We start from the raw sequence: 68651 nt of genomic DNA, 5'->3' as shown, positions 1-68651 counted from the left end.
AGGAAATGTTTTTTCATTGTTTAAAATTTGTGATAAAAAGAATAACCCACGTGGTCATCAGATGGTAAATATTTCTCTATCTAAAAATTATTTTATAGCTTTTCACACAAGTTGCTAAATTCTACATTGCCAACTCTCTACATATCAGTTACTGCTTTGAAGCTAAAGTGTAGTTAAACATGAAGCGAACAAGGTATAAAGTAAATGCTTGACGCTAACGTGTTATTCAGAAATTGTGTACTTTAATGACACAAAAATTGTTCGACACACAGATCATAAATTTCACACCTTTCTAGATGTGCCAATCAAATTATAAATCAATCAAACATTCATATTTTCTGTTAATGTTTATTGACTCAGATCGATAAAACAGCCCGTCACCTCTTATGTTTTCGTTGGTGACATTTAGCATTACAATTTACAGTGATCTTGGTAAACTGCCTTCGCAATAAAGAGTAGCCTTATTCTATACTTAATAGTCGATTGGATTTGATAACAAATTGTCGGCAACTTAATTGTCCAATCAATATCCTTATCTTGAGTGTGCTCACACAGAGTCACATTTATCATAATTTGTAGTCTATCACATTGTAGGTAACTAAGTGAACGTAAATTTGTGCGATCTTTTAGAACAGTGACAAATGAACGAGAAATTCAGGACATAAAAGATCTCCGAGCTGATCACCACGAAGAAGTCTATAAAAAATACCATGGATTGAAACAAAGAGAAATACGCGTGGGACGAAAGCTGAGTTGAAGTATTCTTGATCTTAGAATGTAACTTCAGAAATGTACACTCGTTGTCATAAAAGCTTAGCCTTTGGGTGTTTGAGACACACAATCCTTGGTAAAATAATACATGTATATTAAATTCATTTAAAGTTCATCCAAGGAACAAGTTGACTTGTATTGATTGATTGATTGATTGATTGATTGATTGATTGATTGATTGATTGATTGATTGATTGATTGATTGATTGATTGATTGATTGATTGATTGATTGATTGATTGATTGATTGATTGATTGATTGATTGATTGATTGATTGATTGATTGATTGATTGATTGGTTGATTGATTGATTGATTGATATCACGCATTGCATTTAAATTATCATCTGTATAACTTTTGATTAAATATGCAAGGATGGACTTATCTTTTGAATGTTAAATCAAAATCATTAACACATATTCTCACAGTTATGTCAATCCAGTCATACATGAATCCCCTGGAACAAAAGTGTATTTCAAGTACAATCATAGTGGCCGTACAAGTAATCGACACAAACCGGCTTGTAATATGGCCCAACGTTTAACATACCAGTAGTGCAGTTTGTTTGATAATGTAACAGCAATATTGAATATTGTTTATTCGCATGATGGCATGATGTAGGAGAACACTTTTACCTTAGTAGATATTTCGATTGCTCACGAAACTCTGTGTCCCAAACTGAACAATCTGGTGTCGTGCAAGTAATCCAAAATTCAATATCTTGGTAGGAACTTGGAATGGGGGTAGAGCGACCTAGCTAATAAGAAACGACATGTCGTCGTGCTACCCTATCAGATAGCAGTTCACAAGAGATTAGGGCTGAACGGCACGACGTATCTTTGAGTCTAACATTAGTGATCGTGAGGCGACACATCGTGTTTGTGACACAAAATGCATTTCAGTCACGCGTGCGTATCTGTTGACACTTCAAAGCATTAATCAAGCAAATCTCTAAAACCTCTATGGTTTAAGTTATTATCACACATCTTTTGTTCATTGTATGAAGGTAAAGTAAGAAGTGGTTTTCAATGATTGGGTCGCTTTCACGGTGTTTATGATTGTACAATAACTATCTCATGATACACCAAAAGAAAATGGAAAAAAATGATAACAAAGGCATTAATCAGGGCTGCCAATATATTTTAATCATGATACATCGACAAATAATAATTAGCTAAACTGGCATTGTTTGCTTAAAAGATACAAGTATATATATATAGTTCCAAGTTGTTTGCTGTCTAAGGTTTGTATGCAGAAGTAATGGCCTATGTAATTCGATGTATGTATGGTGATAGCATATCATAATTCAAGGACAAGTCGTAACCCAAAGTCTCTGTGAGTCCTATTGAATATACTATTTATGGAATACCGTTCTTTGACGATTTCATATGCGTTCTGTCACTATAATAGTACATTGTGAAGACGTGTGCTTTGTTTAACGATGTCGTTTATTTCCATCAAATCGGAAATGGTTTAACTTTGTTTTATGATTTGTTTGTTCGAATCCTTGATCATAATATTATATTTGTCATAATAATCAGTTTAAATCGCTCTTCATCGCATCGATACAACCATTGACAATGGGGGAGAAATACAGCAGTAACTTTACCTCTGAAACTGTCGACTTTTGTCAGTGAAAAACATTCTGAATGTGTGTTGAAACTTGACAGTCCAAGAATGACTCGATAAGTAGACTGGCAGAATACTGGCAGAAAAATACAGTATGGTTGTTTGTGTGATTTAACCCAACATTTTTTTCATAGCATGTCATGCGATAAAACTAAGGTAAATTATATTACTATAAACCACTTCCTTTCGAAAATATAACATACATCTTAATCAAGAAAGGTCTAGAGGAATATGCATATAAATACTAATTGTTTACCTCGTAGATTCGAACGTGGCTATCTAAAGGTCGACCAAATGAAATGTGAGGTTTCCCATGATAATGACGTAGAGACGACCGCAGCAGATTCAAGCCCGAGGAGGAAAATGAGCGAACAAACCCCGGTACAAATACATCTGATTCAGCAAAAGAAATAGTCTCACATACGACACACATCAATCAGTTATGTATTCGAAGGGACATAGTCTGCGACTTGTAAGTATTGTTTCGTCATTTTTGTTTCCCATCACTGTCAATTGTTTAATAAATAGCAGTCATTGGCTCAGTTTTCTCTATTAAGGTGATTATATCAATGAAAATTGGCATTTACTCGGATTTTTGATAATAAAAAAATCCCTTCGTTTATGTATACAATAACACATTTTTCACATATTTCATACTTTGTTTATTTCTACAATTATTGAGTTACAAATATGGACTTAGTGTATGGTGTTTCACATTGTTTCTCAAGTATAGTAAAGTTGGTTTACCAATTAAAGATCCGAAAGAAATCCCCACTACTCAGAAATATGGCAAATGTATGCACCACAATTTTAATACTGACGCAAACGCCAGCTATAAAACAAAATACATGACTCCACACAACGTTTTTTTAATGATATTATCCTAATTGCACGAATGCAATCTCATACACGTGCCAGAACGTATCTGACGATGTTATATGTTACAGTATACATCAAATCTTTTCTTGGCAGAAAAATTCAGTGCACTGTCGATGTCCCTTTAATAAGCTCTCGCAAAGGTTATTCTGGTCGACCCTATAACCTCTCTGTCAGCACGAGATGTGACAGGTAAAATGACTCCTAAAATGCTTCGTCTGTCTTCTGTCTATATTTCTACTAATCGTTATAAAGTTGATCGGTAAAATAAAAAAGTTGGGCCAATGATTTGGGCGGGAAGATGTTATGTCGTCAACTTGGCGGTAAAGCCATTTTAGAGTCCATGGTGAAACAAACAAAGTACTCGAGTCGGTAAAGTGTTAAGATGAATCTGGACCTAAATTACATCAACGATCAAAGAACGACTATATACTTTCCATCGAACAAGGTAAATGCATCCGTTAGGAGAGATATTGAGTTACCACCGCGACCCAATAAACACTCCTCCTCCTTACCTCTTCATCAACGACGACAACCAATCACACGAACCAAGTGCAGACTAGAGTCACGTGGCAACCACAGTCTTCAACGCAACGCATGTGTACATATTCGCAGTAGACAAGAGAACGGCATTGAGCGCTACGATTGCTGGTGATCATATCACTCACATGTTTCGGCAAGATGGGACGCTTCTCACGGCTCCTTGCTTCCCTAGTCATTTTAGGTAAGTAATTCATTTCCATGCACTTCCGACATACATGTTCTATTTTTATGTTCAATCACTCGGATCCAGACAAAAACTACGTGATCACTTATTTTCAGTTGTGATGTAGACATTTGCTGTGGTAAATAAATATTTATAAATATATAAGCTCTTACTGCTATTGCAGTATACTAGTACTAGTAAACGAATCAGCTTCCTGAAAAACCTCTAAAAATACTGTGAAAAATTAAATTATAACTTCAAGCCTAGGCATCGTTTACTAACATCATTAGTACTAGATAAAACAAGAGTTATGGAAATCTGACCATGCAAACTTCTTGGGTCTTACATCATAAAATTTTTAGGAGATTTACGTTTTGGAAACAAGGCCACAGGCATTATCTGTTGAACCCTTGTCTGTATTGTACACGTTGTTTTTACTACTGTGGTTGGAATAATAAATCATTATATTTCGACTGGGCTCCTAGTCTTACAGAAGAGTTTGAATAAAATAAATGTTCACCCAGTCTCGACAGATATACAGTTCTCGTACCTTAGAGATATCTATCAAGTGTCGGCAAATATTTAGTTCTTAACTTATTCAGATATATACAAACTACAGTACAGTGATTTAGAACTTACTTTCAATACGGATTCCCTGCACCTATAGCTATATGTTTAGAACTTTGTCAAATATCAGCGCTGTTACCTCAGTACCCATGGGAATTGATTCGTGCTATAAAGACTGACAAATTGGTCATCTAAAATTCAAAATGTCTTCACTACACATCTCTTTAAAAGCCACTTTGTATCTCTATGTTATTCTGCATTGCACTCACCATTTGTTACTGTCGGTTTAAATTCTTTATTTGATCGTAGTGTGTAATAGTGTGATGTGAGCTTGTCAAACACACAACATGTGTAAAACATTTACTCACTGTGTGTGCAGCTACAATTACACATACTCAAATCGTTTGGAGTGACATTAGTAACGTATACCCAATCAATCTTAGTCTTTTCATTGCTATCATTTAAGTGTACAAGATAGGGAAAGATTATTGAGACAGACAGACAGACAGACAGACAGACAGACAGACAGACAGACAGGCAGGGAGAGGGAGAGATTGAGAGGGGGAGAGAGGGGAAGGAGAGGGGAGAGAGAGGAAGTGAAAAAATGAGTACGTGTGTGTGTGAATATATACATGTGTGTATGTGTGTAATATTTGGCAATGCTCACATTGTTTTGACTACACTGTTATTAGGTATAAAATATTAGAAAGATGTTCGAGGTGTCTTATTCTGTTATGCCATAATTGCCTGATTTATAGCATTACGTAGTCTCAATTATTAGTATTTCAATTTTCAATGTTTCGCCCTCTAGCAATTGCACGAACTCCTTCAATTAAGTTGTCATCGTTCAAATGAAGAGTAAGGAAATCAGTATTTAATAGTTAGCTATGATCTCAGCTATAGGAGGAAGATAGACTATCGCTTCAAAAGCGTATAGGTTGTGGAGCGTATTAGCTTTTAGTTTTAGTTTTACTCGTTTTAATTTTTTCATAGCGATTCTCACAAGTTGGTTGATCGGTCCCTCCGTTTGTTCCGATAAAATGTGACACATTTCTCTGTAAAGAACCTCATCGTATCTTGCGTAATGTCAGTAAGATTACGTAGTACAGTGTTTGCGTATACATGTGCATTGTTGTTCACGGTCGGTGTGCGCGCATAGTCTTTCATATGCTTCACTGCTCAAAGTACGATCACAGTATATGTAGCGTGAGTGTATGTCTGTCTGTAAAATTGTTCCGACTAATCAATAGATGCTGGTTAAGAAGAAATAATGAGAGGATTTTAAACTGTGAAAGAGTTCAAATAATTTTTGAAAATGTTGTTACTGTATTTGGAAAGTAAATTTATTGTTGTTGTTGTTGTTGTTGTTGTTGTTGATGATGATGATGATGATGATGTTGTTGTTATTATTATTATTGTTGTTGTTGCTGCTGTTGTTATTGTTGCTGCTGTTGCTGATGCTGCTGCTGTTGTTGTTGTTGTTGTTGTTGTTGTTGTGTTGCTGCTGCTGTTGTTGTTGTTACAATTGTTAACTTACTATACCCTCTGGTGGTGTAGTTTTGCAATGAAGTTCAGGCTATACTGAAAGGAATTCATCATAAGGTTTAGTAACATGGCAATCTGATTAAAATCTGATGTGTTGTAGTGAAAGCGGCTAAATGCTGTAGTTACCTCTATTTCCATCGTTTTGTGTCACTCGGAAAAAACAAACGACACAAAACGATGGAAATAGAGGTAAATAAAGCATTTAGCCGCTTTCAATACATCAGATTTTAATCAGATTGGTAACATTGGGTACTTTATCAAAGTCTTTCATTGTTTTAGACTTGTACCTTGGATGCCGTGAATTTTAATGTGTTTCGAGAAAGTTGAGGCACTAGTTTGAGTGCTTTACGCTCCATATAATTCGTTTGATAAGATAAGATAAAACTTTATTGAGTCACTCTTAGGGCAATTGGGTTATCTGCTACAAAATATTATTAAAAACAGTAAAATATACCTACAGTGTTGTTATGAATAACATAATCTAAAACAATATGTGTAGAAATTAAAAGAAATATAAATACATTAACAATACAGACGAAAACACATTAAAAAAGATTCATTAGTTTTTATTAAAAGTTTTGTCAAGGAGTGTGATGGCTTGAGGTATAAATGAATTATGATATCGGGTAGTACAAGAAGCTAACTGTCTAAATCTACCACTTCTATCAATTCTCCTGACATTGATTTCCTTTCTCAGTGGGTTTGTTTCATCCCTCATTATACGCAACACGTTGTCTGCCATCCGCTCGTGTAAGACTTCATCCGCCTTAAGTTGTTTCTTCCCAATAACATTTCCTGCTTTACTGATCAATTTATCCAACCTCTTCTCATTTTGTTGCGTAATATTTCCACCCCAGCAAACAATACAGTAACTTATAACACTATTTATGACAGCTCCATAAAACAACGAAAGTATGATGACATTCAATGTTGAAACTTAATGTGGAAAGGTGATGAGATTTACAAACTTAAGACTAAAATCTACATAAATTATAATTATCAATAATGTAACATTGTTTTCAAGTGAGTTACTTAAAACAAAATCATTCTTATGAGTGTTGTCGTGTTCAAGAAAGTTAATTAACTAAGTTAGGAAGCCTGATAGGGGCTGAACGACACGACGCATATTACAGTCTATGCTAATACATGTAGTTAATTTTCAACAAATTTGAATCAAATGTTATTACTACCAAATTGTGTGATATTCCTTCGGCAAAAGTCACATTCAAAATAAACACTCATGCAACGATATTACGTTAGCGCTACGTCCAATATAGTAAAAACTGTTTCTATAGTGGCATGAGGTTAGATCAACTCAAGATGCCCAGTGAGTTCGCTGCAGAGAGTATGTCATTCTCTGCTAATGATTCCAAGCTGTTTGTATGCATGGTCGTAATCTATTTTGTGTATCCTTTCTACGGTGTAAAGTTTAGCTGTCAGCCTGAGTATATAACTGTCAAACAGTTCAATTACTAGACAGAAGGTCCTGTACATTACCAATACGTGAAAGTCAGGATCGCCTGCATCAGTGGACACCAAATGCTTTATTTGATTTGGAGCTGGTAGTTCAAAATAAACTGAATAGATTTATTTAGCTGTGCAAGTGTAGGGTAGGTAGGGTACAGTACGGTGATGATACACGTGCAGAGACAGATATATATAGAAAAAATGGACACTAGTGACAAATAGGAAGACACATTTGTAGGAAAAAATAGAGAAATATAGAAAACGGTAGGTGAGGAGAAAGGTGTATTTAGCTTTTTATCTTTCTTTTCTCGAAGTCGTAGAAGTTTGAGTATTTTTCAGGCATTTTAATTCAGCAAATAATGAGAAAGAATATAGAGAGTCGATGGTAGGCGAGGAGAAATGACTGGGTATCTTTCTTTTCTAAAGGTCGTGGAAGATTGAGTATTTTTCAGATATTTTCGGAAAAAATGAGAACAAACATAGAGATACGGAAGATGGCAGACGATGGGAAATGACTTTAAGTATCTTTTCTTTTCTCAAAGTCGTGGGAGTTTGAGGCATTTTCATCTAATGCAGATAACTTACACAGCATCATTATAAAGAAGGAATGGTCCGTATGCCGTGTACAATAACGTATCCCACACAGCTTCGTCTGTAAAATATAGTGACTTTTCCTCACACGATATCTTTATCTGTCAAACCTCTTGAAATATTTTTATCTGTGAACGATTAAGTTGACGACAGAAATAAATGATATCTGGGTATGTGCACTGAGTAGCACCACACACATTCTCGTTAACGCTGGGATGTAGATAAATTGAGAGAGAGAGAGAGAGAGAGAGAGAGAGAGAGAGAGAGAGAGACAGCGAGACAGACACATACACATACATACATACATACATACATACATACATACATACATATAACCATTGAGGTCATTTATTGCATACGTACATACATACATTTAGTCACTCACTCGCTCACTCAGACACACACATACATACATACATACATACATACATACATACATACATACATACATACATACATACAGACAAATAGATATAGACACACTGAGAGAATGGCACGTACATAGGCAGTGTGCTTGGGACATAGACAAACCCGGGAAGTAATTGACAGTGGATAAAAGGTAGAAGCGGTTAACATTAAGTGTCAGTGGGAGAGATGATAAATCGTATATGTTAGCAGTAAGCATGGTAAGGAATATACTTGGCATTTGTAAAGTGTTTTTAAAAGTTAAACACAACTTATCTCATGGCCCCATCAATGTAAACATGGTTGACTCAGAGCAAACATAGTAAAACATCATCTTGGTTGGGTTTACATGTGTAATGATAATCATAAGCGAAAGGTTGAGCATAAGCAAAAGAGAAATGAGAAAATTTATGTTCTGGAACACTTGACCATCACTATGAGCATCATCACCGTCATCATCATGCGACAGAATAGGACATTTTGATCAAAGAATATTACGCAATGGCATATACAAAGCTGGTGAAACAAAGTTGGATATGAAAAAATAGACACTCGAGTCGAGCGAGGTCGGTGAAAGCTCAGACCACTATAGCAAGGAGGTGGTCAGAATTCAGCAATTTAGTTCAAGAAAATGAAAGCGTCAGTCTAATGTCTTAAAAGTTGTAGTAGCCGTAAGAATGGTTTTGCAATTTAACGAACATGGTGAAGGAACAATCTCGGGTATATCAGTGTTTTGTATGTGAGAGGTTTTAGCCTACACATACGTATGCGTTAAATACTTGACATGGCTAACATGGATGGTCTTTGATTTGTTACACAAGTTAAACTCGTGTTTGATCTCAAATAAACCATACTCTAATGTAGGCGACGTGCGGAAATGGAGCGATGAATCAATGCAAAGAAGACCGATACATATCAGTCAAAAACATCTAATTATTTCTTGTGAAACTGTGATTTAACGATGGTGATGAATGGCCACGACATTTACAAGCAGTCTACTGAAAGTAAAAATTAAATTGGATTGACGTGAAATATTGTCGAGGGAAACAAGCCAACACATATCGACTACCGCTTACATTGGTACAAAGTTTGCCGCCAACACGGCGATGGAAGTGATACCGCATTCATTCGATATAAATTATAAAAATAGCTAACTACGCTGTTGTTTTCATTACTGTACATAAATAAGCGTAAATGGCGGTCTCTCACACATGAAATCGCAGACCATTTAAAATTTAAATTTAGTGCACGACCTGAATGTAAGAGTGAAGAAGTCAGAGAAGTGCATGCATCAAATATCTATAACATTAGCGTTAACACCCAGTATAGTGGTACTGTAATGTGCGTACTCATTTGGCGAATGAATATTTCATATAACAATTACAGAAACAGTATTATTTTAGACATTACAGTTGCAGAATTCTGGTTTTCTCAGATCATGTTTTAGTTTCATTTACGTATCTGCTCTTGGATAGATTATACAGCTCCTTAGACAAGTATTTCAAGTTTCAAGTCTAGAGGCTGAACTAGAATGTGATGAGTTATTCCATACAATGTATGTGAACACGTTAATGATACTCAACGGCTATAGTAAACCCTGCAGTGCACATTTAAACAGTAAGATTGATGCAACAAATAACTTGATTTACTCCTGCTGTACAAAAATTATCAACGAGTTGTTACAACGTATGCCATTGTAAATTATGCGTTGTAATGTGTAGTCCATCCAATATGTACTATAAGGAGTTATACACCTTGTAATGTGTAGTACCTCCCACCTGTATCATAGGAAGTTATACACCTTGTAATGTGTAGTACCTCCCACCTGTATCATAGGGAGTTATACACCTTGTAATGTGTGGTACCTCCCACCTGTATCATAGGGAGTTATACACCTTGTAATGTGTAGTACCTCCCACCTGTATCATAGGGAGTTATACACCTTGTAATGTGTAGTACCTCCAACCTGTATCATAGGGAGTTATACACCTTGTAATGTGTAGTACCTCCCATCTGTATCATAGGGAGTTATACACCTTGTAATGTGTAGTACCTCCCACCTGTATCATAGGGAGTTATACACCTTGTAATGTGTAGTACCTCCCACCTGTATCATAGGGAGTTATACACCTTGTAATGTGTAGTACCTCCCACCTGTATCATAGGGAGTTATACACCTTGTAATGTGTAGTACCTCCCACCTGTATCATAGGGAGTTATACACCTTGTAATGTGTGGTACCTCCCACCTGTATCATAGGGAGTTATACACCTTGTAATGTGTAGTACCTCCCACCTGTATCATAGGGAGTTATACACCTTGTAATGTGTAGTACCTCCCACCTGCATCATAGGGAGTTATACACCTTGTAATGTGTAGTACCTCCCATCTGTATCATAGGGAGTTATACACCTTGTAATGTGTAGTACCTCCCACCTGTATCATAGGGAGTTATACAACTTGTAATGTGTAGTACCTCCCACCTGTATCATAGGGAGTTATACACCTTGTAATGTGTAGTACCTCCCATCTGTATCATAGGGAGTTATACACATGTGTAGTACCTCCCACCTGTGTCATAGGGAGTTATACACCTTGTAATGTGTAGTACCTCCCACCTGTATCATAGGGAGTTATACACCTTGTAATGTGTAGTACCTCCCACCTGTATCATAGGGAGTTATACACCTTGTAATGTGTAGTACCTCCCACCTGCATCATAGGGAGTTATACACATGTGTAGTACCTCCCACCTGTATCATAGGGAGTTATACACCTTGTAATGTGTAGTACCTCCCACCTGCATCATAGGGAGTTATACACCTTGTAATGTGTAGTACCTCCCACCTGTATCATAGGGAGTTATACAACTTGTAATGTGTAGTACCTCCCATCTGTACCATAGGGAGTTATACACCTTGTAATGTGTAGTACCTCCCATCTGTATCATAGGGCGTTACACACCTTGTAATGTGTAGTACCTCCCACCTGTATCATAGGGAGTTATACACCTTGTAATGTGTAGTACCTCCCACCTGTACCATAGGGAGTTATACCTTGTATGTGTGGTACTTCCAACCTTCACCATGCCATAGTGAGTTATACGTAACGTATGGCCCCCACCAACCTGCACAATAGGGAGTTATACCTTGTAACTTGTAGTCCCCAACCTGTACCATAGAGAGAAATGCATCATAACGTATAGTCCATCCAACCTGTATTATAGAGAGTTATACATCATAACGTGTGGCTCATCCAACCTGTATTATAGAGAGTTATTATAGAGAGCTATACATCATAACGTGTAGTCCATCAAACCTGTATTATAGAGAGTTATACATCATAACGTGTAGTCCATCCAACTTGTATTATAGAGAGCTATACATCATAACGTGTGGCCCATCCAACCTGTATTATAGAGAGCTATACATCATAACGTGTAGTCCATCCAACTTGTATTATAGAGAGTTATACATCATAACGTATAGTCCATCCAACCTGTATCATAGAGAGCTATACATCATAACGTGTGGCCCATCCAACCTGTATTATAGAGAGTTATACATGATAACGTGTAGTCCATCCAACTTGTATTATAGAGAGTTATACATCATAACGTGTAGTCCATCCAACCTGTACGTATGTAGCCTGCACTAATTGAATCGTGACTGTGGGATAAACAAGTAGAGTCCCTCCACTCACTAACGTACTGTCTTAACGACATCAGGGAATTGTATATGGTTTAAACCAATGACACTAGAATAGTGAACACTTTTATGATTGAACACTTCCTCAACAAATATACTGTAAATAATCATTTTACTTTGCCATTTTATTTGTTCAAAACTCAAATCACCATGACAACGAATGTAGATGTGATTTATTGTACAAAATGTAAGCCTTCGGGAAAGTTTTTGTAGAGTTTTACTGTCAATGATAAAGACAGAAGACCGGAATATTAATGCTAAACATCAAATTACGATTATTTTTGTGTTTGCTACTTTCCCATTGGAATATCTCAAAAATATAACACACAGGTGTCCACTACACGAACAGATCGGGGATTTTTAGTCAAATCATTTTAACAAAATCCTTATTCGTACTTTTTGCAATTCTTAAATCAAATTTCGACTTATCTTAATAGACTTTATCTTTGTTGATTAAGGTTACACACAAATGATAAAATGCATACATACATACATACATACATACATACATACATACATACATACATACATACATACATACATACATACATACACACACATACATACACACACACATACATACATACATACATACATACATACATACATACACACACACACACATACATACACACACATACATGCATACATCCATACATACATACATCCATACATACATACACACACATACATACATACATACATACATACATACACACACACACATACATACATACATACATACATACATACATACATACATGCATGCATGCATGCATGCATGCATGCATGCAGCCATACATACATACATACATACATACATACATACATACATACATACATACATACATACATACATACATACATACACACACACACACACACACATACACACATACATACATACATACATACATACATACATACATACATACATACATACATACATACATACATACATACATACATGCATGCATGCATACACACATACATATTTACACAAACTGTTAAATTAGCAAATGCACAGCGATAAAACTTTACATGTAATTTAGTGTAGTGTACATTAGGCCAACATTTCAAATCTTTTCACGTTGACTCAAAATGACTGTTCTCATTTTGATAACAACAAATCATCCACTTGTAATCAATTTGCATTTAAAGTGTCCGTTTATCACCAGTATAACGTTCACTGCATGCTCATTTACAATAAACGGTCTGTGTTCCAGCTTAAACCTAAGAAGGTGAATTGACTGCATGACCATAATATTGTAACTGTAGATGTTCACTTTGAAAACTTCATACGCTGATGCAAAAAAATAAGTATGTATATGTCGTATTATGTTATAGTTTCAAAATTAAAATTAATCTGTGTAGATTCGAAAGTCGTGTAAGCTTGAAGTTTTACACAAGAGTTCGTGGGATGACATATTTTTTATGAGTTAGCTTGTATATTTTACGAAGTGTGAATAGATTTATATGGCATAGTATCGGCATGCAATGCAGATGTTTATTATTATGATGTCAAACGTATATTTCAAATCGAAAATGATCCGAAACCCCCTCCCCTTCCCTTTCTGTCACCCTCGCCTTATCTGACACTATCTTTTCAGCACAATCAAGACAATTGTTTTCTCTCAGATTGACGGAAGTTTCCCTATAAAACTTTCCGTCACTGAAAATTAAGCTCCAATGTATTTTTTGAAGTAAGAGAAGGAATATGATACAACTTAAATGATTTGATTACAATTGGATAAACTAGTAAAATCAATATTTATGTCTCGACAGTCATTTCATGAACAGAACCTATTGAATTACAACTTTCGTCTGCTTAAAGCTTTAAATTGACCATGAGATCATAAATTCATCAACGAGTTTGTCAAAGAGACCGACACAAAATGACAAACGTGGGAAATGGTAAATCATTCCAGAGCTGAGGCCATTGCACAAAACGGTATATAGTTATGTTAACCACGTCAACTATAAATTGAAGCTATTAAAATTTTTCTTCAAATTGAATAACGTTGTACAAGGCATACAAAAGACAAGGACGCTTAGCGGGAAACAGGACAAAATTGGTCTAGTAATAATTTGTGAGGCAAATAGTAGTGATATCAATTAAAATTCCAAGGTATCAAATATAAGGCTACATTCTACAAGTAATTTAGTGTAATTCAGACGGCCCACCCTTTAGTTGTGTGGTATGGATTGTACTTTTGCCTCCCGCCATGGTGTTACGTTTCTGCCCCATCGGCCTGAGCAATACCCGAACGTTCACTTTAGTTTTAATTGCTAGCCTAACTAGGCTAATTTGTTCCTTGGTATAATAGCACAAAGCAATATTGATCACAATATAATTTTGTACCCTTATTGAGAGGTATACATCAAGCTGTGTAATGGACTATAAAATGGTATCTCAAATTACCTAAAAGAGGGAAAATTGGAGTCGTTCACATATGAAAGTGAATAAATAACATTGTTTTTACGAAACATCAGTGAGGTACTGGTTGAGCACTGTTGTGTAAGATAAAACATGACTATCCCCGATCGATCATAATTACACCTACCTATCCAAGTTGATCAAATATTTTTCTGGAGTATCTGACTTTTTGTCGGACTGCCTTCTTTCTCAGTTCGCTCTATGTCTGTGTCTCAAATTCTCTTTTCGCTCTCCCATTGTCTCTCTGTCTTTGTCTATTCCCATTCATTTATTTCTATCTATCTTATTTCTTCCTGTCTATCTTGTCACTTTCTGTCTGTCTGTCTGTCTGTCTGTCTGTCTGTCTGTCTGTCTGTCTGTCTGTCTGTCTGTCTGTCTGTCTATGACTAGGTAATCTACCTCTATTTCTATCACTTTCTTTCTGTCTCTAGTTCAGAATAGTAAACACATTTCTCCACTTAAAATATCCACCTAATTGTCCCTTGGTTTAAACTCTATCGTATCAGATACACGAAGTCTGCGTGTATACACTAGGTGTGCCTATGTCCTACCATGATAGTGTCTTAACCTCGTGGTAGGGAATATCCGTTTGAATTGTAATGAATATCGGACTATCTTTTCAATCCATACGGTTATATCTTACTTAGGCCTAATAAAGAATTGTGAAGTTCCGATTACGCTCAATTTTAGAATAGGTGGTGTAGGTAGATTTTTTATTTTATTTTATTATATGTATTTTTTTAATCTGTGAGTTTCTCGTTCAGGTTTTCCGTTGTTTTCAAATGGTCTCTGTGTTGTTTATTTCTGCCTATCAGATGTACAACCATTACAGATTGGAAGAAAAGTTTTATTTTGCCTTATTAAGTTGATGTCAGTTTCTGCATCCGCTATTTCTCCCGAGACTTCACAATTTTTGCGATTTTATTATTTTTTTCTCGAATACGTAAAAACAAGTTTAGGGCGGTAGTGAAAAATTAGGTGGGGTCGGGTAACCGGAACCAAACAATTATCTTTCAGGTCTAACGTGTAAAAATGGATTTTGAGGAGTGAAGTAAGGTTGTAAGAAGTAAGGTTGTAAGGATATGACAAGCTATCAAACAAGATATACATGTAATGTGTTTAGGGTTACAGTTCGCATAGTTGTGTACCCAGTCAGTCCAACGACGTATTTTTAGAGGAAATCGGGTTGTTCTTTTTTCTTTGCTTCCTGTTTGTTTTGTTTCATATTAGTTGAAGCATAGGCGTTGGAGAACGTTGTGTATGGTTATGTATGCTGCTTCATTGACAATGCTTATCTAGTTGTTGATTCATCCTTACTGTCTTAAAGGCCCAATACGGTTTGTAATAAAATGTAGGATTGAAAACAGATGTCTGCTATACATATATATCGTCTGAAGATCTCAAAAGCGTGAAACTTCGAGCTATGACTTGTGATCTGTCCATTCCTTGTTCTTTTTTTAATATGTCGAGGTATAATTTGAATCAAAATACAAGGGCGCAGTGTCTGATGTGAACCCCTAGAAAGTTTTGAAATTCAAGAACTTAAATTATAATGCTTTGTGATGTTATTTAATATGTCAAAGCGGAAACAATACTTTGAATCAAAATACAAGAGAGCCGTGTAGGGTGGGTACGGGAGGGGAAGGGTTTCCCCCATCCGCCTTAGAAATTTATGAAATTTAAGGACTAAATTTTATTTTATTTTAAGAGGTCAAAGTGATAACAATACCCTTTCTTGATCACAATTGAAATTTGAATTCAGAAAACTAAGTCCGAGAAAAAACCTCAAAGTATATTATTGCATACCATACCATTTAAAATTATTTTATTATTATGACAAAGTACAGGATTCATTCAAGCTACTAAGTCAGGGCAGTATTCTTAGTAATTTGATTTGATGATAGTGTTTTGGTTTGTTTCAGTATGTGCCAACAGTTAGTATAAACATCTGACAAGAAACTTTAAAAGTTTGGGCACCCCCCCCCCTCCCGAAATCAAATGATGTACCCATAATATTGCGTTGCGCACAGTTCCCTCCAGTGAGACGCCTTTATCCAAGTTACATTTATAAATTTCAATGATCTCCGTCTGTATCTTAGTCGCGGAGTGACTGAGAATATATTCTAGATACGATGTATTGACTCTTTTCCACAGACCGTCACAGAGTAAACAAAAAGACTAATTGTACAACTAACCTATCAGATGAAAATCAGCTACCTGTATTTGACTCCAATCATAGAAAGCGTAAACACACTACTTGTAGTTTATTATCACATGACAGATCTCTGACAATAATTGAATCGATCACTTCCTGAACATCTAGGAAACAAATGACAAATCGTAATCCAAACATCCAAGTTAATTGCATTATGTTATTGCTTCATACTTCATACTTTAGGTCAATATTCGACCCAAAGAAATCAAACTGTCTCGTGCGTCACAAACTCCTACAGTCATTCATCTTTCTTCAAATTCATTGACATAATTGTAACTGTAATAAATACTCTTTCTTTCGGTTGAATTCGGTCATTAAAAAACGTACAATGATCATAATTCATGAAGTATTCATCTTATTTTGACAAATGTATATCAAATGTTCAAATATTGTACATTTTGAAAGATGGATTTGTATAGCAATAACTAACACCATTAAAACACACCTGTTTTATGTCATATTTATTTATATATATCAACACATCATGTAGTTCCTACCTTGACTCAATTCACCATTCTTCAACTGACAAACACAGACACAAACAGGAAGGTAAAAAAGGATCGCGACCACGATCCTCGCAACTCCTGGACACTAAACGCACAAACAATAAGCATGACGAAAAACAAACTAATAACAGACAGACAGACAGACAGACACGCACGAGCACGAACACTCTCCCTCCCTCCCTCTCTCTCTCTCTCTCTCTCTCTCTCTCTCCCTCTCTCTCCCTCCCTCCCTCCCTCTCTCTCTCTCTCTCTCCCTCCCTCTCTCTCTCTCTCTCTCTCTCTCTCTCTCCCTCCCTCTCTCTCTCTCTCTCCCTCCCTCCCTCTCTCTCTCTCTCTCTCTCTCTCTCTCTCTCTCTCTCTCTCTCTCTCTCTCTCTCTCTCTCTCTCTCTCTCTCTCTCTCTCTCTCTCTCTCTCTCTCTCTCTCTCTCTCTCTCTCTCTCTCTCTCTCTAACTCACACACACACCAGACATGCAGACTACATTGTTTAATGCGTTTATAATTCAAGGATTTTTGGATCAAGAATCCAAGATTTCTGTTGTTTATACAGTCTCAGAGGTGTTGGTTGTTATTAGTATTTGAAATCCACCTCATAAATGGTTAAGTACCCCACTAGTCACAGACGTTCGAAATGATATATGTACACCTGAAATATTTAGGTCCTCCTCCTGGTAGATTTTGTACGTTTTCCCGTGCCACATGCGATCTTTCAACTCTAGTACACGTTACTATGATGCAAGATTTACACGCGTTCCCATTTCAATTAAAGGGGATATTGTTATTATGTTTGTTTTACAGACATAGTAATCTGAATACATTTATGTTTCAGCAAACATATAATAATTACTTGGAAGTCAGGTCCTGTTTTAGTTGATACGGATTATTATGAAAATGCAAACAGAAAGTAGGAATGTATAGCGACATTGTACACACATACACACACACATACACATGCACACACACACTCATACATACATACATACATACATACACACACACACACACTCATACATACATACATACACACACATATACACACCCCCCCATATATATATATATATATATATATATATATATATATATGTGTGTGTGTATAGCAACTTTCGCCAATCTTTTTTCCTATTGAATTATTATATATATATATATATATATATATATATATATATATATATATATATATATATATATATATATATATATATATATGTCATTGTGGTCGGATTTCGTATAGCTTTTTTGGTAGTTTAGAAATATGTCGGTGTATGATGACTTCTCTAGATCACTGTGGATTTAAGGTATCGGTCGATCCACTACTAGTCTAAGAACGGATCAATAGGTCAAGCTACCTTACACAAGTTAAACAGGGATAAAACAAATCGACTGAGAATCAGATTCAGCTTATACATTATTGCACTGTATGATCCACACAGCAACTAAAGGCTCAGCACCGTTGATTTCCCTCAATGGTCATTACGCAAATACATCTGTGACGTCAGAACTACTGCCTGTATAGATGTAGAGAAAATTCGGATTAAAATTTTAAGCATTTTTTTGTAACTGTTCTTAATTGGTTTGTATCATGTATGTAGTTGGTATGAACTTCTCTACTGTATGCAAAGTTTAATTAACTATGTCAAGCTTTCTAAAACAATCAATAACTTCACTACTAAATGTCATCCCCTTGTCCTGTTACAATATATAGCAACTTTCGCCAATCTTTTTTCCTAATGGTTTTCTTCAAGGTTGCTTAATGAAAGAGTCTTCAGGCATGATTTCATATTAACTTGCAAAGCAGCACGATTCCAATTTGTAAGGGGTTATAATAACATATGTTAAATCACAAATAAGAAAATACAAACCCTTTGACAGCCGTTTATTAATTTGATAATGTTTAGTAATATCAAGAGGTCCGTGTATTCAGGCATGTAATAAAAACTATGATACCACGGTAGTTATTATGTCCAGATGTTAATTTATCAAATAAATGAATTGGAAGACAGTTCATGCATTCTTAAGTCCTCCAGTTTGCAAACGTTTTAACAAAACGTTGGAAATGTCCGTATAACTACAAAGTTAAACTGTTTTTACTTCACACAGCCTTCCTAACAAGATGATGATTTATTTCAGTTGCACGGTTACAGCTCCTTCCGATATTACAAACTGTTTACTTATCCACTGCATACTTAAACGGATGGTTGCCCCATGATTAGATACATTGTCGACGTTACATGACGTAGCTATAGTGGTAGTGCATTACGATGTTTGTGGTCGGAGGGGTGGAAGAACTCTTAGAGATGCTACAAGATGAATCATGGACCCTTACCTTATTAATGTACCCTTACATTATTAAGTATAAGTATGATGGAAGTAGGAAAGAAGTAGGAACGAATGGAAAGAAGTGTTTCATTTACTTTAGTATTGTAACACTTATTTGAACTACCATCAACAAATATATTTTGTTGTTGTTATCATTATAATTACTTTAAAAATGCTGAATTTATACCTAAATTTTGTTGTATATTCAAAATGTACTCACATTATTTTATTTACTGAAGCACACGTAGACCCACTTAAAATTCGCTGAACTGATAGCTGCACTAAAAAACGGTCTGGTGACGTAATTTTTCATATTTTAAAAAATGTTCAGGAAATCCTTACTATATGTAATAAACATTTCTAGAAATACCAGAAGACAACTGTAATGTCATAGAAGACATGCATTGAAAATAACATTATACTGCTAAAATAGTTGAATTGAGGTTTTATGATAAGTGTTATCACTTGAGTAAACGTTTATAAACTCACCTTGTGCCACTTTTAATTTTAAGTACCTAGAAAGACTTTAGGTGGCCATTGCTCTCAATGAATCATATCTAGATTATTTTACTAAATATTGGAGACTAAAGACCTAATTGGAATGAGATAGTGAGCACTGATGTTTTGAAAGCTTTTCATCGGATTACATAAAAAAAACAATATTTTATTTGAGGGGGGGGGGGGCATCTCATTGTAGGCAGGCTCTGTGGGTAGATTTCTGGTGATGGTAGTAGTGATTAATGATGATGATGATGATGATGATGATGATGATGGTGATGATGAATTGATGATGATGATGATGATGATGATGATGATGATGATGGTGGTGGTGGTGGTGGTGGTGGTGATAGTTTAAAAAAATAATAAACCCGCGTGTATAACAAGCTATATAGATAAAAGTTCCTACCCCGCCCAACTTCTTATCTTTCGCCAAGTGCTACGTCATGCAACTGTCATGACGATATAGGTAAAGATACAAAGCCACGTCATCATCCCTTAGGGATGTTGTCTGGTGATGTTTTATTTAAAAACCGAATGTTATCGACATGACTCTCGACAACAAGATATCATGAACACGTGTAATCTATCTCAAGGCATAATATATACTGAGTTGTGAAGTTACACCTAACGCAAGTAGATGTTTTTCTAAAAGACAACCCAAAATAAACTTTTCATATGAAATAAGAACCCTAACTAAACCTTTTGAACAGTTTTATTCAAATTTTGTTATTCAGTGTGTGTTGGGGTGGGGTTGGGTGGGGTTTGATAGGTATTTTTGGTATAGATCTCAGCAAATGTGTGTTAAATGGAGATCTGCCGTCTCCTCAACCTTCACTGTTCTCAATGGCCTTCGCCAAGGAGAGGTTTTGCAAACTGTGCCTCCGCGATTCTTTTAATGTTTACATGGACCAGCTGAGTCATCGTCTCTTTTCTTCTAAAGTTAGGTGCCTGCTTAGTACTAGTAGTAGACTTTTAAATCTCATTTGATATGCTGATGATTTAATTGTTTTCAGCCCCTCTAACAAGGGTTTACAAAAGCTTATTCATGTTTGTGAGATTTATGGTATCGAACATGATATTATCTATAATCAGAAAAACAAAGTTTGAATGGTTGCCATGCCCAAACATCTTCGGCTTTTGAACTCCCCTGCTATTTCTTAGAATAATAATAAGCTTTCGTTCGTCGATTCATACAAATATCTGGGAGTATTTGTTCTTAGTAGATTCAGGGATCATGATGGTGATATTACTAGACAGATGCGTTTACATTATATATGGCTGACATTTTTATGATGTGTAAATTTCTAGTCTTAAATAAATTTCTGCACTTACCGTATCACATCCCAAAAAGATCGTTAACACTCCCATGCGTGTCTCTTTCTTATTTTTTAACATCAAAATTTGCCTCGTTTACATTAAAAATTCAGAAACCTGTTGCTATGTCAATGAAAATTAGCATCAAAAAGAAATACCATTGACGTTAAGTGGTATATTTGTGTTTTATTTTACGGCAACGATGTGACTAAGATAACACAAGAAAGGAATTTAACTCAGATGTATCAAAATATCGACAGGTAAAAAGCTGTTGACAGGATTGAAGTGGAAGAGACGCACCATTATGCTCTTCATGAGACGATAGTTTAATTGATGTTGGAAGTGGACTATACGTAACACTTGTGTGCAATGTTGCTGGGAATGTTTCAAAACGTTCGGTCATATAGTATGCAATAAGTGGTTTATTTACCTAATTATAAAAATGATTACAATCCACGCTGAAGCAAAAAGAAAATGTTGACAGAAAGAGAGAGAGGGATGTAAATAGCAATCAAGCACGTACCCCCCCCCCCACTCCTGCCGACCCCCGTGCGTATATACATTGCTTGTACATTCAGACAAATGTTCCAATCGTTCCAGCCTGTGTGTATTTTGGCGGCTACATTGATAATTTAGTCTGAATGATCTCTGAATGATTTCGCTGTTCGTAACTTTACCAAACACCTCATTCAAACATATTAGTTTGAATGTCAAATTCTGATCAAAGACTTTAAAATGCACGTGATTCACAAGGTTGAAAGCATGTACTTGTTATTTTCACTGGCTTTGTTGCCAAAACGCTTTCCCGCCATTTTCATTCAACTCGATTTCTGAATTTTCTAAAAAAAAAACACTTTCAATTATAGAAAAATGTCAATGTGATACTTTGACTCCATTTGTATAGATTCATTAAGGTAAAATTAATTATCATTTTATATTGTAAGCAATGAAGATTCCCTATCGTCCTTCTAATTTAAAAAATTTTGCGTTTAACTTAAAATATAATTGGTTGTGTAATAGGGTTACAAATGTATAGCAAAGTTGATTTTTTCTCATTTTTCATCATTTTATGGATACATAGAGAATGATTTGCTCTAGATTTATCATGAACCTTTTATGTATTGGTTACTATGAAGAAAACGTAAGCCATACTGAAAAGACATCAAAATGAACCCAAAAGTATAATTTAATGTTTTAGAGATATACATTATAAAACCATTAGGGCTGAGTAATCATGCATATTACATTATCTGGTTATCATGACAATTCCGTCATTATAGCGAGTCAGTTTTCAAAAAAAAACCTGTGTTTATGACTTTGTTGATTACTTTCCTTATCTTGTTTTTGTCGATTGACAAAGTCCCTGATTATGCTTGGTATAAGCAAGCTAACTAATTACAATGGTTAGCTATTATACTATATGTTATCCATTCAGTGAAAGAATAGCAAGGACGTGTACATAGAGTACCAACTTTCGTATCCGTGGAATGCAGACAAGTATACTTGGGTAAGATGCCCCATTGTGAACCAGCTAGTACAGTAGCACACATATGAAAGTGATGATTGCCCTGGGGGGACACCATGGTTGGTTGTCATAGATACAACCATATAATTTGTACCAACGTCTTCTCGAAATTCAAAACTGTCAAACATAAACGTTAATGAGACGGTGTAGATGTCAATATTTTTATCCCAAACTTCTCCAGCTGAGACGATTGAGAATGTAAAACAATTTACGTGCATCCAATAAGTAGTTATTCTATATGACTATATAAATAAAAAAAAATCTTGAATGCATTGCTGATGACAAGAACGATAAAGACACAACAAAATCGTCTCTAGTGAACAGATTGGTTTGAGTTTATCAAACGCAGAGTTTAATTTTATCGTGTTCAATAATAGTACTAAGTAGGCCTATTCTTATATTAAGTTCCATTTTCTCGCTCTAATGATGAAGAAGATGATGATGATAGTTGTGCTCGTACTGGTGGTGACAATGTGGTACTGCTGCTACTGTTGTTGTTGTTGTTGTTGTTGTTGTTGTTGTTGTTGTTGTTGAAGAAGAAGAAGAAATAGTGGTTGTAGTACTGTCTGTTGTTAAGCCAAAAAAATCCACCATTAACATAAGGCGGGTCCTTGTTACTACCAGTTGCTAGACGAATTTAAAAAAATCTAGGTCACGTGTGTATGTTCCTCCTGAACAAAGAAAAATATTGGGAACAATAAAATTTCCTCAAGCATAATTTATGAAATACCATGCAAAAACAAGAGCAATGGTTTTACCTCATATTTCGAGCACCAACGACGTAGACGCCAGTTGTGACGTAGATCGACCCAAGTATAAACCCCATATTTTTGTTCGTTCGCGTACAACATGGCTTATGTGTGGTATAATGGTAGCGGTGATAGTGATAGAGGTGGTGTCTTTGTTGCAAGTATTGTTGTTGATTTGTCAACACCATCTTACCCATCCACTTACACTAAATCCTCCTCCTATTGTCTCACAAATATATCTAGTTGTAACCAAAAGAGAAATGCTCATCATACATACGTTCATGTCATTCCATAACATATATTTTGCTCACAATGTGTTAGTAGGTATAATCAACGCAATGGAGCATTAGATATTTAACAAAACCAACAATGCATGTACACAACTAGACTAAGGTCAAAGGTCAAATAAAAAATAGCATGTTTCCGATAACCAGACCTTAGTTTAACCCTTTCATGACTAGAGACGAGTTTTAAATAATATGGGGACCCAATTTATATGAATATTTTCATAATTACAATAATATTACTTTATTAGGAAGTAACATTTCTTTAATTCCAGTCTAAAATTAAGTTGATATATGCCAACAACTTACATAAAACAAGAATTTTGTCCAAACAATTTTGGCGGGAATGTTTTCAGTATTGAAGGGGTTAAGCCGCCGACCCTTAGCATTTTCTGCATGCAAAAAGGTAAAACGGTAACAATTTACTTCTATTTCCGTGTACACGTTTATGCTTTTGCTTCATCTGTGACCACTTTAAAGAAAATCATATTCCGGAGGGAAACCAGGTGTTTTTAGACTTATTAGTATAGTCTGCATAACGTGTTCGTCTATACCTAGCTTATAATTGTCTTTATTTATTTATTTTACAACTCTCTCGAAAGTATTGTGACTGACGAGTATCTTGGGGTCGTAGTATTTTTTAAAAGTGAAATAATATACATTTCCGACCTACCTACCCTTTTTTCTGGTCATGTTATCAGAAGCAAACATTTTTTTTTATTTTGCCTAAACAGGATAACTACATGTCATTTCAAATGTTACATACTGTTCTAAATAACGCCAAAAACACAGAAGTCTTGGCAATTCGCCATTACTCCAAATTTTTCAGGTCGTCTTCGTTTCCCATAAATTCTCTTAATATGAGAAACAGCTGTCGGTATGTTACAAGTTGTGTGTCACTTTATTTAGTTTCGGCCCGCTGCATAACTCTGTCATAGTATATCAGTAACAGGCCAAAGCAGATACTTGTTAAGTGACACAAAAACTAAAACAGTCAAATAGAGAGAGACCGATAAACAGACAGACAGAGAGACTGACAGACATGTAGCTATAGACAAGCCGAGACCGACAGACAGAGAGACCTCTAAAATATAAAATTTAAAACAATAATCTAAGGTCACGGGTCAAGTGTGTGTACAGGGTGGTCGGTCGGCCACTTGACTGCGTCTTAACAAAGATTCTCTAAAAGTACTATAAACCCATCAACTAACTAAGCCCCTTCGTGATACAATTTTACAACATTTGTTTTTAACGGCGGCAAAGAAGCCTTTCGAAATATCCTGTTTACATTACGCACTTAAGATTCTGGCAAGGGCAATGAAATAGTTTTTAGCTGCAGGGCAAAGAAATGGACGCAAAGAATATTTGCATTTAATTGAAAACTAATTGCCGTAGCAAATAAAACGTCTTGGCGAACTAGAATACCAGAAATGTAATATACTTAATAACCTTTTGTGACCCCAGGATGTAATATTTTGGTGGGCTAGTTATACGATATCACCATTGGCTACTAATGACAGTGCAACCTACTCCATGTACTCGTGTCGGGTGAAGACACATTAAAACAGACTTCCCGCCAGAGAATTAACGATAATTGTACTACACATGCGCAATTTATAATTGTTCAGACTTGTTAACAGCTTGCGATGGTTGTGTTCCTTTCAGTGTACTGTATTCTTCAAAGGTTTGGCCTATTCGTATATTCGTTTTCTTTCAAAGTTAGTCTATGTACCATTATTGTTTCCATCTTAAGGAACTTTCGACATCTTATTAATACATAACTTATATATTTCAATTTTAAGCCAATTGTAAACTTTGCTCAAAATAAATGTGTTAAGAACTGTTTGAATTTTTATTACACGGTTTGTAGCAGGAATATCTTCGGTAGCTAAATGGGTCTTGGTACTTTTAAATTCTGTAAAATACTGTGTATTCAAAATAAATATTCTCATGCCTACAAGTTTTCTATAATTATGCAGTGCGTTGTACACACAGGAATCAGTCAAGGTTACCACTCAGTTCTTCAAATTCACCATGGAAACGCAATATTATTATGTACTCGGTGTTTCTGATATTTACAAATTAGCATAGTTGTTAGAATGTTATATAAATGTTGTACTCATTTTCTTTCGCAACATATATACTTACGCAATTTAGTAATTTTCTAAGACGGACATCCAGTTCAGTTCACATAGACATTTTCAATACCAACCATACATGCAGAGAGCAGTAGTTAAATGTATGAGAAGCCGCTCGTGCAGTCTCGATGAAAATATTTCAAACAACAAAATATTGTGTACTAGCCAGCCTTGCGTATTATTGTCTATTCATTTAGTGTGCAGGTTTCCCGCCAACTAACCAACCTTACTTAGTGTCATGTCGTCTATTCGTTTAATGTGCATATTTCCCGCCAAATTCAATTGTACTGCTAAGTCACTATTATAAATAATTCATGTTGAATTTACTGGTGAATTAGCATCAAGTAAATGTGTTGAAATGTTAGAATAATGAGATAACGACACAAATTAATGGCTTTCCTACAGTTGTTGGACACTATTAACCCAGACCATTACTTTTATAGCAGTTAAATATCGTGAATGTTCTACAACAAATAATTCAAAAATGTTGTAGACAGAAAACACTGAATATATTTTCCAGCGAAATGGAGATAGAGGAGCGATTTATTGAAACAGATTAGGTAAGGGAACCTTTAGTAATTACAGGTAGGGAGGGCCGGCGAATTATTTTCTTCTTCCACTCCTTCAGATTTTAGAAATCGGTTCTCGTGGGAGAATTTTCACTCATTATATTATGTAACTTTGTATTATTTTATGATTTTGGCATCCCAGTGTTACCACAGCTGTCATACCCCCACCACTTTTAACGTTGTACAATGCAGTGAATCAATTGTTAACAGTGGTGTGAGATGTGAAGACGGTCTCCTAGGAGTGAAGGAGGTGTGGTACTATATCAGGGATAAAGTGATGGAGGGGGGATTCTGACCTCAGCCCAGGCTATGTTTGTAGTGAATCCGTCCAGTCCATGGGAGTTCTTGCCTTCTGCCCTAGCCTGCCAATTAGAGATCCAAACATGGGAATTAATTAATAGTGTCTTCACACACATTCTTTGTGGAGGTGGTTTTCGGAAACAATCGTCAATGTGGTGGCGGCGGTGGGATAGATTCCTTACCATTGATTTTGAGACGTGTGGCCCTTTTCACGTTTGATTGCATTTTAACCCATGTGTTTGAAAAATTTGAACAGGGGGAGGGTCATGTTTAGAATCTAGAGAACGAAATCGAGGGAGGACCATATTTTACGTAACAGACTGCCATTGTTTTTTACCGATGCTTCCCCCTTACTTGTATTACTGACCACTCCCTAAGAAATGCAGAGCTGTGTCAGTGTATCGGCTTTTTGGGGGTACCCTGTCTATTGTATATTCTACTCGACATTTCTGATAGTAAAAACATTTAATGTATCTCTCATGATAAAATGAAAATAGCATTTCAACCTCTTGGGTAATGTTGAATTTGTATAAAAACAGTTCCCAGACTCAAGAGGACAAAGTCCTCAACACTAGAATAGTATGTATTTCAGACTGACCTTAAAATTGAATTAGCACACAGTGCGTGGTGGTTATAACCGTATCCATTCTTAGCCTATTCATCAATTTTGTAGGTAAGAAATATTCAACATTTTTTCTGTATCTCAAACAAAGTTGATTATTCACTAAGACAGTGGAAATAAGAGAATTAAGTATCCATCCATTGTAAAATTCGTTCTTTCCAAAATAGATGACAAGGAGCCATTTACTGTTCAGATGGGTAAACTCTACCTAAGACGACGTATCTAATAATGGGTACGAAAACTATAAAAGGTATGGGAACTAAGCTGAACTAAGTCAACAAAAACCATTTAGTAACGAGAGAAGAGTACTCTAAAGTCTTCAAGGGCACGACGTAATCCATAAAAATCTGATAACAGACATTAAAATGCACTCTCCTTTATTTAGCGATGATACCAATGCATGTAATGTTTTAGTAGTAAATGTTTTATGTCGCTGATAATGAACAAACCGACAACGGACCACAAAACTATGGAAGGAAGAAAGGCTAGTAAGCAAACAGTTACCGGATGGCGTGACTAGTTGGGCTTCAAGGGTTTCTACTTTGTTTGTATCCGGAGCGTTGTACTAATGGATTGAAATCAATCTTTAAATCTTTAGATCTTTTATCAAAACGAAAGATTAGAGCATCCAAAGATTATCTCAAGAGTTTACAAGGATGGATTTGTCTTTGCGACGTCATAGGCCAAGGTTTAAGGTCACAATGACTGTATTCCATTAATTTGATATTCATATTATCTCATATATATATATATATATATATATATATATATATATATATATATATATATATATATATATATATATATATATATATATATATATATATATATATATATAACTCGGTGAGTATCAATCTGCTATATATAGTTTTGGTGGTTCTGGAACTCTTTCTTGGTTGTAACTCGGAGTTTCACGCATAGTGCGATCATCAGTGTGTGCGGCTGTATATATAGAGTGCAGACAATAGAAATATCATCACTATTGTCTGTGTGTTGGTGGGTTGGTGCTATGTGTGTGTGTAGGTGTTGGTTGTTATTGTGTGAGGTATTGGGTGCGGACAAGTAGGTGTTGGCGGGTTGTTACATGTCGGGCTAGTTAACGGGTTTAGTTTAGGTGATAGATGCTCTACTGAAGTTGGACACACACACACACACACACACACACACACACACACACACACACACACACACACACACACATATATATATATATATATATATATATATATATATATATATATATATATTTATATATATATATATATATATATATATATATATATATATATATATATATATATATATATATATATATATATATACATTACCCATATACCAAAAAATTTACAGTTCTTACTTGTATCAAGTAAACAAAAGTTGATTATTAGGTAATGGGACTGCAGTGTCGCCATAGGTTCAGATCCATCTTACAGAATAGGGATGAATCTGTTTTTCGAGTGCATATCAGGCGAAATGAATGTTTATAGGGAATGTTGACTTAAGGTACTAGATATTTTAGAGGCCAAAATAATTGGTAATCAGCACACGTACGTGCATACACATTGACAATATATGTATTACACATTCATCAATCCATCCATCCCTCCCTCCATCTCTTCCTCCCTCCCTACATACATACATACATACATACATACATACATACATACATACATACATACATACATACAGCCATACAGACAGACAGACAGACAGACAGACAGACAGACAGACAGACAGACAGACAGACAGACAGACAGACAGACAGACAGACAGACAGACAGACAGACAGACAGACAGACAGACAGACAGACAGACAGACAGACAGACAGACAAATGCTTAAGTATAATATTATATATACTCTACTGTAACCATAGCCAGTAAATCAATTGCCTCACTGGTTCATTATGTTGTACTTTGGGTTCAGAACAAATGACATCAAAAGTGTTTTAAATAGGTAAAACGTTCCAGTTTAGTTTGTATCCGAATAAAAGTGAATGGCCAGGCCAATGTCGTAAAGTGTATCTTGCATTGATGCGTGATGAAATCAAGCAGAATTGACAAACAATCGCATGTAATGTGGTTTCAAGAATGAGAAGAAAAATCACGTTTATGCTATCAAGACAACTGTATAGTATACGTGTAAGTTACGAGGCCATCATCGATTTAGATTTACATCTCGGCTTCCTCTGCCGTCAAGAGGATTGCTCTTTAACGTCTATAAAATAGATTTCTCAAGTCACTAATTTCACATCACCCACTAACTAAAGCTGTCAGTGGTTAATCTATCCACATCTATGTTATCTTGTTCTATGTAGTTGGGTTATAATGTCTCTATGGCCACACATGTTGTGATCAGGACAAAAATCTCTCGTTTCGGGTTGACAACCTCTTGCCAACGTTATTTGCCAAATTGGTTTGTGTTACTTTAGAAATGTGTGTATATCAATGCATACTTTTTCATAAGTCGGGAATGGCCGTTTCCTTTATATTAGTGACTATCACATAGTTTCATGCTAATATACTTGTCAACTGCAATACTAGTAGTATTGTGGCACACTTCGGTTCACATTGCTACCACTCATCAAACAGTGACAGCAAATACAATTTTCGGCTATTTTTTTTCGAAGAACAAGTTTTTTAAAAACATTTGTCCATCATGACAAATTTCTAATAGTTTTTTTTTTTCAGTTGCTATTTCTAATTTGTGTTGTGTTTAATTTTACAAACATTATTTCAATATATTTGTTGACAAATTGACAGATTTGAAATACTGTATTATAAATAAATATGCTCCATCATGATTTTCATCATGGAATATAAATTTGATGTGCAGTCTCATCATTGTTTTACATATTCTGTTTTCCAATATTATATATTATTTTTCACACACCACATCTCATGACAATCATACACAGACACACAAAGTCACACACGCAAACACACAGAGACACACGCAAAGAAAGGGACAGACAGACAGACAGACAGACAGACAGACAGACGCACACACACACACACACACACAAACAAACAAACAAACAAACAAACACAAACACACAATCAGAGACGATTTCTGGAAAACGCACTGAAATTCAACGTGACCTACATTTGTACTAATATTGTACACGTCATTTCAAATTCAAATCTACCTTTTACACAAAGAATGATATTTGCTACTTGTATCATATTTCAGTCGTATTTTGTTGTGGATACGTTATCTGATCCAAAGTGTAAGGTGATTCAAAAGATTTATTTCACTTTAAAACGGCTTGCACGAAATTCGACCGTGCCAAGGGTACATGATCAAATCACAGCTGACTGGCTGGCTGGCTGGCTGGCTGGATGGATGGGTGGGATGGATGGATGGATGGATGGATGGGTGGGTGGGTGGATGGGTGGGATGGATGGATGGATGGATGGATGGGTGGGTGGATGGATGGGTGGATAAAGAGTCTGTGATAATTGCAGATATCATTTTTTTATCAATCTTATATAATGCTTAAATGATTTCTGTTTGCTAAGATTGTTAAACTGCAGTCCCTGGCATTGGAAATAGCGCTAGCTGTCAAATTTATTTTCTCATTATTTTGCCTTAAAGACTAGTAGTTCCTGGTAAGTATTGTGCTGATATGGAGCGGTAAATCTGTCAAACTAAATTCACAAGGTCATACTTGTCAAATTCCAATCTATCACTCTCCCTCTCTTTAAGGAATGACATTTGTGAACACATCCGGCACGTCACATCAAGGCCTTGTATGTGCTCAGGAGACGGAGTTTGAGTGCCAGCCAGGCGTATGCGTTGCCATATCATCCAAGTGTAACGACATACCAGATTGTGAGAACGGACAGGATGAAAGCATACTCGAATGTGGTAAGTATCCATGATGTCGATTTCCTGTACATGCTTTTAAATCCTTGACCAACAACGTTCAAAGCCCTCCTAACTAACACCAAAACACTTGTGATAAATATGTAAAAGAATCCATCATAAACTGAAATCGACAGGTGTTCACCTGTAACCGTTAAGTGCTATATTTGCATTAACAGGGAAATGGGGCGAAAGGAGAGCAATAATTTCCGTAAGTGCCAGAATTGTTTTTACCAAGTCATACACAGACAGGAAAATCGACGTTGTATATGGAAATATAGAGCTTTATTATGCATTCAAATTTCCATTATAAAGGATCGACATGAAATGAGAAATATATTGCTAATTCGCATCTGTCAATGCCAATTTGCTATCACCTGTGAAAAAACGTGGTGGTAATACTAACACGTGACAAGTGTGGTTATGCATCGGCCAAATAGCTTTTTTACGTTCCGGTCCCTAGTGTGGTTATTGCAACATTATGATAACACATTTCAACGTCTTCAAAATGTCTCTTTCGATGACGCAGTTGGAAATATATAATAGGTTACTAAGTCATGTAGCAGCATAGAATAGCAGGTTGAAACATTACTGTGAAAATGCCCCGAGTATTGCTCAAAGATATAAGGCATTACTTGAAGTGATTTTCACAAACCAAGCCAATAAATCCCATTACAAGCTTTAGTATATGGTAGCCTGTGCCAAATACTTTGCTATTAAACACAACAAGGAATTTTAAAGAATAGCAGTGAGCCGTGCAGAAATTGTCGTATTTGGGTAATTTTCTCGTTTTCTGTCAGCATAACCAAGTATATTACCCAAATCAATAAACAGTGGAAGCCATGGCAGTTGAGTAGGAAAAAGCTCAACAAAGATATTGCTAGCATTGTTATATTTTATTGTCTGATTTGCCATTATCTTGCTAACATTGCTACATTTTATTGTCTCACTTGACTATCTTGCTAACATATTGCTACATCTTATTGTCTGGCTTGAGAATATCTTGCTAAAAATAGTAACTTTACTACATTTTATTGTCTGACTTGACAGTATCTTGCTAACATATTGCTACATTTTATTGTCTGGCTTGAGAATAAGGGTTGTAACTACTCATCTAGCAACTCGTAGTGTTATCTTGGAAAGAAACAAAAACAAGCGTGATTCCGATACTTCTCGTCTTCTCAGCTTCTGTTACCAGCCGTTCAAACTTCTTTATTTAGCGATACCCCCGAAAAGTCGTTATCAGAATATCCGTATCCTTGTAAATTATCACACTACATGCATTGTAAATTGTATTCGTCGCAGTTACAGATGTTTATTTACATAATGACTTCATTTGAATAATGAAACAGTCTGACTATGTAATTACTCCCTACTGTGACCATTCAGCTTTGGGAATATTTTTAAATCGTAATATCCACATGATATAAGATAGTAACACAAGACAAAAGCTATCGGAGTCACAGTCAGCGCCGTACACAGGCTAGAAAAATGTACGGTGCTGCTATATAATAGCATACAGTTCTTTTTAGCTAATATTACATTTTGTCACAAGACATAAGTATTAGTTCTAAACAGAATATTTGATAATGTAAAGCTGTTTCGACACTTAATTAAAGATAATTAAAAATCACACGTAGAAACCTGATTAACTAAATGCTAGTCTAGACTCACACGTTGAAACCTAGTTAACTAAATGCTAGTCTGGACTCACACGTGGAAACCTGGTTAACTAAATGCTAGTCTGGACTCACACGTGGAAACCTGGTTAACTAAATTCCAGTCTAGACTCACACGTGGAAACCTGGTTAACTAAATGCTAGTCTAGACTCACACGTGGAAACCTGGTTAACTAAATGCTAGTCTAGACTCACACGTTGAAACCTGGTTAACTAAATGCTAGTCTAGACTCACACGTGGAAACCTGGTTAACTAAATGCTAATTTAGTCTAGACTCACACGTGGAAACCTGGTTAACTAAATGCTAGTCTAGACTCACACGTGGAAACCTGGTTAACTGAATGCTAGTCTAGACTCACACGTGGAAACCTGGTTAACTGAATGCTAGTCTAGACTCACACGTGGAAACCTGGTTAACTAAATGCTAGTCTAGACTCACACGTGGAAACCTGGTTAACTGAATGCTAGTCTAGACTCACACGTGGAAACCTGGTTAACTAAATGCTAGTCTAGACTCACACGTGGAACCTGGTTAACTAAATGCTAGTCTAGACTCACACGTGGAAACCTGGTTAACTAAATGCTAGTCTAGACTCACACGTGGAAACCTAGTTAACTAAATGCTAGTCTAGACTCACACGTGGAAACCTGGTTAACTAAATGCTAGTCTAGACTCACACGTGGAAACCTGGTTAACTAAATGCTAGTCTAGACTCACACGTGGAAACCTGGTTAACTAAATGCTAGTCTAGACCAACTAAATGCAACAAAGACAGGACATAATGATGATAAATACTGAAAATTAATGTAATAAGCAATTACCGAATAAGGAAATGACAAGTATGATAGACATAAAAATCACTCAAACCCTACTTCTTTATGAACCGTTGTCGCCATGGTTTACTGTATGATTGAGTTACAGGAAGCTGTATAAAACGGAATCTGCTTAGTTGACACTTAGTCTTTATCCCTTGTAGTGACAAGATAAATGCAAGCATCAATTATAAATGGTACTTGTCACTTCCACAATTGCGTCAACGATAAAATTCATGATTCGTACATAGCGGTAAAACCACCGTACATGACAAGAATGTATAATCGCTGTGGGGAGGCTGATAAGGCTAACACACATGTCATGATACATTTAGATGACTTGTCACAATCAATGCGGATAACTGTAGATTGGTTTGTGGTTTGGATTGACATTTGTTGTAGATACTTCATTGGATTGCTGAATTTCCCCTGTTTATTATATTTCAGTCGTTCATTTTGACCTACCTCATCCGAAATCAAATGAATCTAATTTAGAAGTATGACGAATCATCAATTTCTATCCTTAACAATCTTTGTTCTAGTCTAGTTTATACGACACTATTCAATACCGTAGACATCGCGACTCTGTACTATACCAATCAGCCGTCTTAAGTCTTATATGTAATCTACTGCACATTACCATAATGTTCATCAGCTTGGCAGCAGTTCAAATAACATACATATATACGTATACAAGGTTCAAACATTTTAGCATTGAGCTTTCGATCTGTCTTGCTCAACGATATTCAGAGTGACAAATTTCATTTTTACAGCTACTGCATTATCTAGATGAAAATCTGATGATGTCACGTGGGTAGGTTTCATAAGTTACTGTGATGTTATCATTAAAGAAATACACGCGTACCACAAAGCACGTGACAACCAGGTGAGGATTTTATCAAATCAACGACGTCTTGAGATTTTACTACCTTAATGTAACACCGCCAGACATTATTTACGATGCTATTTGTTGTGGCTTACTGTGACGTTAGGAGTAGTTTTAAAGTCGCCCATGTTTTTTTTGACCCTACACAATTAGTCGATATATGTGTAGTATTCTTGATTTAGCCATACTGTGAGCAAAATGCATACATATTGACACAGACAGCAAACCTAGAGATAATAGTTAACGTCATGTAGATTCTTATGGCTACAGATACTGTGCCAATTAAAGAATATATAACCTATAATCTCAACACACAGTGGAAGTCTTTAATACTGAATAAATGAGTGTATGACTCCTATTTAGTTATTATGCATATCCTTATACCTCTTCTGATAACAAATGTAGAGCATTGACCGATGGTGGTGACAAGTGAGACGTTTTCCAGTTTTCGTTATTCACTGTTGTTTGAAAGAGGGAATGCATTTTTCACGACAATGTATTTGGCTTATGTTTTATTTTAATTCATCTATAATTCACTCAATATGAGAGAGATAGATAGACAGAAAGAGAGAGACAGACATACATACATACAGACAGACAGACAGACAGACAAAGTTCGGAAATAAACATAATGTATCCTCTTTGGGTAGGTCGTCAGTAGGAGGTTGGTGGTTGCCAAGTTATTTCAATTGGTGCGTAGTTGTTTTAAACTTACTAAGTCGCCTAATTTCAATTTCTATTTGGACTGAGGGTTACATTTCGATACACACCTCCAATCATTGACTTGTATATAGAAATCCACCATGTAATTATGAAGACGTTCTGTACTCTATAAAAGATGAAACTATAAGAGACTATTCATTATTTAAGTCAATATCATTTGAACAATACTAATGACCTTTGACCTCTGTTACTCTACCACTGCAATAATATAAACCTGGTATCAACTTCTCACTTATTTAATTGCTCAAAGATATCTCTGGCACGTGAATAAGCCATCGTTATCAAAACGGGTTTAGAAATAGTAACACATTCCAGTTTCAGAAATTCCGTGGAAGCAGAAGCACCGAGATCTAATTATCTGTAGGCCAAATTAACAAAGTCAACGACTTGAAGGCTAAAATGAATTATGTATACACTATAGCAACGCAAAGGTGTCCTATCACGACTTAATTCACCCAAATAACATATTGGCACCGAACTTATTTTATACGCGTGTATGTATGTGTGACTCTACCGCATGCGACCTCTTCACTACCAGATATATTCCGCCAAAATCCTTTTGTCTAATGTGCCACACATTCTTTTGTTCTCGGAGGCATGGTTATGTGTTGGTCTGTCTGTCTGTCTGTCTGTCTGTTTGATTGGCTGTCTGTCTGTCTGTCTGTCTGTCTGTCTGTGTTTCATCATTTCAGCAGGTATCATTCAAATCAAATGAGATTCAGGTGTAGATATTCTAATTAGTCATGTCAAGACTAATTAGTTGTGTGAGCAAAATTCCCGCATACTAATCACCCTACTTTGCATATTATTCAACAGTATGTAGAGAATGATTCCATTAAATGGACTGATACTTTACAGAATGGATTACTTTATGATGTATGGAGTTATGAATAGTTTGTAATTGAAACCCGTGCATATTACTTAGCCTTATTTGCATGTGGTATATAATAATTATAGTGAACACATATTGCCTGGCCATGAGGGCTATAGCACCCGTTTATTACACCCGAGGGACTATGAGTTACCAGAATCACATGCTATTTCCCGAGGCCAAAGGCCGAGGGAAATAGCATGTGATTGTGGTAACTCGCAGTCACGAGGGGGTAATGAACGGGTGCTATAGCCCGAATATAGGCCAGGCAATATGTGTTTTATAATATACCTCATGCTGTGAACTCGCGGTGGCAGACGACATCGTCATAAGCCGCCATTTTGACCAGCTGTGAACGAGCGGTGGTCACGTGACCATGTAAAAGTTGATGGAACTATTTCCCTAGGGAAATAGTCATTCTATTTTCCTATCACGTGACTGATTCTAGTGAATCATGGAACAGCATTATCACTAGGTATATTATAATATAATATATGTAGTATAATATACAAAAAATCAGCCCCCCCAAGCGATCGTGATTTCCATCTGTTGCCGTAGTGCTTCTGAATAAAATCGACCTATACTCCACATGTACAATGCCTGATTCTTGATATTTTAACAATTTTTACTGAATATATTGTTGGTTGTCTAATCGAAAAAATACCATAGTTACAGCTAATGCAACTTTAGTTGTCTGTGGTTATTTAGAATTGAAAGTGATTCCGTTTTCCCGCTAATTTCAATTGGCATGATCATTGTTTCAGCTACGTGTATAGTAGTACTAATCTACTGTATAGACATAATACATACGTAATAATTATTCTTCGCTTTTGAGTGAAACATGTATGTTTGTTTGAATTCTCCAATGGTAATCACGACTCATTCATCTAACCTTGTCTGACAATAAAGAACTTATGTGATTATCGTCGCCTTGTTCTGTCGACCTAAATTTGAGGTGAAATTGTAGCTTAATTATCTTTCGTCTAAATTTAATTTATCGTATTTTCACACATCACCAAATCCCTATTATTAGTTCTTGATAGTAGACCTATAAATCTATGACACCATTTGTTTACTACTTCACATTTTACAAACTATCAAATAACACCCCACTGTTCAGAAAATTGGCAAAATTACGTTTTCCAATATCATAAAATTAGGTGTATAATAAAAGATGTCAAATTTGATTACAACTGATTGACAATATGATTCACCCTCTGTCAACTTTATAACTAAATGCACACAACTTGGCTCCAACTCTACCATACAGAAATGTCGAACCCAAATATTTGTGATAAATTTCGACAGCAGTGCACTACACTTTCAAACACATTCACCTAAGAGTCAACCATCTCGATCTCCCCAACCCCCATCAATATTTTGACATACAACAAATTATGAAACCTAATGTTGCGCATTAACCAACATTGCACCGATCGACAGCGAGCTACCATATCATTGAAATGTACAACGACAACATTGAAGGTACACCTAATGTTGGCGTGTTCATCCTGATATCCTGAATTTTGCCAGTTTGAACGAAATTCTACCGGGCTGTCATTGAGTGTCCTTACGTTTTGTATTACAGTCTGGTATGGTAATACCACTCACAGAGATCGTTTTAAACTAAATAGACAGTAGCTAGTATCATTGGGGAGATGAACTTCCATCCCTAGAGTCTCTTTTTACAGCCCACAATACCAGGAAGTCAATGTCTATCGTAAGTGACATTTATCACCCGGCTCACCCGTTGTTTGATATGTCACCGTCCGATCCTTTAAATCCAAAACTAATCGTTTCAAAAACAGTTTTTATCCAATTGCTGTTCCATATTTTAAACGACTCGGCGTCACAATGCTGTTGTAGTGTCGGATATATTTTTTGGTTTAGTAATCTGTATATTGTATTATTTGGATTGTCATTTTTAACGCGAGTTTTGCTGGGGACGTATGGCAATAAAGTATCATTATTATTTTTTTGATATATCATTCTTGTCATCCCAGACGATAACATGTGTATGTTAATTAGATTTCTTTTTGTCAAGCAAGACAATTGGATTTGGCAACGTGTCTGAGATATATATGTCTGGCCCCAGACGATAAAATGTAGCAATGTTGGTAAGAAGATTGTAGTGCCAAACGACGTTTTAGGTTTTAGTTTTTTTTGTAATTTTCCTTGTAAGTACGTATCCTATCGAATAATAGAAAATAACTCTCAGATTCGTATAAGTATCGCATAGCGTGTGTTACGTATACGCAATACATTATTGATAGCTATTCTGCACTATGCTGTACTCGAATACTTGAACCTGTTTGATTTCCATATATTTACAAACCATATAAAAATGCATTGTATAAGCTACAAAAATAACAATTTTTGACATTTGGGTTTATACCTTTAAATATTACCTAAAGAAATGTAGATATCTACTAGACTTCTGGCCCTGTATTCTGAGATCAGTGATTTGGGTAATCAAACATGCTCAGGCAAGTACGGTACATCTGTGATAGTGAGTCACGTTGTAGAAGAGAGATGCTATCTACCATAGCGACTCCAGGCATTCATGTCATTAATCGTCATATTCCTATACACTACATGCTTCTCTTTACTAGTATTATCTAGTTGTTCTTTTTTTCACTTAGGTGTCATCGTATTTGATGTAAGTCATGTACACGTTACGATTGGTAATTAACAAAATATACGTTCAAGTAACTGATTGTGGTTAGGAACCGATTATGAAATATATGCCACATAAATCTAAAACTGTTGTGAAAATAGGAGTAATTTTTACTGCAAAACCTTTTTGGATTGGTCATAAAATATACATACTAGCCTTGGATAAGGTGTGTGATAACTCAAATCATCGTTTATGGAATGCTTACAGATAAAGGATATAAGACATAATGAAAGATAACCAAATATATGTATCCATAGCACTTCCTGACAAAATATTCCACATGAGATAAAAATGTAATGTATGTATGTATGTATGTATGTATGTATGTATGTATGTATGTGTATGTATGTATGTTTGTCTGACTGTCTGTGTGTGTGTGTGTGTCAGCTAGTGATGTACTCCTTTCCATTCATTGTATTGATTCTGACATTATGTTGTGTGAATGGAAGAAATAACTTGACTTGGCAAATTGAATGCAAAGAGGGATCGCCGACGAAATGAATAGCAAGGTATTTAATTCACCACAAAAATAAGATATTTAGTAAATAGTCTAAAAGCATGAAAGCCAGTAAGGGACATTTTGTAAAATAAATCTCGTGAGCACGAGATACTATCTCGTGAGCACGACTTATAGTATGTCGTGCTCAAAAGATAGCATCTCGTGCTCACATGATAGTATCTCGTGCTCACAAGATAGTAAGTCGTGCACACAACATATTATGTCGTGCTCACAAGATTATTTTTTATTTTTTATTTTACAAAATGTCACTTACTGGCTTTCATATAAAAGTGCAATTAAGTTTGGTTTAAATATTTATGATGTGTCGTGTTAACTTTGTAATGAAAGTTTGGACACTAAATTTACAGCCAATTGAATTTTTCAAGTCATTGATAGAATAAACAATATACGAGCTTAGCATCAACAGGCTACAATTGGTTGGCTTGAAATGTAACCATGAGATGTTCAAAAACGAGTACATCAGATTACTTTAGCAAGACACGTGGATATTAGTTGATGTCCACATTGACACCGTAGATTTGATAGTGTGACACAATAATATCAAAATAATCATTTACTGTTATCCATTCTCAGGTTGTCCACACTATCAATTCCAATGTAATGAAACTACTTGCATCGATATGGTACGTAGATGCGACATGACTGATGACTGTCTTGATGGCTCTGATGAAGAGAATTGTGGTAAGTCTTGTGCGCATGCTCAGACCCTCTGAATAAGTAGAATAAAGTACAAAAAAAATAACTTTGACTGCGATTGATGTGACCACACTGATGGGTATCGAATGAGTTTCTTATCAATATGACAAGGTGAAATAAGAATGTCAAGTTGACAGTGTGCACATCTATCCTAATTACGTACCAATTTTGAGAGGACCGTTACTGACTTGGGTTCAGTGTTAATGTAGGAATAATTAGTACATCAAGTGTACCCACGATACCTTACATTGATACACTCACATAATATCCATTTGGACACAGTCCCTCTATAGAAAAACCGTGATTTGAACCATAATACAGTACATTCCTGTATGCAAATAACTTGCAATCGTTCCGTTTATACCAAATCTGGTGAAAGTACGATTGTATTTTTGACATTTTCTGTTTGTATAGATAACAGAATTTCATGACGCGTGAATGTAAGTGGGAGTACCCGGGTTATTTAGACTGATTTGCGTATGGTGCTTGCGGTGTTTTCTGCTGCACTTTCACTCGTTGCGCTCCTGACAGCAATTCGGCCGTAGAGAACACCACAAGTACTCGACGTGTAAATACCCTGAGTATAGAACGCCACACTTGCACTCACGCAGACATAGACCTCTTGTATAGTATTTATCACAGGTCATGTTACTTAAAAGAAAACAAATGAAAAAAATAAAATTCGACATGTTTTGTATCAAACTAGAGGTTTTACATGTGTAAATATCATTTCTCCAATCAATCGATAGTTTTTGGATTTCTGTTGGCACAAATCAAATCTAGTATGTAAAAATAATTGAGTTCTTTCTTGGACTGAACAACTACCTGTAAGCTTATAGCAGTAATGTTTTCACGTGTATGGTAATTACAGGGGAATAGTCAACTAGATTATAACATACGATTTGAAGAACCATTGATAATTGATGTGTACTAATTCAAAATTTATTCACACTGAATGTGTTAGCCAATAATTCATGTTGCTTTTCTTTCACCTTGAATCAAACTTTGGATTTGAAGACGTTAAAAAATTGGCACTTGGGGAATACTAATGACAGGCAGTGACGATAGAATGCATATAGGTACAAAACGCCTGCAGAAAACAAAAGTCGTTTTTATCGGTTCTCACAAAAGAGATATTGAATTATGCACTGAAATGGATGTTCTCCTTTACAGTCACGACGTTATTCATATATAAAAAACAGTTGTATAGGTTGAATGAATTATAATCCCACTTTGTGTCTCACTATGTAAGTTCTACATACCCATTGGAATACAAAGTCTCGTTTGTTACCGCGGGATATTTGTTATAACAACTATTTTACATGCCGAAGTGCATTCAAGGGCAATCATTCTGCAATCTTTGCTAATATCTTACTTTGAAAGTGTTTGCCAAGGGACTATAGGTGTCAACCAGGTGACAAAATGAATGTAGTTTGAGCTCTTCAGAATTTCTTAAATAACGGATTTTTTTCCCGCAATTATTTTGCATCCCAGACAAATTCCATTGTATGCAGACCCATGTCAAGTGTGCTGAAAGTCAGAAATGCATTCCCCACTACAAGACGTGTGACTATGTGGATGACTGTGGAGACAATTCTGACGAACTCTTTGGCAACTGTCGTAAGTTATATGTATATTTCAAATACATTCTTACAATCCCACTTTGTATTGTTGAGTAATCAGGCATTTGTAATTATTGATAGTTTGTATTTAACAAATACTTAAATACCCATCCCTATGAGTGATACCCAAAGACTGTCAATATCAAATCGATAAATGTGGGACTACTGTTTTGCTTAACATGCAATATTATCATATGCATGCGAAGTAGCTATTAAAGAAAAGAAGTAAATGTCAACTTAAAAAGAATAGTTAAAAAGGTACAATTTTCAGTACCGCCCTATACAAAGAAAACTACACAAACCCACTTACAAACACACACCGCCCATGTCTACATACATACATACATGCATACATACATACATACATACACACACACACACATACCTCCCATGTATACATACATACATACATACATACATACATACATACATACATACATACATACATACATACATACATACATACATACATACATACATATGGGAATAGAGCTACTATACATTGTTGTAACAGAAAAGAAAAGGGCCCGTATTCTGTTATGTGAAATAAATCAATGTCACTATAGATTCTGGCATAAGATGTAGCCATATTATTTTTTCAAATATATTGTGTTATGTCTTCTAACTACAAGGTAGAATAAGATCCTCTGTTACAAGGATTTTGAATGTGGGTTGAACGTTCAGAGTCTCTAGAGGACCACTGTAATGGCTAACACCTCAAGTTAATGTCTAAGGCAATAAACATACCTTAGTATTCTGTGTAATGTACAATGATGTTAACAGTCTAGTGTTAGCACATATCAACTCCGATCCATACGCCATGATTAGACAGTGCGTCAGAGGATCTCTATACAATACGTGTCAATACTCAACTAAGGTACAGTGCACTAACTATGATTTAGAGGTCATTGCGCATGCCCACTACCATTATGTGTTGAATTTTTACTTTAAAAATCGGGAAATCGTGTCATAATTATGTGTGAAAATTGTTTTATATTCAGTGTTATGTTACCTGGTGTGTCTCGTCTTTGATGCCCGTTAACATACGTTTTAGCATACTAGTAGTGGACGAGCTCTGTCTACTGTTGGACACAGAACATTTGTTTCCTACTGTGTTAATTAATGAGTAAATTCGGTAATATTATTGATTACAAGGACATCGAAATTAGAAAGGAAACACGGAAACCTGCAACAAAGGACATCAAAATTAGAAAGGAAACAAGGAAACCTGCAACAAGGACATCAAAATTAGAAAGGAAACAAGGAAACCTGCAAGAAAGGACATCAAAATTAGAAAGGAAACAAGGAATCCTGCAACAAAAATTTGTCTTACGGGACAAAAATCTAACAAGCATTGCTACGTCTTATCGTCTTGCGCGTCAAAAATCTTACCAACATTGCTTCTTTAATTGTATGGGCAAAGAAAAGTGCAGCCAAGGTGGTTGAGCTGTATGATGCGCCAGGCAATACATCTCAGCCAACATGGCTAAACTTTCTTTGCGCCAAAGGCAAGTCATCATTATCAGTTAAATGTAGGACAACACATAACTGTAAACATAATTTTGGCATGTTTATTCTGATATATTTGAGAAAGTAAATAGTAGAAAATGTAACTATTGTATTTCAATTCTTGTCATGCTAGACGGTAACATGTGGAAATAGTAATTAGATTTTTTGTCTGACCAGACGATAAAATGTAGCAATGTTGGTAAGACTTTTGTCTGACCAGACGATAAAATGTAGCAATGTTGGTAAGACTTTTGTCTGACCAGACGATAAAATGTAGCAATGTTGGTAAGACTTTTGTCTGACCAGACGATAAAATGTAGCAATGTTGGTAAAGCTTTTGTCAGGTCAGACGACGTTTTGATTCATGTTTTCAGGTTACAATTTTCGTTTTAAGAACAAGAAAAATCGACTGTTCCAGGTTGTAAACAACTTCATTTTTATATTACAGACCATCGGAAATGTTATCCGTTTGGTGAATACCAATGTCATAATAAACAATGTGTGTCGAGTTATGCGGTATGTGATGGCGTACGGGACTGTGGAGATGGATCAGATGAAATTGAATGTACAGACGGTAATACGATGTAATTCAGCTAAGGGCGCCTGTACTTACTTACTTACTTAGTAATTATATGTTTCTCATCATGACACCTAAAAACTGATTGGTCGGTAGTACAGTTACACTTTTTTAAATTAACAAAAAAAAGTAACGTCATGTGTACATGTTAGTGGTACTTTCAGTTCGTAATCATACTTTAAGAGAGTGAATGACTTATAAATGACAATTAAAATTAACTTTGAAGGAATTGTTTTATCAAACCTCATAAATAATTATTCTCCCGCAAGCATTAATTATGACAATATGGAGAAAATAATACCAGTCTTGAAGTGTTGAGCAAGACAGAACAAATGCAGATGTTATGATGTAGAACGACCAAAGAATAAATTCCATATTTTTTGTTCAGATACATACAACTCAGCAGTGTAGTTTGTATAAGTATGAGATTTATATCAAGACTGTTGTAAAATTTACAGATCTCGTGCTGATGACTGAAGTGTAATGTTCTATCATTCCATTGCCACTTATTGAAGAATTTGACACTCTTACCGAAACATAGTAGCAATGACAAAGTAATACAACTAATAGTTAAAGCACAGAGGTTGTTTCACTGAAATATCTAATCAAGTACCTATTTTTTGTTTTATTCAGACCATTTTGTCACGTGTTCCGATGGCCGAAAGAGTCATCGTCACCAGTGGTGTGATGGGTTAGTGCACTGTGAGTCAGACCATGCAGATGAAGTCATGTGTATGTAGTATATATATCTAGTTATGTATCTATGTATCTATGTATATATTTATCTATCTATGCATCCATCCATTAATCCATCTATATATCTATCTATCTATCTATCTATCTATCTATCTATCTATCTATCTATCTATCTATCTATCTATCTATCTCTCTGTTAGTCTGTCTGTCTGTCTGTCTGTCTGTCTGTCTGTCTGTCTGTCTGTCTCTATTTCTGTCTATATGGTTGCCTGTATCCGTCCGTCTGTGTGTCTATACATACACATACATACATACATACATACATACATACATACATACATACATACATACATACAGACAGACAGACAGACAGACAGACAGACAGACACACGCACACACACACACACACACACACACACACACACACACACACACACACACACACACTTGTTCCATAGGTGATCTTTTTTGACACTACAATTATTTGATCAGATATCCATCCATTCCAATGTGTGGCCAATCATTTCATTAGATACCTAGCCATTACCATATAGGTGGCCAATCATTTCATCAGATATCCGTCCATTACAATGTGTGGCCAATCATCAAATATCCGTCCATTACAATGTGTGGCCAACCATTTAATCAAATATCCCTCCATTACAATTTGTGGCCGATCATTTGATCAGATTCCATGCTAATGTCAATGACTTTATACTTCTAACTTTAGGTGAATGCAATGAAGGTGATTTTAAATGCGACAATGGAGAATGCATAAGACAGGCTTATCGTTGTGATCTTCACTGTGATTGTGCAGGAAGCTGTGAAGACGAGAAATATTGTGGTATGGAATGCATTTTTATCTGTTAAAAGCACAACATATCAAGTGTAATATTTCTGGATTTAAAATGCCAGTCTGTTGATTTGTGTGTGTGTGTGTGTGTGTGTGTGTGTGTGTGTGTGTGTGTGTGTGTGTGTGTGTAAACATATTTGAAACATATTTGAACATATTTTATTTCAAGTTTGTAATTGAAGGCATATACCTCAGCTCAAGCATCCTACTATAATACATTTAGCAAGACTCTTATGTACAGTACATGTACGTGATTTGGTATGCATGAACAGTCATCTTAATTGTAAAAAACACAAACAAGTACTTTTGCATTTGTTAATTACAGTTATACAGAAAGGCAAATTCTAGTCACGAAATATGGCGGGAAATCAATGGTTACTAAAATCGATATGTGGAAATGTGGAAAACAATGTGCGTACATAATAGTGGTCGGGAAGGTTCGAATATCAATAGAAAGGAAATAGTAAAAAATTGATTCGTTTGTTGTAAACAAAACGCTCTCTCTCTCTCTCTCTCTCTCTCTCTCTCTCTCTCTCTCTCTCTCTCTCTCTCTCTCTCTCTCTCTCTCTCTCTCTCTCTCTCTCTCTCTCTCTCTCTCTCTCTCTCTCTCTCTCTGTATTTCACTCAATGATTTCGACACCGTCATCAACAATATGGAATCCCGCTTACAAAAGAGTGTGTCATTCAACTCTAATCACAATATACGTTTGTGTTCATTAGGTGAAGATGTGTGTACTTTAAGCAATCATCTATGGTGTATAGATTTCGAACGGTGCCTACATAAAGATTACTTCTGTGATGGCGTTGTTGATTGCATGGATGAAATGGACGAGTATGGTTGTTGTAAGTTCAAGATATATTTTATTGTCTAAAGTATTATCCAAATGCGCTAACAAACTTACATTTTTATACCGATTCGGAAATACATGAAATTTAATCTAAAAACAAATAAATTGCTTGTCTCAGCTTCTATTCAATGTCATTTCGATTATGCCTATTATTCATGGTTCAAAGGCTTACAAATAAGTTGAAGGGCAAGTTTTGCAAAATAACAGCATAAGATACATAATTAACTCTGCTCCAACACACATTGGATATAATCAATTTAAACTTTTAGATATGCTTTCAGTAGAATTGAGGGTTTAGCGATTAAAATTAATTAAATAATATGTTTAACACCATACATGGTTGTTCTCCCGAGTACTTAAATTGCAATATAGATTTGGTCCATAATCAGCACAGTTATAGAACAAGGGCGAGTGAACTGTCATGTGAAACTGTAATTACAAGAGTCAGCAGTATGGATAAGAGTTTATATACGTATACACAGCCGGGCATTTGTCTTTGGAATAGTCTCCCACTCTCATTATGAAACGATGTCTTACAAAAAATAGTTTTGAAAGCCTATGTCAAATACTTTCTGTGGAACAAGCTAGAGTCTAAAGAATGTATAATTTTTCTAACATCTTAGTTCCTCTTTTTATAATTTTGAGACTAGTCAATGTGTATTTTCTCACTCTATGTTGTCTTCTCTTTACTGTAATACAATTTTCTATAACATTGTTGCCATGGCATGTTGAATTCCCCTACCAGGACCACATTGGAAATAATTTTTTTCCAGATACTTTTATGTGATATCCTCAGTGGTTTTTTAATGTGTACTTGTATCAAATATTACCTAATAAATTTAAATCAACCAAATACATTACATAATGATACCTACCCTGTGCTATGATGCCGTCTATGTGCCACACACACACATACACACACAAATACACACACACACACACACACACACACAAATAAATAAATAAATGAATGAATGAATGAATGAATAAATAAATAAATAAATAGATAAATAAATAAATAAATAAATAAATAAATAAATACATACATACATACATACACACACACATACATACATACATACATACATACATACATACATACATACATACATACATACATACATACATACATACATACATACATACATACATACATACACGAACTGTATTTTTATGTACAAAATTTATACTGTATAACAACATAAACTAGTGCTATTCTTTCGATAACCTAATCATATGAAAATATCTTGTCAATCAATTTCACTGGTAGATGATGACATCAATTGCACCGAACACATGATGAACACCCCTTCTATGCCGCATACAAATTGCGCCATCCATGGTGGACCGAACCGTTGCATTCCGAATCATGCTATCTGCGATCATCGTATTGATTGTGCAGGTGGCTCAGACGAAGCTAACGATGAGTGTGGTGAGTTGTTTTACATTTGTAAAAGGGGGAACGCCACTCCACGAAATAAAGGTATTTTCATAAAAAAGGACTATTTATGTAAAGGAAGTAAGCTCTTGGGATGGAGTCATATATATTCAGTGTGCATTGAACGAATACTCATGTGTGCTAAGACCCATATGACGCATCACTTCTTAAACGTACTATTTTGGAAAGTTTGAATAGGTAAATTCATAGTCTAGCTGATTCTATTCAAGTTAAGGTGATTTTAAAGATAAATAATGATCGATATACCAAACTTGACAATTTGATGTGATATCGTCAACAGACCATGGACTCTGCGAGGAGGATGAGTTTCAATGTAACACAGGTTTGCCTCAGTGCATTCCATTATATCAACGTTGTGATACTAGAAACGACTGTGCTGATAAATCTGATGAAAGGAAATGTGGTAAGCCATTTTAAAACTCTTGTTAGTCCTCTCAATGGACGAAACCCGGGGGGGGGGGGCTATTATGTGTGGCGAAAGCCGGAGGGGGCTATTATGCGTGGCCCCGTCGATGTGTCCGTTCGTGCGTCCGGCCGTCCGTTATCGCCAGTCATTTATCTCCGACATGCATCGGCTGATTCCAAGCAAACCTGGTAAAAATATCAGATGATATAATCAGCATATGCACGTCAGTATATTTTGCGACCTTCGCAATTTTTCATCGCAATGGAATGGTTATGAAAAAACCGGTTTGAGTATACGGATTTCAATCAAAACAAATTATTGTATAAGAAAATACAATTTCTAAAAGGCGCACATAAATTATGAAGAAAAAAGAAATTATGTGTTTCTGAATTAATTAATTGGCTTTGTAAACGTCTAAAAAGAGATGTCTTCTTTTGCATACAACAAAACAGCAAAACAGTCAATTGGTTGTCATTATGAAGTAATTTCGATACAGGGAAAGGGAAAGTGATGATTTTGTCTTCTTTTGTGATAATGGAAAGTAAGTTATTCTTCATTTGGATTTTGAATTATTTTGTGGAATTTTTCATTCACTATGATAGTGTGTTGTACAATATCAAATAATGGTGTCTGACTATTTTTCAAATTAAACTTCAAACTAACCATACTTTATCCGTAACATTCCCCACTTTGTATGCACATTTAATTTAAATTACTTTTTAGAACAGCATGAGTGTTCAGATGATACGTTGAGGTGTAACCGAAGTGGTCAGTGTGTTAAGAAAGATCTCTGGTGCGACTTTGCCAGTGATTGTTCGGATAATTCGGACGAAGAAAATTGTGGTAAGAAGTCTCATTACTCACACTTTACATGTACTGTTAACCTTTAGAATGAAAAATAGTTCTTGTATTAGTTTGTAACTAGTGTAATTCTACAACTTAAAGCAATTCTAAATGGCAGCTGTAGCAAACACTAGCAACTACGTTAACAATAATCATAACTACCGACATTGTGACCATTTCAACTTTATGATAATGCCACTTTCCATCTTTTGCCGATGCTCAAGTAATTCACATGTAACAAGCATTTTCCTGGTCGAGATCAAACCACAAAGTTCAAAGATGCTGTTCAACATTAATGTCAATGACGGACCACCTTACTCTCAAAAGTCAATATATATTTTCTTTAGACCATATAATAAGAAATTGTACGGAAAAGGAATTCCAGTGTCAAAATGGTCAGTGCGTTCCACTTGAAAGACGTTGTTTTCTGGATGAGGGCGATATACACTTAGGATGTAAAGACGGAACACACCTTATTAATTGCAGTAAGTTTAATGCAAATTTATTTTTCTGTTCGTTACTACATAAAACAGTTTCCATATATATTTACATACCTGGTGGTTGTTCTTTTAAGGTAGTGCTAAATTTATGAAGGCTATTTATTATAAATACCAACAGTTAATAATTGATTGCAATTTCAAGCCGTTCATCGTTTTAGTTGGGTTGATTATTGTACAGTGTAGTTTGGATAGCAAATCACCACTCTTCCAGCCATTTCATATTGTACTTTGCAGTTTGGATAGCAAATCGTTACTCTCCCCACCATTTCAGTTTTTGTACAGTGTAGTTTGGGTAGCAAATCGCCATTCTTGTCGTTATTTTACCACTATTGGTGTTTCCGTCTGTCCAGATCATGCTGAATGTTCAGAAGAAGATTTAAAGTGTCGAAATGGTCATTGTGTTTCACAAAGTTTGGTGTGCAATGGCTACTTGGAATGTCCTGTGTTCACAGATGAAGAAGGGTGCGGTAAGACCATCTTTATAATTCGCATAATTGTTTCCCTCGCCTCTCAAATCAAATCAGGTCATGGGATTGTACACCTTTCTTTCTCACTGTCTCTGTCCCTCTCTCCGTCTCATTCTATCTGTTTCTCTGACTCACTCTTTCTGAGCCTCATTCGCGCTGAGACCTGTCTATCTCACAATTTTTCCTGTGTACTCTCTCTCTCTCTCTCTCTCTCTCTCTCTCTCTCTCTCTCTCTCTCTCTCTCTCTCTCTCTCTCTCTCTCTCTCTCTCTCAGTTAAAATATTTCTGTCTCTGTGTCTCTCATTCTGTCTATCACTCTGTGTCTGTGTGTGGTCAAAGAGTTGCGCTAAAATAAATGAATCTAATGTTATAATTGTGTTAGGTTATTTGTTTATGTGTTTTGTTTCAGTTCATGTCTGCTCTCCTCCGAATGACAACTGTACTTGTATGGACATCGAAATGAATTGTGAGAAGACAGGCATGCGAGCATTATCTGATTATATTGAACCGGGATATGTTAAGTTGTAAGTAAATACGTATTTTCTTGCAATGATCGTTATGTGAAAGAGAAGAACTCAAGAAAGATTTCATTCGCACAAACTCGCTTTGCACGAAATGACGTCTTGGCAAGTCGGACAGGGACGTCGATGGTCGAATGGTTGATAACAAGGCTTGGTTAATGAGATAGAATTCTAACACGTTTCAGAATTAAGGCAAGCCCCTTAGCATGAGAATCTCCCCCCCCCCCCAAAGGTGTGTGATGTTACTACTGCACAACACCATTGAAAATCAAATTTAATCAAGTCCTTTGGAAATTCATAGAATATCTACGAGCCACGTTTATTTTATATTACTCTACATATAGTTTGATGGGAGTATCTTTTACTCCATGTGGTTTCAAGATCTTCCAATCGCTATTGATATTAATAAGTGGCACATTACACAATATTATCGTCCACACATATACTTTATTGTTACAACATTCAGTAGCCATCTCGTGGCTACTTTTCTCCTTTATGAAAACTATACATATAGATTTATTAATAGTATTACTGTAAAGATATATGCCGCGTGGAGTCTATACATGCCATACTGAGCTAGTATTGAACGAACTCCTTTCTATCTAACAGTTTCTTGGCCATGGTAAAGCGCACCTTTCAAAGGGATTTGTTCTCGGTCATAAACAAAAAAATTAAAAAATGGCTGACGATATACCATACTTCTGAAATTATGAGGAATAGATATTACAACGACGAAGCTTCCAATTCAGTGCATAACCCAACTAACAGAAATTTAAAGATGGTAGTAAACCATAAAATATGAAATGATTTTTTGTTATTTAACAGGTAAATCTTGTTGTATCCCATTAGGAAACTGGGTCACAATCGTTTCGGCAATAATCCTACACTTGGAAATGAAACATTTGTCAGCCTCAGTAGATTGATATATTTGTAAGTATTGTTAAGAATCTGTAAGTTAACTATAAAGGCTATTTCAATGACAAGATCTGCATTAACAGATTATCACAATTCTTGTACACATTTAGCAGAAAGTCACAAATGAAACAATGTATGTGTGACAAATGAGTAACTCTACTATACTGCAGACACATTTTGTTATTATACGACCCATCCGATTTTGTATTCTGTTTAATAAACTTATTGTCGTTTGCATTGTCTATCAAAATGTAAATTGGTAAATTATTACCTAAGTTGGGCACTAGGCTATTAATGAAATGAAATTTTGCTTATCTTGGCACAGGGAGCACAGGAGCCGTGTTACAAATCAACAAATAAACATGCACAAACAAACTAATTGCTTGAGTAAATGAAAATACCATTTTAAACACATGGATATATATATGTATATATAGTATACAGTACATGTATATGTATATGGACCTATATATACTATGATTATATATAGAAACAGGATAGTATAATATTATTTCAATAGTATACAGCCCGTATACATATTATGTAGATAGTTATCCATGTGTTTAAAATAGTATTATTTATTTCATCATTCATATTTTGTTTGTTTGTTTGTTTGTTTGTTTGTTTGTTTGTTTGTTTGTTTGTTTGTTTGTATTCATTCATTCATTCATTTATTTATTTATTTATTTATTTATTTAATTTATTCATTGATTTAGTTAGTTATTATTCACACGATTCCTGGGCTTTCAGTGATACTAGGTGAACGAGACGATAGGATTATGTAAAATATACAGCATTCTAATGATATTTGATGTGTTCGATACGTTTTGTATGTTTAATTCATGTATATAATCAGGTTCTCATCTTGTCATAATTTAAGGGGTCTAGAAGACAATAATATAACAGACTTGAAGAGTCATACTTTCTCAATGTTATGGCGGTTAATGACATTGTAAGTATGCAAAAACCACCATGATGTCATTGTTCTGTAGAATATTTCCGATGTTAAGTCCTGTAGTTTATAAATTATTATGATACAATATGCTAATACATGCATGCATGCATGTGCGCACATGTGTGTGTATGTATGTATGTATGTATGTATGTATGTATGTATGTATGTATGTATGCATATGTTTACTTACATTTTTATGTTAGCTCCAAAGAGACTGTAGGAATGTATTTTATGTGTCCTTGTTTCTGATTTACTTTAAAATTATACTAATGCTGATATTTATATCAATTGACTGTCATACTAAATTTCCCAATTTGTACAGTAAGCTATGATAATTAGAATTTCAACTCTGACCTCTAATGACTTCCGTTCTTCAACTTAGGGACTTAGAAGACAATGGCATACGAGTGTTACACACTGACTCATTTGATGGACTGGTTAGTCTACGTTCTCTGTAAGTGTCGTTTACCAATTAATAATATTTTCACATGGTTTTTCAACTCCATTAAAAAACACCTACCAAATTCAACAGTTGTCAATAAAGCGGTTTTATTTAGGGACAAAGTAAGTAAGTACTTGTGTTCAATGATATTTTAACAAAATGAAGAAAATCACGTATGTTAGATCTAGAGTCTAAAACTTTGACATGGACGTTTTGGGAATTAGAGTAAATTGTTGTGATTTGCTCGGTTGGTCGGTCGATTGATTAATAGCTGTTATATTGCAAGACGATTAGCTTCAGAATGGTTAAACTACAGTACCTTACATTACACTTCTCATGAAATCATACAGCACCACATATACAAACTTTTAGAGGGTTTAACTTTTTTTCATCAAAATTAAAACTCTTGTCGTATTAAACTTACGGGCGTGCTTTTATTAGACCCCGCACATAGTTAATGGATAAGAAATGACGCCTTGATTGATATTTGATATTATTTACTATAATTATTTAGTGTCTCATTACGTTTAATTACACAGACATTTATTTGGTAATGGTATGGAGGAAATAGAACCATATGCATTTACAGGATTGTCCTCGTTAACTACACTGTGAGTATATTTTGTTTAGCTATACTTGGAACATTTATCTAACTAAAACAACTTCTTACAGACGTATCCAACATTATACCTCACTCAAGCCAAATAAAAGCCAAAGAAGTATGGGATTTATACCTTGGTTATTCCATATCATGATGTTACGCGTTCTGTGGTGCTCAAAATGTGAATCTGATCAATACATTCAAAATCACCGTTATTTTTCTCGAATTTTCATAAATTGTGCTTGGTGACAAATAATCATATTATTTCCCAATATTTGTCTTCACTCGGCCAGAAAATACTCCTAGTGATTGTGTCACTACTCGTCTAGCGACTCTTAGTGACAAGACCCCTTAAGTCGCACGTATTTCCTTGGCTTAACGAAGGAATAATATCTCAATACAATTGATTGCAGTTTGTGATCTACAAAATCTGTAATGTTAGTGGTTGTCGACGTCTCGGTTCTTTGTTTGTTTGTTTCCTCCAATTTCGCAGAATGTTATCCTTAAAATCTACTCTACCTCCTGCCCCTTTCTGTCATTGACTCACCTTCTAACTTTATCCTTAATCCCTTTGGCGTGAGACCCCTCAGGGTTTGGCGTCAATCCAGATCACAAAGTGTCCTGTATGCGACAACAAACATAAACGTGAACACAAGTAAAGTGTATTTTATAATTTATTTGATTTATTTCTTACTTTGTTCAAATCTAACAGTGATCTTCACGGACAGAAACTTAGATGGCTCCATATGAATGCATTCACTGGAATGTACAATCTGCACTCACTGTAAGTAGACATTGTAAACAGTACAGGTCATTCAGTTCTTCTGTCCATGTATATATCATTATCTCTTACAGTATTTTGACGACCATTCTATATCCCCAAAGTGCAAATGGATAATTAACTCTTCACTATCGACACCAATACAAATCGATAACCTGAAGAATTTTCAATATTGATAATTATATTTATACCATGGACGAGCCAAGTTTAACAAAAAATATGGAATAGTTACTCTGGTCGTTCTACGTCACGACAACGCGCGTCTACGTCACTGGTTTTACTGTGTTCGAAATATTAGTCAAAACGTTAAAAATTACCATTACTGGTATAATTGTGTTACAATTTCAATTTGTCAACAGAAATTTGTCACATAATCAACTTCAATACGTCAACAACGGTGTCTTCAATGGTCTGTACAAATTATTAGTTCTGTAAGTATCATAATATTATTATGATCACCATTATATTCATATTTATTTATATAACACATCATGTTCATATAGCCTTTAGTGGCTAAGATAGTATCACATAGTATGGAATACTGACTCATGGTGATCTAAATTTGCATGTAGGGGTACTAGTTGCGTTATCTTTTCCCTAGGGCATTATTGATGTAGTACGAAAGTCTTGGTGGGAATTTGCTTTGACCGTGGAAAGAGTATGTGTCTTGGAATGAGATGTGTTATAAAACACTTATTGCCATATTCAGGCACAAGTAGACGTCATATTACCCCTCGAAATATTATGTAACAACATTTCCCTCAGCTTTCAGCACCAGAAAAAAGACCTTTGTAGTAATTGATGTCTGCTAGTGCCTTCATAGCCAGCCAATAACTGTATAGTATATTAGTATCAGAATAGCAGGCTATGTCTTCATTGACCGTACCGATCGATGTTCGTCTGTAGGCTCCAATCAAAAGTTTTTGGTATGGAATTGATTGACCAGTTCAAACGGACTAGAAAGTTCAAACAACAGGAAGACAGACAAACAAACAAACAAACAAACAACATAATCGCTAACAACAGCAGAGTGCCTTTGAAAGCCTTTTTTTTCTTAACAGTATTCACAGTTATTTCTCATTCTATTTGCAGTGATCTGTCCCATAACATGCTTGTAGAAGTTGAAAGCAAGGTATTTTTTGGTTTGATTAAACTTGACGAAATGTAAGTTTGTTCTTGTAATTATTTTTATAGTTGTTAGTTTAATTGGTTTGGTAATTCGTATTCCGTGATACTTGAATCGATCTTAACCCTGCAGATTAGTTTTACAGCAAATCCACTTTCAAGCTATTTACAGCACATTTCAATATTATTTTCACTTGCGTCTTCACAATCCATATTTATTCGTCAGACATACACAATTTTGAGCGTTGTGTTCTTTTTATTTGAATTAACTTTCTTGGAGATTAATTTGTACTGATACATTTTCCATTCCACAGATTCACAGACGAATATCGGTTTTGTTGTTTAGCAAAGTTTGTTCCCCATTGTTACCCAACTCCAGACGAATTCTCATCGTGTGAGGACCTTATGTCGAACCTCGTTCTGAGAACATTCATATGGGTACTAGGTGGAACATCACTAATTGGTAATTTGGTTGTTGTTATGTGGCGTCTACGGGATCGAAGAGATAACAAGGTAAATGTCTCTTAATATACGCTTTATTTTTTTCTCATTCAAGTGTTATGTACTAGAACAGTTACACAAAACCTCGCGAGAATTTATGTTATCGGGCCCTATGGGACTACTAAAGTACAGAATGCTCAAGTGGTTAAATTGAACGATTTGCCATGAATACTAGTGGACTGTTAAAATGAACTGTGATACGTTTTATCCTGCTCAGTTCACGACAGTGATTCTAAGAGTGTACGTAGCTGCTGATCATAAGGTTTGACATGAACTCAACACATTTTGCAGATAAATTAAACTCTGCCCTTTCAAAATTTCATTATAATACTCTCTCTCTCTCTCTCTCCCTCCCTCCCTCCCCCCCCTCTCTCTCTCTCTCTCTCTCTCTCTCTCTCTCTCTCTCTCTCTCTCTCTCTCTCTCTCTCTCTCTCTCTCTCTCTCTCTCTCTCTCTCTCTCTCTCTCTCTCTCTCTCTCTCTCTCTCTCTCTCTCACTCCCGTATAGGTTCATTCCTTTCTCATTACAAATCTTGCTGTTGGAGACATGTGTATGGGTATGTATCTGATGATCATAGCGGCAGCCGATGCTTATTACAGAGGTCATTACTTTATTTATGAAAAACTGTGGCGGGACAGCACATTCTGCAGAATAGCGGGTTTCCTGTCTACATTCTCCAGCGAATTGTCAGTCTTTACTTTGACTGTAATAACTGTTGACAGACTTATTTGTATCGTCTTTCCGTTCCGCTTCAAACGACTGGAGTTCCAGGGCGCTTGTCGCTTGATGGCGGTGCTATGGACGACAGTTTTTCTTATCTCTGGTCTACCCCTATTTGGGATCAACTACTTCGGAAACTACTACGGTCGTTCTGGTGTGTGTTTGGCATTTCATATTACCCCAGATAAACCCGATGGGTGGCAGTACTCGGTTTTTATTTTCTTTCTCGTCAACTTTATAAACTTCTTGATTATATTACTGTCATACGTGGCTATGTTCATCGTTGCAAGCAAAACTCAACAAGCTGTTCGCAACAGAGACTTAAAAACAGAAAGTGCGATGGCTAAACGAATCACCCTTATCGTCATGACCGATTTCTTCTGTTGGGTTCCAATAATCCTTCTTGGTGTTGCATCACTAGGAGGCGCTGTCATTCCTCCACAGGTATAGTAAACACTACATCTTTCTATTACTGGTATTATTGTCAACTAACCCGTAAGACTTGGCGTCCCACATGAAGCCATATGTAAATAATTAATTGGGTATCTAACATATGTAATAATAATAATAATAATCCGTATTAATCCAAGGTAACATTGGAAATGCATTTCTGAATCCACAGCAAATACAGTAACATATAAGCACCTAAACCATGGATAGACATACAGACACAGCAAATCAGACAACACCACGGATAGACATATAAGCAATGGTACATTTGTTGGGGACGGAGTTACTCTCAAAATGATAAAATGGAAAAAAAACTCGAAGAGTGAACATTCAGGCTAAGCAGATTAGTTTACTTACTGTCTCCCTTTTTTCGAATGAGTCCATACACTAGTGTGAATTACAAGTTATTTACTGGTCTCTTAGTATTAATTTTGGATTACTTTGAAGAGATAAATCGATGTTGACGGAAAGGAGAGATATAGTTATATATAACATATTTTACATCCTTAAGTCCGATATCAAATCATCAACACTTTATCTGATTTTGAATAAACATCTTCATAGAATACCCCTTTAAAAAAGGGGGGGGGGGCTGACAAGCTGAATTTAATTTTTTCCAAAATATCTCTTGATAGGTATATGCTTGGGTTGCTGTCTTTGTTTTGCCTCTGAATTCCGCCCTCAACCCTATTCTTTATACATTATCAACGCCAACGTTTTTGAAAAGGACAAGGAAAATGGCAGACTCAATTGGCGAATCATTCCGATCACGATGGCGTGCTGATGGACGAACCAGCAGTTTCACAAGTGAGTGTTCTTTGATATTGAACTAAACATCATAGCTACCGGTAACGATGACAACAACGTTTCCATGTCATGTGGCTTCAAAGAATCTTCTACTTGTTCTAAGAACATTGACTTTGTTTTATTACCATATATATTAACAGGGTTGTTGTAGGCTTATTGCTTTTCTCCAACACCACCGTAAAAATCTTTCTTATTTTGACTTGGATGAGATCATACGTTATCTTTGCATTACAGTCTATGCATGTACTTCTGACTTCCATTGAACTTCAAGAAAGTGTCTGCCACCGAACGTAGGTCGCTCCATGTCTACTATCTTTATTTATAATTATTCATATGTCTCGATATTTTAGTATCAGAATCGCAGGCTAGGTCTTCATTTTCCTACACTGGCATTGACCGTACCGATCGATGTGCGTCTGTCGGCTCCAGCAACTCAACAGTAGCAATCAGACTACGCTCGCTTTCCAGTAGCCATAACGGAGGAGTTGATCTTATTGGTTACCACGAGAAACACACCGGAAGTGATCCAAGTACACGAGAAAGATGCGACAGTGGAAAGAGTGTCACATTTGCGACTGATTCAATTGACTGGGCAAGAAAGGTTTTGCAGAGGACACCAAAGGATATCAAAATCGTCGACAAAGTAGCAGAGGTGTGTAAAATGATTAAAACTTTGAAGAAATAACGGGGAATCGAAATTCTTCGCATTAACCGTTTCGAATTTCCAATATTCTAACAATTTGAAAACTTTATTGTTATCATCACAGAAAATCGTCTTTAGACACCACAACGTTCATATATATGTTACAATAAATAAATACATAACTCAGATACAACGATGGAAGCAAAGGACAGTACATTGCAATAATAAAGAACACTTTAAAAAACTATTACTCCAAATACTCAAGAAAATACTTCATCATTCTAAAAAGAATTTGAAGAAAGGGATCGCTAATGACGAAATTTGACCTTTTTCCACAGAGTAAGTTCAAAGTTGAGTTTAAACCAGAAGATCAAACTATTGGTCCAATGATGGTGGGATTCCTTGTCTGTTTTTCTGACGCCAAAGAAAAACACTTCACCAGACTCAGAGAAATTTTCAAGAAAATAAGTGGGAAGGAAACAGCGCATGACAACGTTCTTAAAATGTTATGGAGTGGTGCTAAGTCGGACATTTTCCAGTGGTATACAATGACTGACCCACTTAGTGATGACGTAAGATGGTATGGAAATAAGTTGTTTATTTAGTTTGTGTTTGTGACTATGTATGCATGTATGTATGTATGTATGTATGTATGTATGTATGTATGTATGTATGTATGTATGTATGTATGTATGTATGTATGTATGTATGTGACCACTACACATATATAAATCGTTGATGTCGCACTTGTGAGCGTTCGTTTAGGAGGGAAGGGGAGGGGTTTGACCTAAACGAACGATGTTGGTTTGTTGAGCTTTTGCGACATTGTGCGATGGTCCCTAAGGATGCTGAAATGCTCGACAGCATACAATATGTATACAGTCATACGATATATACATATTTTGATATCTAACGTTTTCTTATTACTCCTTTCCAGGTGTTTGTGTTTTGAGTATGTGGATGGTGTAACACTTAAATCATTTGCTCAAGACAGAATAGACACACGAGAACTTACTCATATTATAATCCACATAGCTAAAGCCCTTGATCATTTACGAAAACATAAAATCGTTTACAACAACCTTTCAACCTCTACAGTTCTCATACACAGCTTAGAACAGGTAAGTTAGGTCATCATTAACAATGTTTGTATGGTCGTTAGTTTAGTGTTATACTCGTTTCTAACAATTATAACATCCATATAAATTGTAAAAGTATACAGTTACATTTGCTTTTACATGTAATTATCAGCCCAGTGATGTGTGGTGTCTCAAGCTGCAAACAATGTTACCAGTACAAATCACAAGTTAGTCATAAAATACTAACTAGAGAGTAAACATAAATGTCATAAGATGTCTGCCTCACTGAAAGCTATGGCTGTGGGCTCTCATTACACCACCGTAATTAGTTTGCTGCTTGTTCGCTGACAACATTATTAACATACATATATACTGCAGTTGGAAAGACCACATGCTAGTCTTATAATTAAACCAGTGTTATTTTACGCTTAATATGGATGCTATAAACGATTGTGCCACTTTTTGGCAAGCAGGAAAAACGCTACAGTTGGATGTTAAGAGTGGTAACAACTTTCACTAGGAGAAGATCTTCAGTAGGTGCATACAAATGTTTATCTTTAGCCTAAGAAGGTGTTTTATTCATCTTCTACAGGAATCAACAAGGAAAGTGAAACCAATATTGTTTGATTTTTCAAAAGCAGTTGACCTTTCACTTGATATCCTTTGTGACGTGGACAATATGAATGATGTCATGGGCATAGCGCACATGCTCAATGACCTTTGCTCATCGGTGCTTGTGACGACGGACACGGAAGACAACGGTTGGTTAAAGTGTTATTAACTAATATTAGTTGCTTTAAAAAATCACCCGAATTGTTATTTTTGAGACGGTGTCGCATTTTGAATTTTCAAAACAGTTGACGAGTCATTTCCTCCAGGCAATATAAAGTGGTGTGTATCTTTCACCTTTGATATCTGCCAAAATGCATAACAAATTGATTACACATACACACACACACATTTTTTGGTATGAGGCCTAACAACAGCAAAATTGTGTGATTCCGATTACGCTCAATTTTAAAATAGGTGGGGTAGGTAGATTTTTGAAAAACTTTTTCATGTGTGAGTGTCTCATTTAGTATTATGTTTTCCGTTAAGGTTGTTTTCCATATAGTCTCTGTGTTATTGGTTTCTTCCCATCAGATGTACAGAGGCCACCGTACTACAGTCATTTCAGATCTGAAGAACAGTTTTATATATTGATTATTGTCTTATTAAGTTGATGTCGGTTTCAACATCCACTGATTCTCGCGATATTTCACAATTTTCGCGATTTTATTTTTTTTCTCGAATACGTAAAAAAAGGTTTAGGGTCAGCAGTGAAAAACTAGGTGAAGTCGGGTAACCGGAACCAAACAATTATTTTTAGGCCTGACTGCAATCTTCACTGTATTGCTATTGACAAGACTTGTAATTCCATAATTTGGAATCAAATTCAAAACGTTTATTGTGATGGGTACGAAAATTGCGCCATTCCAAAAGAAGACGGGTGTGAAACTGTCGCGGTATATGTAGGTAGCACGCCCTCACATGGCTTTAAATTGCCATTATTATGCCTTATGGCCCACTTTAATAGCAGGCTTTTTTTTAAAACAAAACTGTAGCACTGCCTCCTAGAAAAAGAATAGCAACGTTTACAGTGATAGACCGACAATTTCTTAAAATTTAGAATAAATTTTCCTAAAATACTGGAACCGTAAGCTTTTTTTTGGGGGGGGGGGGGCAAAAGGGTTCATCTGACTATTTATTATTTGAATTGTATTTTTTTATGATGATATAAAATCATTATAATACTTCTAATAGAAAATTGAAATAGTCAATATTGCTGTTGTGGACGGGTTCTTTCAGGCATAAGACAACTGTAATTTTCTCCAATTATTTTGTACTTTCATTTGCAGATTACGAGAAAACTCCGCTCTTCCCCGATAGAAATACCTCCCAAAGAAACGGTTTAAGGGTGAGTTAATGATATTCAAACTATGTGAAGATTTGTATGTATGTATGTATGTATGTATGTATGTATGTATGTATGTATGTATGTATGTATGTATGTATGTATGTATGTATGTGTATGTGTGTGTGTGTTGCTTGTTGGTTGGTTTGCGTGTGTGTGTATGTGTGTCTTTATGTGTGTGTGTGTGTGTGTGTGTGCGTGTGTGTGTGTGTGAGTGGCATTTTGAAGATTAACAGAAGACATGACGAATGAGATAAATTGGCGAGAGGAAACGTTGACCAATATATGGGATAAATGTAACCTAATGTAAGAAAGGGATGAGGGTGGGAAGGGTTAGCAGATCACAAAGGATCTGTGGAAATACTACTACATGTGGGCAAGTTTACTACATGTACATGGACATATGGACATATGTGTTATCCTGACTCAGTATAGCTGTATTTTCTTTCAACATTACAGGCTGATGAAGTGCTACGTATGTGTATATCGGAGTGTGTAAACGAACCGCCATCAGCCTATGACATACTCAGTCAATTGAATACCTTGATGAACGACCCTGACAACGTTTATTATGTGTGACATTTAATTTAAACACACAAATATCTTTATAAAGACTGGTACTACTTACATGTATAGCAAATTATATATAAGTAAATGAAATATGGATTATTTCATAGAAGGTGTATGGCAATACTTATATTATATATGTATATACAAAATTATTTTAGTCTTCATCGTTGAAGGAGGTGTTTTCTTATATTGTTACTAGCAGTGTTGGTAACAACCACTTTACTACTATAGACAACGCAAGATTATCTGAAGATTGTGTTTTTTGAATGCCAGTGACATTTTACGTAAACATATATGACTTTAAATATACAGCAAGAGAAATATTTCTACACTACATTATTTACGATTTCGTACGCACAGTTTATCTATAATCCATCAGTGATGGTATTTCTACACGAGGGTTACAAGCCCACATGGTGACCTGTGATGGCGCTGTTGTAAAAAAATAGCCGATTGTCAAAACAGAACTCTAGATGAAGGTACAGTTGGGGGGTAATCATTATGATTCAAAACCCCATAAAGGGGAACGACACTCCACGAAATAAAGATATTATCATAAACTTTGGCTTCTGGAGAGTTATGTCATGATTACATCACACATAATTTGATCATAAAATGAGATTGGAATGCGCAGTAATATTCATGACTCCTAAGAGTTTATATCCTTCGAATGAATATTCAGTGTCCATCCAATAAATATCCATGGTGTTGAGACCCTTGAGGCAATGTTGTATCACTGAATGAACAGTAAAAGTTAAAAAAAATTCAAGTTGGCAACTGAGCGAAAATTATGTGATGTGAAATCATGAAGTAACTCTCCAGAAGCCAAAGTTTTTGAAAATGTCTCTTTTTATTTCCTAGAATAGTGTTCCCTTTAACGAAGAAAACAATAACTGTAACTTTTAAGACCACCTAGTCGTTCAGTCGGTCTGAGAAAAAACATTCTTAAATCTCGATATTTTAAGAATTTCCAATGTCTTCGCTGTCACCGATTGCCTCAAACTTTGATCATTATTTGTTGTACATAGAGATTAGTGTTTTATATCTTGTAATTTAAATTTTACCAAATGTAAGTTTAACTGTTTTTTCTGTCATTTCTCTCTCTCCGAAGAATGTCGGGTTTTGCAGTAATAAATAGTCTTTAAATTACAGTTTCATTTCACTAGTGGTAAATCTCAATAGAACAGTCGAATTCTAAAAACAAAAGATACTCTTTATTATATTACGCCCGATGAGGACGCTGTGATATTTGGATCGTGTACTGACTTCTTTTCACAATGTTATTTGATTGCTGGGGGGTGTACTGTATTCAAAATGCATAAAATTCTTCAAGTATAGTCATCATCGTTTTATGAGTGATACTTGTTTGTTTTTATCATTCATTGATTGGATTTTTTTAAAACGAAAGCTACAAAAAGCAAAATAAAGAATCATGTTATTGCTATGGAGATAAAGTACTAATCATATATTGGTCTGTCGACATCTCTGTGTGCCATCAAATGTGTGTTCTAACTTATAGAACATAGTGAGTATTACGGTGAATATGTTTATCCCTTTAAGCTCTCAAAAGGAATAAAAGGGACACTCTCTCGGCAATTCTCGCCAACCGCTGTCCCCTTTTACGGCAACACTAAATTACAGGGATCGTTCACCTATTCTACCAATGCTGACTTCTTTGATACATCCATGATAATATAACATTTCGAAGATAGTATTTGTACATTTGATAATAGTCCCTTGTATAATATGGTGACAGTGAAAAGTTTCACTACTGATAATACAACTGCTATAGGCTTGCTAAGTAACAACGTTGAGACTGTTGAAGCAAAATTAAAAAAATGTTTGTTTCCGATAACATGACCAGGAAATAGGTTAGGTAGGTCGGAATGTTATTTTTATTTTTAATAAAGAATTAAAGAGATAAGATACTCGTCGGTCACCATAGTAATGCGCGCTGTGTTGACTTTATATACACACTCCCGAATGGGATTCAAACTCACAATCTGTGATCCATATAGGTCCATCCATAGTAGACATTTAGTCACTATGTCACGAGCAGTTGGTGACTATTTTGACTATGTAAATCGGTTACTAGTATCTTTTCGAGCTGATAAAAATACACCCCACCCCACCACCCACCGGAAAATGCACTTACAGTGGGATGAATGGGATTGATTTTGATACCATCCTGAAAGTGGCACGATATGTCTGGACTTAGTGAACGGTCACCTGTAAACTCATGACAATAACATATACAGATGTCTCTGTCTACATGTGTCTGACTTGTTTCTCTATTTCCCTATCTTTGTCCTTCTCGCTCGCAGTGCCCAGTCTCTGTGTCGTTTCCCTCCCCGCTGCCTCCTCTATCTAAGTATGTTTATTTGCTTGTCTGTCTGTCTGTCTGTCTGTCTGTCTGTCTGTCTGTCTGTCTGTCTGTCTGTCTGTCTGTCTGTCTGTCTGTCTGTCTGTCTTTAACATATGTCTGTCTCTCTCTCGCACTCTAGACTAATATATAACTAAATTTGAAGTAAAAGAAAGCTAACAACTAAAACAAATCCACTGTCAATACTCCGTTCACAATATACCATACGCAGTTTTTTCAATGCTCGTTTCTGGGAGCATGAAACTTCGGAATATGGAGTAGAAAGATAGGTCGGAATTTCATTTTTTTATTTGATTGATTGATTGATTGACTTTTATTTATTTTTTATTTATTTATTTATTTATTCATTCATTCATTCATTTATTGTTTGTTTGTTTGTTTATTATTATTATTATTATTATTATTTTTATTTTTTTTGGAGAAATTACTTTGACCCTAAGACAAGATACTCGTCAGTTAAAATACTTAGGAGTAAATGACTAATTGTATGTGAAGCGTACGAACATAATATGCAGAGTGTATTGTATAATTTATAAATTCAACTTACAATCTTAAAAAGTCCTTGTTTCTATGAAATGGAATTTGAAATTGATTAAAGATACTAAGGCAAGAAAATATAGACGGAAATAGGTGTACATTCTCTCCGTTTTACCTTTTGAAAGTCAAAATATCCAAATTTATTCAAGAGTCGGAAATAATTGTCAAGTGAAATAGCATAATTTTACCTTTTTGAATGTAAAAATATATATGTTTAGGGTCTGTGGCTTAAAACGAGAGTCGGTCGGGTTATCCAAAACACGTTTGTTTGTTCGCAGTTCGATTGTTTTTGTTTTGTTTTTTGCTTTTGACTATAAGGTTTGTATCAATAACCAAAGTGTGAACTGAAAAAACAGGTGACGATCATTTTTTTGAAATGTTCATTACATGAAACAGTGCGAGATGTGAATAGGGCACTTGCAAACCCGCCATGTTGAATGTTGCATCATGGGAAATGTGATAATAAATACTAATGAATTGGTATTGTAAACAACACTGTTACATTGTTTGCAGCCATGAATGATCAATTCATATTTACCCTGACAATTGTGGGAGGTTTATTTTATCTGTAGCTCCAGATTAGGTATTACGATAACCACAGATAAGCCCATAGTCCTTTGCGTCTGAGCATGCTCAGTCTGGATTGCAAGTTCCCTATTGACTTTGCTGACAGCAGTGAACATACTCTGCTGATCTCTGCTATCATTAAAAAAGGTATTGTCACACAAACACCTATGCACGTCACATACAGAAACTGTTCAACTACATGTATTTCCCTGCGTACTGATCCAACTCAGTTCCTATTTGTACAATGTATTAATAAATAATTCGGAATGTGATGTTATTTCAGAAACATGTACAGTGTAATTGAAGGAGCAAGTCGACAAAAGGGAACAAATGAGGTGGAAATTAAATTTGAGAGAAACAGGAAACAAGGCTGTATTTGGTAGTTGTGTAACATGTAATCTATGTTTGTGATCAAAAAGTGGAGGTGTTGTATTCAAATTGCCGAGAGTGATTTCGCAGACGATAGTATCATTTTATCACTGCGCAATCAAATAGGATAGATTTTGACTTATCAATTAACCTGCCGCGTGGTACAGTTTCCCAGATTGAGCCATTTCGCTCAAATTGTCGTTCATAATAACAGAAAATGCGCCTTCGAAGAATCTTTAAATGTACTCAGAAAATGTGTAAAATATAGTCATTTGTGATCAAAATGGTTTGAAAAATGGATCGAAATAATATCAGAAGCTGACATCTATCAGCGTGCCTCATGACTTAGCAATAATTACTGCACCATAAAATGTAACACGATGTAAGTAATTCTAATGAGATGAGCAATCAACTAGGGACTCCTAAATCTCTCCTCTATCAGCAAAGTCGTCAAGCTAAAGTCATTGAGCATGATGAAATAGTGGTGAACGAATATTAGTCTTTGTAATGAAGTTAACCAAATCCCAGGGGGTCTACTGCTATAACTAGTCGTGCAAAGTGTCACAGATTGTAGAATACTACTTACTTTCGTCGATTCGAGTAGTTTTCGAAAGGCATGGGACAAACTTTGGAGGGATTCGGGGGGCAAGGTTGGAAGGACGATTTGATTACGATATCTACAAATTGTTGAATTTATGAAGAGAAAAATTGATGTTTGATACAATATTAATATTATTATTTAAACAACGGTTTACGCTTTAATGTACTAATTAATAGAGAGAAGAAGGTAATGAGGAGAATGGGAAGAGTACATCATAGAAATAGTTACAACACTGTAAAAAGACACTTATACATACACATACATACACATACGTCGAGTCGAACGGGCGGACAGACAGACAGACAGACAGACAGACAGACAGACAGACAGATAGACGTATAAACAAACTGAGAGGGACCCCCCCAACATCGAGATGTAACTTCTCTCAATCTTGAAAGGTGATCGTCAAAATTTCAATCCTGTGTGATAGCTTATGTTATGTTTTCAGACATAGTTCTACTACACATGTAAAGACAACTACCACAATGTGTGTTTATTTGTGACGATCTGTGATGTATTTGTTCTAGTTCATGATGGATATTATTACTGTTACTACTTTTAACACAATGTAGAACGATTTACTTTGTAGGGTTTTTTCATAGAAATTATACGAGCGTGTTGGTAATCTTTGACTTATTATTCCCTCTATTCATTTCATCTCATACAGAAAACCCCATGGAGAGAATGTACTAATTCTCACCGTTCTCTCAGCTGCGTGGCTTTCCCAATGAGTCATACACTTCACACATCTTGCCCTTAAGTCGGTTGAACACGTCAAATGTCAACTGCATTTACCCGATTTTCAACATATCCGCCCTTTTTTTAACCTCAGTTAGCCACAAATTAAAGCCTATGTCAATCCTATATTTTCCACCATCATCAAATCTTTTACTTGCTATGCTCTTCCCGCTGTGAAATTAATCTTATTGACGTTCAAATTTGTTACATTGTTTCATTTCAGTGAAATTGACTACATTGTTACGATGTCTCATTTCATTGTGACAACTACTAAATCCGACTTAACGACCTATTGCAGTCTGCCTGTTTCTACCCATTTGTAGATAATTTCTAATTATAACTGCTTACACAATCAGTGGACGACTATCACTCATAAAGCACTTCCTTGGGGAATTAATCCACGCGTATTCCTCATTTGTACAAATCCCATCAAAGGCTAGAAATTAGATGACTTAAAAGGAGCAAATCAAAAGGCCATTGCATTAAGCTTTGCCATTCAGTTGAATAGCGTTAATCATTAAACAAACGTGTTGGTTTTCGTCTTCAATTTGTTTTCAAGGGTGTTAAAATTCACGGCAAGATAGCAAAGGCGAGCGATGTTATACCTACACCGTCGCTAATCACAGTTTAAACAGAGCCCCTGTGTAGGCTATCGCTGCTGCCGAGGTTTGTATGCCCTGGGCGATGGAAATCGAACTGAGAGTAATAGAGGAAACTCTAATTGTCTACCTGTCGGAAATTGGAAGTGTTGCCTTGCTTCAGGCTATTGTACACAATTTCAACACATCTTGAGCTGACCGCAACTTTAATCAAGATCCAACGAATAGCATGTGTAATGTCACACCTTACGTCATGATTGACAGTTATCTTTCTAACGTAACATCATGTCTACTACTACACAAAATATCAAATGTCGTGCCTACCTTTCCGCTGAAACTTAATTTCTTTTTTCCCCCGTAATTTCCTTTTTTCATAATTCCTTGATGAATTAATTTTCCATTGGCGAAAATCAGCAATACTGAAAAGTAAAACCAACAGTAATCAGAACGTCTTGAGATTGGGTTTTATTTTACATATTTTATCATCAAAATGCTAAACAGTAAAAAAAAAACCATCTGTTTAAGGCCTTAAAAATTGCGAGGT

The 68651-nt window shown here is 35.6% G+C and overlaps 1 protein-coding gene across 1 annotated transcript; it reads left to right on the top strand.

Annotated features, from left to right (window-relative positions):
• Positions 1-31462: 31462 nt before the first annotated feature.
• On the top strand, positions 31463-62322 carry LOC144444921 (G-protein coupled receptor GRL101-like; the record flags this gene model as incomplete). The annotated part of the gene is made up of 29 exons (XM_078134471.1): positions 31463-31607; positions 40348-40455; positions 41965-42090; positions 44050-44175; positions 44812-44910; positions 45605-45718; positions 46448-46570; positions 47846-48007; positions 48315-48437; positions 49164-49283; positions 49631-49768; positions 50134-50250; positions 50660-50774; positions 51621-51701; positions 52567-52638; positions 53024-53095; positions 53623-53694; positions 54397-54468; positions 54825-54896; positions 55558-55629; positions 55905-56103; positions 56598-57254; positions 57896-58067; positions 58418-58719; positions 59049-59290; positions 59648-59831; positions 60382-60550; positions 61688-61746; positions 62203-62322. Coding segments are annotated over 29 exons (4233 nt in total), but the record flags the coding sequence as incomplete, so codon positions are not given.
• Positions 62323-68651: the final 6329 nt, after the last annotated feature.

The sequence above is a fragment of the Glandiceps talaboti genome, chromosome 13 (genome assembly GCF_964340395.1).
Source record: "Glandiceps talaboti chromosome 13, keGlaTala1.1, whole genome shotgun sequence".
NCBI lineage: Eukaryota > Metazoa > Hemichordata > Enteropneusta > Spengelidae > Glandiceps > Glandiceps talaboti.
Note: the sequence above shows the minus strand (reverse complement) of the source record. Positions and strands in the feature narration are given on the sequence as shown.